General features: G+C 36.8%; 3 non-coding genes across 3 annotated transcripts; 1 reads left to right on the top strand and 2 right to left on the bottom strand.

Moving 5' to 3' along the window:
• Positions 1 to 23882: 23882 nt before the first annotated feature.
• On the bottom strand, positions 23883 to 23989 carry LOC121205405 (small nucleolar RNA R71). Its single transcript, XR_005900483.1, has one exon. It is a non-coding gene; the product is annotated as a small nucleolar RNA R71 (small nucleolar RNA).
• Positions 23990 to 37931: 13942 nt separating this feature from the next.
• LOC121205433 (small nucleolar RNA R71) lies at positions 37932 to 38037 on the top strand. The gene has a single exon (XR_005900511.1). It is a non-coding gene; the product is annotated as a small nucleolar RNA R71 (small nucleolar RNA).
• Positions 38038 to 44326: 6289 nt separating this feature from the next.
• Positions 44327 to 44433, bottom strand: LOC121205291 (small nucleolar RNA R71). The gene has a single exon (XR_005900375.1). It is a non-coding gene; the product is annotated as a small nucleolar RNA R71 (small nucleolar RNA).
• Positions 44434 to 72089: the final 27656 nt, after the last annotated feature.

The raw sequence follows: 72089 nt of genomic DNA, 5'->3' as shown, positions 1-72089 counted from the left end.
ACCATTGTTTTGGACCGAGCTCGGTGAAAGTAAAATTTTCGGAGTTGATTTGATTAAAGATGCCGAACAGAAAGTAAAGGTAATCCGTGAAAGTCTGAAGGCAGCCACAGATCGTCAGAAATCGTATGCGGACTTGAAACGAAAGGACATTGAATATCAGGTGGGAGATAAAGTGTTCCTTAAAGTTTCGCCTTGGAAAAAGGTACTCAGGTTTGGCCGTAAGGGCAAGTTGAGCCCGAGATTCATTGGGCCGTACGAAATCTCCGAACGAGTTGGTCCGGTTGCATATAGATTGATTTTGCCCCCTGAACTTGAAAGGATACACGATGTCTTTCATGTTTCGATGCTTCGACGCTATAGATCTGATCCTTCGCACATAATTAGTCTGTCGGAGGTTGAAATTCAAGCAGATATGAGTTATGAAGAAGAGCCGATGTGTATCCTAGCTCGTGAAGTGAAGGAGTTGCGGAACAAAAGGGTTCCGTTAGTAAAGGTGTTATGGCTCAAACACGGGATCGAGGAAGCTACTTGGGAAACCGAGAGTTCGATGAAAGAACGATACCCAAACCTATTTACTGGTAAGCTTTTCGAGGACGAAAATTTCTTAAGTGGGGGAGAGTTGTGACAGCCCTAATGTGACCCTAGTCGGAAAGTGGTTTCGGGACCACAAGACCGAGTCGTAAAATAATTAATTGCTATATTCTATGCTTATTATGTGTGAACATGAGTATGTGGAAGTTTCATTCCCTAATTTTACCAATTGCATGAGAAATTGTTAATAGGGATCGATTTGAGACATGGTGAAAATATGATAGTCCAATTTAAAATGGTCTATTAGTGCATGTACCAAAAAGAGTGGACTTGCATGTCAAATAGACCATTTTTGAATGTGAATGGCCGGCCAACATACGCATGCATTATGGTGTTCCCTTGTCTTCATTTTTTTATATTTGGTGGGAATTATGTATAATAAATTTATATTAGTAAGTGGTGATAAAAACAAAGTTCCATCATCTTTTCTATCATCTTGCCGAAACCATAAGGAAAAGAAAAGAAAAATGGAAGCTAGGACATTCGGCCAAGTGAGTTTATAGATTAAGGTATGATATCATGTGGTTCTTTTGGCATTTTTTTTTGTGAAGTTGAGTTGTTTTGATGCTCATAACTTGACCCATGTGTTGATTTTTGAGTTGTGTTGCAAGAAACCTTTGGTTATGTTCTTATATGCCAAATTGATGATGTTTTGTAGTATGTGATTTGAAATGGTTATAGATGAATATGAACTAAGAAACATGTATTATTGAGTAAGTAGAAGATAGAATGGGGTTTAAATGGGAGGTTCATTTGATTTATTTTTGTCCTTGTATGAAAAGTGGTTCTTTGTTAAGGCCGAATGAGTCATGCTAGATTAGTTGAAAAGAATGTTCATGTTATGAGGTAATTTGAATAATTGACCGAAACATGGAAGGAAGGGCAAGATTTATAAATTATGTTTGAGGGTGAAAGGAATAATGAAAGTTGTATTAAGTTAATGTGCATACTTTAGTCTAAGTGTTGAGGAGTATTCGGCTAAGATAGTTAAAATGTGGGTGTTGCCGATTTTTAAATTTAGATAATGGGAGTGGCTATAATGGGCATTAAGATGTTGAACTTAAGAAATTAGAAGTAAATGAACTTGATAGTATTTAAGAGATAGAGGTGATAGATTAATGTTGCACATTCGGCTATGGTTAGGCATGTTGATGATCTTATCTTGATTTAGATAATTAGGCATAAAAGGGTGGTAAAGGGGATGAAATTGTCGAATGATTAGTTGGGTAACAAAAGAAGCATTCGGCCATCACTTGAGAGCTTGTGTGATGTTGGGTTTAAAATTAGTAAAGGTAACTTACCTAATGCATGTGCATGTGTGATTAGATTTTTGATGATATGGTAGTTGCATGAGGTTATTAGCCGAATATGCTAACATACATATACATGTGAAATTGGATTGTAAATATTTAGCAAGGTGGTTAAACTAGTTAAATTATTGATTAAGCTCAAGGAGTTAAAGGAGGTGAATCGAGCAAAGGCAAAGAAAAGGTCATCGAGTAGCCGAGTTGGAACCGTCTTACCCAACACGAGGTAAGTCATTAAGCATATAGTTGGTATTAATTCAAATGGTCATAACGTTTATGTAATGATGCTGAATGGAATGAATAAATATATATATGCATGTACGTATGTGATGATGAAAGTGTTGAATGAAAAGAAAAGAGGTGAGATGTATTGAGTTGTTGATCTCGGCACTAAATGTGCGAGTATAAACATTTATGACCACGAGATTGGCGCTACGTGTGCGGGTTTAAATTGTGCAGCACTAAGTGTGCGAATTGACTATGTAGCACTAAGTGTGCGAGTTTGACTATGTAGCACTAAGTGTGCGAATTGACTATGTAGCACTAAGTGTGCGAGTTTGACTATGTAGCACTAAGTGTGCGAGTTGACTATGTAGCACTAAGTGTACGAGTTTAATTATGTAGCACTAAGTGTGCGAGTTGATTATATAGCACTGAGTGTGCGGACTTAATATATATTCTTGAATCATTATGGACACTAAGTGTGCGACGCTATTGAGTCGATCACGGACAGCGGATCGGGTAAGTGTCTTGAGTTCATGGCTAATAGGTGCTATGTCTATACTTGGTGTTGAGCTTGGTAAGTTTGAACCTATGTGACAAATATACTTGAAGTCACGTACATGAAATTTATCGTAGAATGGGTGAAAGGCCGTTTAGTTGTATGTTTGTAACGAAAATAAAATGATTTATGAAAATGCCTCGAATATCCTATTGATGAGTATGTGGATTGTGAATGCATAAATTGGTATGAAATTAAACCGATAGGTCGGAGGAACTATGGTATGGTTCGGAATGGATGGAGTAATTAGCCTCGTTCCATTTTGTTTTCTCTTGTGATAATGTTATTGATGGATGGTAGTGCATAGCTTATGACTTACTGAGTTATAAACTCACTCGGTGTTTCCTTGTCACCTATTCTAGGTTTCTTGGACACATCTCTTTTTGCGTGGTCGGGCCGTCATCGAAGTCATCACACCGGATAGCAAGTTTTGGTACTTTCTTCTTAGTCGGCTTAGGAGAATATTTCGGCATGTATAGGCTATTATGTTGTGTTTGAACTATAGTATGTAAACTTTAAGCCATGCGAAAATGGCATGAATGTTCGATTGAGTTGGATCAAGGAGTAGGCATGAAATGGACCTAGTTACTTTCGTAACAGATGCTGGCAGCAGCAGTGACATGAGATTGAAAAATCACAAAAAAATAGTAGGAGTGGAATTAATTGATGAATAAATTATGTATTCGAAGCTCGATGAGTCTATTTTCATATAGAAGGAACGAAAAGATCATATGGACAGTAGGTTAAGAGATATTCAGGTTCTCGTGAGACAGGGCCAGAACGGTTTCTGGATTCCCTGTTCCGACTTTGGAAATTCATTATAAATCAACCAGAGATAATTAGGAGTCATACCATATATGTATAGATTTCTCTCTGAGTCTAGTTTCTATAGAAACAAACGGCATCAGTGTTGAAACTCTGTGCAGGGAGATATCCAAGTCGTAATGCACAAAGGTCAATGTAGTCGATCCCTGTAACATGGGAGACTTTGACTAATAAACTGTACTAATTGGTCCGACCAAAAATTCTAGAAAAAAATGTGTAGATGGGGATATGAGTCTATTTTCAGAGAAAATTTACAGAACTGGATTTCTAGTTTCAGAACTCGAGATATGATTTTTTTAGCGACTAGTACGCAGACTGGCAGCTTGTCTGGTAAATTTTTTTTTAAGTGGGTTGAAGTCTGTTAACACCTCGTGTTCGACTCCGGCGACGGCCTCGGGTTCGGGGTGTTACACAAATATGCAGAATTTACACAACGAATCAACAAATTCAAATTATCTTCACACACAAGCAGATTAGGCCTGTGATATGTCAATCTATTATCACAAAAACCCAAATTTTGTTCGGGCTAATCTGAACTTACTTCTTGAACAATCTTGCCAATGTTAGACTCATGAGTAGAAAAACGCTTTGCATCACTATGTAAAACAAAATCATCATCAATCAGATTATGATTTTCAACCAAATCAAGATGAGGAACTCTTTCACAAACTAAGTCTTTGGTAATCTTGTCATCAAGAATCAAGTGAGATTGGGAAGATTCAAATACAGTAGAACCCTTACCTTGATTATCTTTAGGCACTTGTGGATTATCGTCAACTACAATCTTACCTTTCTCGATCAATCGGAATCGTCTCTTATTAGAAAGTTATTGAAGTTGAGATTTATCAATGGGATTTCGAGGAACCTAAAAAAAAGGAACAATACAAGGAGAACTCACAGGATGGTTAGTAAAAACACCCCTTATTTTTTCTTGCTCACTTTCTTCCTTTTCACTCGTTTGTTTTTCTAACTCATTTTCAAATTCTCTCTCTTTTACCTCAGTCTTTTTTTTGAGAACTCGATGACACTAGTTTCTTTCACAATTTCTTTTCTTTCTTTAGTCTCACTTTCTTTTTCAACTTGTGTTTCTTACTCACACTTTTTTTCTATCTCAATTTTTTTCCTCTTTCTCATTCTCTTTTTCCTTTTCAATTTTTTTTCTTTCATCTCTCTTTTTCTTCTCTTGATTTCATTTAAGATCTGCTCATTTTCTTGCATTAAATTTTCTTGCCTCTCTTTTCTTCTAATTTCTTTTTCTCTCATTCTTTCATTACAAAATGGAGATGACATGAAAGAATCTGAACACGAAGACTTTCGTTGGGTATGAATAGATTGATTTACATACAAAACACGGTCACCTCTTCGTGATTGAATCTTCATGGATGAGTACTTTGATGCTCTTGAAGAGATATATCTACCTTCTTGTTTGTCGTCTTGAAAGACCTCAGACTCGAAGGTTTCTTTCTTTTTACTCGAATGCCTCGATGAGTAGGAATCACGGTATGGATCTCTTCTCGAATAGTCATTGGATGTTTGTCTCCATGATGATCTTGACTCCATCTTTTGACCTGGAGGTAGTCGTTCCCGTTGGTTTCTTTCCTCCAATTGGTCCAATCGTGCATGCAACCTTTCAAATTTAGATCTCACAATTCTACGTATTTCTTTCACACATACTGAAAATCTAATTCTGAAAGCTCTTCTTGAAACATGATTTATTGATGAAAAGAAAAGTGATAAAAAAATAGAAAATGAATACCTCACCAATGAAAACCTCACGAATCCACTCACAAAGAAAGATAATATGGCACTCCACTCGCATTTACACTCTTAACTTGGCTTTTTCTTTACTCAGATGAAGTCACAACCCTCATGCCTTTTTCCGCTCACACCGCCTCTCTAAGTTCTTAAAGGGACTAGTTAGACTTAGAAGCAGTCGTTGTGGGTAGTTGGCAAAAATTAATGTACAGTTTTGGTAGGAATGTTGTAGGACAAAGAGGGTAGGCTTGAAACAAAGAAATGGAAGGTTTGAGTGTGGCCGAATAATAGGATATTGAATGGATATTTTGGGCAACAAGTAAAATTTCAATTCGGCAACAAGAACTTGGACACTTTTTTGTTTTTTTAATTTAGAATTTTTTTTCAAATACAAAATACTAATTTTCAATAAACTCTTTGAATTCATGACTTTTTTGATCGAATCTACAATACCATTGTGCCGAGAACGCCAATTCTTACTCCAATTCCACTAACTCTGATACCAAATGATACAAAGTCAGTTGTAGATGTCTCGAGTCGTATTTGTTGCCCAATCTTGAATTTGAGTAAGAGTTGAATCATTTTCGAAATGAATTAGGTTTAATCAAAATAGACTGATGAGAAGAAAGAAATAGGCTTAAAATAAGGTTGCGAAATGGTTAAGCAAAAATAGGTAATTTAATTAAGGCCTGAGAATGAACCAACAATAATGTGCTTGTTGAACTGAAACTCAAAATAGGTCTTAGATGAATTCGATTTAGGAAAAACAGCACAAAACCTTGACCTGCTATTAAATTTGATAGGAACCAAAGGTATATGAACACCACACCAAAGGTGATAAGTCCGGTTTAACAAAAAATAGATTGACGCTAGAAAAATACTTGATAAGTCAATTCAGTCTCGAAAGAACAAGGAGAATTGGAAATCTCACAGGTTTCAAATTTAACGTAAATTTAGAAAAAAAGAAGGTCCTTTAAACAAGCTGATTGTAACACCCATAACCCGTATCCGTCATCGGAATAGGGTTACGAGGCATTACCAGATATTACACGTCATTCACATACTTTTATGCATTCATTATCGTAAACTATTCACAAACATTCACATTGTCCCTTACAAGGTAATACAAAACCTTAAAACATGTATAAGAGTGGTTCGGGACTAAACCAATCACATATAAAAGCTTCTGGACACTTAGAAAAATTATGCAATCACAGGTCACATGCCCGTGTGAACAAGCCGTGTGACTCACACAGTTATCAAACACGCCTATGTCATAGGCCATGTGAAAACAGGGCATTCATACTGACTTGTACCACACGGCTGGAGACATGCCCGTGTGCCTTGGCCGTGGTCAAAACTGACTTGGGTCACACGGCTAACCACACGCCTGTGTGTCTAGCTCATGTACCCTTCAAAATGGCCACACACGCCTATGTGCCAAGGCTGTGTGCCTCATACGGGCACCAGACACACCCGTGTGTCTAGGCCATGCTCGAGACTGACTTTAAATTGTAGGACTACCCCAGGGGACACACGATCGTGTAACATGACCGTGTGTCACAAACGGATAAGACACACACTCGTGTCTCTGTCTGTTGGACAAAAATAGGCCATTTGCAAAGCAAAATTGCCACCCTAATCTCAAGCATGCAAAGCAACCAAAATAGCATCACCTCAATACACTTATAGGTAGCCAAATTCACCAAAACATACACATATCATGTCATCTAAACACAACCATTTTGAACATCACATAAACAAGCCACACATAAGACATCAAATACATCACATTATTAACCTTTCAAGAACATATCATAAGCCAACTTAAATGGCTAAAACATACCAACATTTACACCTAAAAGTAAGCCAAATCTCATGGCTATAATCTTAACACAAAACATATCTCAATTTAACTAGACTATACATGCCATACTTAGCTATCTACCCTTTCAAAAGATACCAAAGTTAAGTTTGATAATGTGATGATGATCCTCAACGATCCCCAAGCTTCTGGTAGCTTCGATATCTATAAAACAATTGAAATCACACACAAAGTAAGGTTTTGAAAGCTTAGTAAGCCATATACAAATAAATACAACTCATGAATCAAGTATAATTTAATACATTCATTTAGGATTCATAACCATTGCACATATACATTTTATAAAGCACATCATACTCATTTGTTCATATACAAATCATATAATCCCAATTCACTTCACTTACACATATAGTATATTTCACTTTCATGAATATCATATATCATCTTTTAATCACAATTAAACATATACTTACTTTTCATTCTCAACTTTACACACATTTTAAACGTACCTGAACCTGAACCGGATATACATTTCATATATTCATTCATTTCTCGGAGTGCCGTTGAACCGTACGAAATCAAATAGGATATGCGAATAGCTTAGAAAGCTCGTACAATGCCAACATCTCAGATGTGGTCTTACATGTAATCAAATATCAATGGCACTATCCCAGACAAGGTCTTACATGAAATCAAATAGGATGTCGATGTCCCAAACATGGTCTTAAACGTAAATCTCAAATTGATGCCAACATCCCAGATGTGGTCTTACACGAAATCACATATCGAAATCCTATGTCATGACATATGTATCCTAACTATTCCTATGGTTCGTACGAGACTTTTCGGACGTCGTCACATTATCGAAACTTTCTCGGATTTCTCACATTCAACTTAAATAGCCATTCATCACTATTCATTAACATATAAGCAGTAATAATTCAATTCAAACACATTAATTTGTATATCGACTTACCTAGTACTTATTTGAACGGTTGAAATCGGCTAATCAATGACTTTCAACTTCCCCGATCTAATTTCGTTTTCTTTTGTTCTTGATCTATATAAATTCAAATTTAACTCTATTATTCAACAAATCATTCAATTCAATCCATATACATATATTTAGGGCATTTTACAAATTAGCCCTCACATTTTCACATTTTAACACTTTAGTCCCTATTTCATAAAATTACAAAATACACATAATTTCATATTTCTCATGCTTAGCTAAATTTTCATATAGTCTCTAGCATTCCATAACTTTCACTTATTTCATATTTTAACCCTTTAATTTCACATTTTCACAAATTAGCCAATAATAATCAAATTCATCAAAAATCCCAATACAAAACATATTAACCCAACACATACCTTTCATTTTTCATCAATTAACAACGCAAAACTCATGGATTCATCCATGTCATAACTCAAAATCATCGTCCAATTCAAAAATTCAAGCATGGGCTAGCTAGAGTACTAAGTAACAATCATAAAAACATAGAAATCATTAAAAATCGAGCAAAATACATCCCTCAATCAAGCTCAACCATATACAAACCCTAAATGAAATTTTATATTTTCTTTTCTTTTGATTTTCGATGATAGTGATGATAATTTAAGCATATAATAACTTTGTTTTATTTAATATAACATTAATAATCAAATACCAATTTTACCCTTTATTAAACCATATAAAAATCACTTAATACAAGCCCATTTATGTCCATCCATCATTCAAATGGTCTAATATCATCATAAGGACATTTGGTTATAAAAGCCATAACATTTAAGCAGTTTTAACAATAGAATGCAACTTTTTCATTTTCTGCGATTAGGTCCTTTTTCTAAATTAAGCACACAAACGATCAAATTTTTATACAAAAATTTCACATATATCATATATCATGCTGTAAACACGGAAAATAATATTAAAAATACTTTTTTGACATGAATTTGTGGTCCCAAAACCACTATTCTGACTAGGGTCTAAATTGGGCTGTTACACTGATTACAAAATATTTATAGTGCTCCAAGGGACCTAGACGAAATGTAACGCCCCAATTTTCAGGTTTTCTGTGTTTCTGTGATTTTTAAAATTTGTGTCTGTTCTGGTTGGTTAAAATATATATTTTAGTAGGTTAGTGGGCCTTTGGAAGGCCCAAACTTAAGTTAAATCTGTGGTAGTCTTCGGAATTTTAATTTTATGAACAGGTGATGCAATTGGCATTTGGGCTTTTAAGAGTAAATGGGTAAAAGATGACACAAAAAGGAGTGTGGTGTAGTGGCAAGGTGGCGCCACTTAAGGGACAAGAAAGTGACTCCATAGAGGAAGCAAGGGGTCCAAGGTTCAAGTATTGGCTCTTGCAATATATTTTGGTTTTTCTTTTCAATAAATCTGGAAGCAAGTAGGTGCGCTTTAAAGTTTAATGTGTTGGATTTATGACACAAATGAGTTGATGGCCTAGTGGTGGTGGCGTGAGTTGGCATGTGAGTGGACTTTGGTTCGAATCTCTTGGCACGCAAAGGTTGATTATTTTGCTATGTTGGGACGACAAGAGTTGGTGTTGGTTTTAAACTCTGGTGATAGAGGGATCCCACATCGGGAAGCTAACATAAGAGTAGATGGAGAGCTGACTTTAAATAGAGCAAACTATGAGGAGAGTAGGCATACCCTTCTTGGCTGATCCCTTTCGCTTTGTGACGTGCTTGTTTGGGTTGGGCGTCAGCTAAGAGTGTTTGGAGCGCGGATTAACTGCAGTCTCCTAACAGGTGTGTATTTCTCATTACTCTAGCTCTAGGACGGCTATTTCGGGCCACGATGAGCTGAAATGGGCCATGTGGTCCCAATGGGTCCGTAGGCCCAAGAGGATAAGTTGTAGAATTACCGAAATACCCCTATAAGGTAGAATTACTAAAATACCCCTGTAGGGTAGAATTATTGAAATACCCCTGTAGGATAGAATTACCGAAATACCCTTATAGGATAGAATTACCGAAATACACTTGTGGGGTAGAAATACTGAAATACCCCTATAGGGTAGAATTACCGAGATACCCTTGTGGGGTAAAATTACCATTTTGCCCTTAGGGTGTTAAATGACTATTTTGCCCTTCGTGCGTACATGACTAACTTGTGTGATGATTGGGTTAGTTGACGTGCATTTATGTTAGTTATCGTTAATTCGTAGGTCTAATGTGTTAGTGATCGATTGTAGGATTATCACGTGGGAGATATCGTCATCAATCTTCATCAACCAGGTGTGTAAACGACACCCTCCCTTAAACTGAATCGGTAAAAGCTGAAATACCGAAACGTTGGTATTTTGTAAACTCACAAGCGTGCGAGCACTCGTGAGATAGTTGTTAATGAATATGGTGCATTTGGATGATTAGAGTGCAAAGTGTGTATTTTCGTGCACAACGGTATTTTTGGGCTTAATGGAACGAAAATGGGCCAATGGGCCAATGGGCCCACTTTGGTAAAAAGACGAGGTAAGTACTTCTGATTACTTGGTAAACGTTAGAATGAGCATGAAACCTTAGTAATAGGTAATAATTACTGAAATACCCTTATGCATGCAAAATTATGATTTTACCCCTAGGGTTATTTTTTTCTAAAAAGCATGATGTTCTGTTTCTGTATACGTATGCCATGACATATTATTTCTGTTGCATGGGACATGGGTTTATATTGATGGAGGAAGCGTTCAGGAAGCCTCGCTGCAATCTGGTGGCCTCGCTACATATATCTATTCTTGTGACTTCGTCACAATATCTGGCAGCCTCGCTGTAATTTGGTGGCTTTGCCACATATATATTATCTGTTCTAGTGGCCTAGCCACAATATCTGTATCTGGTGACTTCCTCACAATATCTAGCAGCCTCGCTGCAAATTCTGTGGTGTATAGCGGTTGGGTGGGTCGAGTAGTCTCCCCACATGGTGTAAGGCTGGTACGGGGGTGTTATCGATGGCTCTGGGTTGGGATTTCTGCATTCATGATATATTTGTTCTGTATCTGCTATGGGCTTATGGGTTTCATTCTGATTTCTGTACTGGGCCAAGGCCCAGATAAGTCTGACTCTAAGGTTTGATCTGTTTTGGGCTATGGTTGGGTTATGTTACACACTGAGTTTACCGAACTCACCCTTTATTTTCATCTCTACAGGAAATTCCCAACCATAGTGGGCTTGGAGCTGTGAGGGATTCGGAGTGGCCACATCATCTGCAAAGTTGGTTTTTCTAAGTTAGTTTTTTTTATTATTTTTACATTTTGATTTAATTTTGGGTTTTAAGTTGTAATAAGGTCGCTATTTAAATTTCTTTTTTCGCTATGGTTTTATTTTCTGATTATATTTGTACTATGACGAAACTACTAGTGTTAGGTTGCGCGAGTTTTCAAAATTAATGAACATTTTCAAGACTCAACAAGCACAACAAATGGATAGCCTTAAGATTGATAAACCGGCTTTTCATTCAACCGCTATTTTTACAAAGACCACCCCAATCACTTAAATCAGCGAATGCATACCAAGTCGTAAGTCCATGTGACACGTCAGATCTGGCCATAATGTCTGGGTCGGGTTTGGGGTGTTACATTTAGTGGTATCAGAGCCAAGTTGCAACAACTCGGCTATGGAACGAGTCTAAAAATGGGAGTTTATAAAGAAACACTGAATAAAGGTTTTCGAAAATCATTTTTTTTTGGAACTTTATTATAAATTGTTTTCGAGAAAGTTTCCAATATTTTCTCTTTACAAATAGATGATTTTAAAGATTAAAATCGATTTTCTAAAATTAGGTTTTTTAGAAGGTGGCACACCGAATCTCCGGCCGAAGTTTGTAAGTTTTCTTAGCCTTTCTGATTGTTTCTAAAATATTTGTTATATGCTTGTACAAAACCTTACCATGGTACTTTAGTTAGGGTAACACTGGAACTATAGAAACTCTGATAAGTAGACTGAGACTATAGCTAGGTTACCTCAAAAGGAAACAAACTCAAACTCTGAATTACTGTTATTAATAAGACATCTGTAATAAACACTGAAATATTAAACTGATTCATAAAATTCTTAATCAGATAATAAGAAATGAGTACACGACCAGCTCGTGGAAGAGGCCGTGGACGTGGCCGAGGTAATGCTCAGGTTGAATCTTCATCTTCAGGACATGTGCTGGCAGCAGATGTACCGGTACCACCGGCAACGAAGGTGGAGTTTCATGATTGAGGTGCCAGGGATGATGCTCTGTCCCAGGCAATGCTTCGAGTTTTGGAAAGGGTTGTTGGGGCAAGTACGGGAAACGAAATTCGGGGGTCTATTTCTGAGCGGCTCCAAGCCAATGGAGCAGAGATATTTAGGGGCGTATCTGGTGTAGCTCCGAATATGGCTGAGTATTGGTTAGAAGCCATGGAGCGGATTATAGATGATCTGGACTGTTCTGTGGAGTAGAAGCTGAAGGGAGCCATATCGTTACTTAGGGATGAGGCTTATCAGTGGTGGCTCACGGTGAGAGATGGAACTCCTGCTGATAGTGTGACTTAGGAGCTGTTTAAGACAGCCTTCAAAGGAAAGTATGTTGAGGCTAGTTATGTGGACGCTCGCTGGAAAGAATTTCTGAACCTGGTCCAAGGGAGTAAGTCAGTGGCTGAGTATGAGTCTGAGTTTCTAAGACTGAGCCGGAATACTTCTGGAATTGTCACTACAGAGTATGAGCATAATGTACGCTTCGAGGATGGTCTAAGAGATGAACTTAGGGTACTGATTGCTCTGCAGAGGGAGTGTAACTTCGCTGCTTTAGTGGAGAAATCTAAGATAGCTGAGGAAGTGAAGCATACAGAAAGACAGAATCGTGAGAAAGATTGGAACCGTTTTAGGAGAGATTCAGGTGGTATGAACAGGAATGTTAAGAGAGCAAGGGTAATGGAGCCAGTTCGAGCAGTGCCGATGAATGCTGTTAGACCGCAGGGTTGTAGGAATTGTGGGAAGATGCATATGGGTGAGTGTCGGAAATGTTCTAGTGCTTGTTTCTGATGCAGATCTATGGAGCATAGGGTTAAGGATTGTCCCCAGGAATCAGATTAGGTTCAAGTTTTAGACCAGAGGGTCGCTCAACCAGTGAGGGGTGGACCACAGTTTTCGAGAGGACGTGGGTAAGGCAGAGCTGGTAATGGAAACGGTCGAGGAAGAGGAGCACCTGGCAAGGGTGCTGAATTTGCTAAGGCTCGTCAGCCGGCATTGGTGTATGTAGCTCGTCGTCGAGAGGAGGGTGATGCACCTGACGTCATAACTGGTACGTTTTTTATTTCCAATATACCATACGCTGTGTTGATAGATGTTGGATCTACCCATTCATATGTTGTATGTTCTATATCTGGGTCGCTGGGTGTGCGCTCTGAGGAGACCGTGAGTGTGGTATCTGTACTAAGTCCTTTAGGTCACTCGGTTAGGGTAGATAAACTGTATAGAGATGTGCCTATAGAAACTCAAGGAAAAGTTTTCTCTGGAGATCTGATGGAGCTACCTTTCGGAGAATTCGATCTCATTTTGGGAATGGATTGGCTTGTTAAGCATAGGGCTACTTTGGATTGTGCTGCTAAGTAAATAATGTTAAAGACCATAAATGATAAGGAGGTTTTGGTGATAGGCAAGCATAGGGATTATCTGTCTAATGTGGTGTAGGCATTGAGAGCCGAGAAGTGGATTCGAAAGGGATGTGAGGCTTATTTGGCATTTGTAAGCTAATCGAAAACTGAGGATTTGACAGTGGATAAAGTTAGAACCGTCAAGGATTTTCAAGATGTTTTTCCAGAGGAGCTTCTGGGTTTGCCCCCGAACCAAGAGGTTGAGTTTGGAATCGACTTGTTGCCTGGAACGGCACCGGTGTCCATTGCACCTTATAGGATGGCACCGAAGGAGTTGGTGGAGCTGAAAGCCCAAATTCAAGAGTTATTGGATAGAGGCTTCATTAGACCAAGTGTGTCTCCATGGAGAGCACCAGTGTTGTTCGTAAAGAAGAAAGATGGGTCAATCCGGATGTGCATCGATTATCGGCAGTTGAACAAACTGACGATTAAGAAGAAGTACCCACTGCCGAGAATCGATGATTTATTCAACCAACTTAGAGGAGCTTCAGTATTTTCCAAGATTGACCTTCGATTTGGGTATCATCAGTTGAGGGTTAAGGAGGTGGATATTCACAAGACGACATTTAGAACTCGGTATGGTCACTATGAGTTCTTGGTTATGCCATTTGGGTTGATGAACGCACCTGTGGCATTTATGGATCTGATGAATTGAGTGTTCCAGCCATACTTGGATCGATTCGTGGTCGTCTTTATCATATTCTGGTTTATTCTGAAACTGAGGAGAAGCATGATGAGCACCTTCGTATTGTGCTGCAAGTGCTGAGGGAGAAGGAGCTTAATGCGAAATTCAGTAAGTGTGAGTTCTGGTTAAGAGAGGTAACTTTCTTGGGGCATGTTGTCTCTGCTGAAGGGATCAAGGTGGACCCTCGAAAGATTGAAGTGATTCTGGAATAGAAGCCACCGAGGTCAGTGTCGGAAATGCAAAGTTTTCTGGGTTTAGCTGGGTATTATAGAAGGTTTGTGGAAGGATTTTCTGTGATGGCAGCGCCTTTGACAAAGCTTAAAAGAAAGGGAGTACCATTTGTTTGGACTGAGAAATAATAGGAATCTTTTGAGGAGCTGAAGAAAGTTCTGACCGAGGCACCTGTACTAATTCAACTGGAGTCTAGAAAATATTTTACTGTATGCAGTGATGTATCACATGTTGGGTTGGGCTGTGTGCTGATGCAAGAGGGTAAAGTGGTTGCTTATGCATCGCGACAGCTTAAACCACATGAAGTTAACTATCCTACTCATGATCTGGAGTTGGTAGTGGTAATCTTTGTGCTTAAGATTTGGAGACGTTACCTGTACGGAGAAAGGTGTATTATATACACAGATCATAAAAGTCTTAAGTACTTGCTGACTCAGAAGGAGTTGAACTTTAGGCAGCGGAGATGCATAGAGTTGCTTAAGGATTATGACTGCGCGATTGAGTATCACCCAGGCAAAGCTAATGTAGTGGTTGATGCCCTAAGTCGTAGAACTGTATCTGATCTGAGAACCATGTTTGCTCATTTGAGTCTGTATGACGACGGTAGTCTGTTAGTAGAACTGCAAGTTAGGCCGACCTGGGTGGATGAGATTAAGGAAAAATAGTCGAGGGATGAGTCCCTGGTTTCTCGATTCCGATAGGTTAAGAATGGGGATACTTCTGAGTTTAGACTGAACAGTGAGGGATTTCTGTGTTACCGAGGTAGAGTTTGTATTCCAAAGGACTCTGACTTGAGGCAAGCAATTCTGAAAGAAGCTCATGGAGGTTTGTGTGCTATGCATCCTGGAGGGGGTAAAATGTATCACGACTTAAAAGAGTTGTATTGGTGGCCTTGATTGAAGCAAGAGGTAACGTAAGTTGTGGGAAAATGTCTGACTTGTCAGCAAGTGAAAGCTAAACATCAATTACCTTCCGGACTTTTGCAACCAGTAAAAGTACCACTTTGGAAGTAGGAGAGGGTAACCATGGATTTTGTGAGTGGGTTACCCTTGACACCGTCGAAGAATGACTCAATTTGGGTAATTGTGGATAGGTTGACCAAATCTGCTCATTTCATACCTGTCCGCACTGATTATTCACTTCAGAAGTTAGCCAAATTGTATGTGCGGAAATAGTGCGACTTCACGGAGTACCAGTGTCGATTATTTCTGATCGAGACCCTAGATTCACATCTCGGTTTTGGAAAAAGTTGCATGAGGCGTTGGGTACGCGGTTGAACTTTAGTACAGCCTTTCATCCTCAGACTGATGGTCAATCAAAAAGGGTTATTCAGATTCTAGAAGACATGTTGAGGGGATGCGTTATCGACTTTCAAGGCAGTTGGGAGGATTACTTACCGTTGGCAGAGTTTGCATACAACAACAGTTATCAGGCAAGTATTCGAATGGCTCCTTATGAGGCACTGTATGGGCGAAGATGTCGTACACCTAGTTGTTAGACCGAATTGGGTGAACGACAGGTTCTTGGACCTGAGTTGGTGGCAGATACTGAGGATAAGGTCAAGTTGATTAGAGACCGGTTGAAGGAAGCATTTGATAGACAGAAGTCATATGCAAATTTGAAGCGCAAGGAAATTGAGTACTCTGTGGGTGATATGGTCTTCTTGAAGGTTTCGCCTTGGAAGAAAATATTAAGGTTTGGGAGGAAAGGCAAGTTAAATCCGCGGTTCATTGGGCCTTATCAAATTCTTAAGCGAGTGGGTCCAGTGGCTTATCAGTTGGAGCTACCTCCAGAGTTGAATAGGATTCATGATGTCTTTCATGTCTCCATGTTAAGGCGGTATTGTTCTGACCCTACTCATGTTGTTCCGGTTGCAGAGATCAAGGTCCAAACAGACTTGACTTTTGAGGAAGAGCCTGTGCAGATTTTGGATCGAGATGTTAAGATTTTGAGGAGGAAATCAGTTCCGCTAGTAAAGGTACTATGGCATAATCATGGCAGAGAGGAAGCTACTTGGGAGCCAGAAGTGGTGATGCGTCAACAATATCCTCATCTCTTTGATTTAAGTAAAACTTCGAGGACGAAATTTCTTTAAGGAAGGTAGAGTTGTAACGCCCCAATTTTCAGGTTTTCTGTGTTTCTGTGATTTTTAAAATTTGTGTGTGTTCTGGTTGGTTAAAATATATATTTTAGTAGGTTAGTGGGCCTTTGGAAGGCCCAAACTTAAGTTAAATCCGTGGTAGTCTTCGGAATTTTAATTTTATAAACAGGTGATGCAATTAGCGTTTGGGCTTTTAAGAGTAAAGGGGTAAAAGATGACACAAAAAGGAATGTGGTGTAGTGGAAAGGTGGCGCCACTTAGGGGATAAGGAAGTGACGCCATAGAGGAAGCAAGGGGTCCAAGGTTCAAGTCTTGGCTCTTACAATATATTTTGGTTTTTCTTTTCAATAAATCTGGAAGCAAGTAGGTGCGCTTTAAAGTTTAATGTGTTGGATTTATGACACAAATGAGTTGATGGCCTAGTGGTGGTGGCGTGAGTTGGCATGTGAGAGGACTTTGGTTCGAATCCCTTGGCACGTAAAGGTTGATTATTTTGCTATGTTGGGACGGCAAGAGTTGGTCTTGGTTTTAAACTCTGGTGATGGAGGGATCCCACATCGGGAAGCTAACATAAGAGTGGATGGAGAGCTGGCTTTAAATAGAGTAAACCATGAGGAGAGTAGGCATACCCTTCTTGGCTGATCCCTTTCGCTTTGTGACGTGCTCGTTTGGGTTGGGCGTCAGCTAAGAGTGTTTGGAGCGCGAATTAACTGCAGTCTCCTAACAGGTATGTATTTCTCATTACTCTAGCTGTAGGACGGCTATTTCGGGCCGCGATGGGCTGAAATGGGCCATGTGGTCCCAATAGTTCCGTAGGCCCAAGTGGATAAGTTGTAGAATTATCGAAATACCCCTGTAAGGTAGAATTACCGAAATACCCCTGTAGGGTAGAATTATTGAAATACCCCTGTAGGATAGAATTACCGAAATACCCTTGTAGGATAGAATTACCGAAATACCCTTGTAGGGTAGAAATACTGAAATACTGCTGTAGGGTAGAATTACCGAGATACCCTTGTGGGGTAAAATTACCATTTTGCCCCTAAGGTGTTAAATGACTATTTTGCCCCTCGTGCGTAAATGACTAACTTGTGTGATGATTGGGTTAGTTGACGTGGATTTATGTTAGTTATCATTAATTCGTAAGTCTAATCTGTTAGTGATCAATTGTAGGATTATCGCGTGGGAGATATCGTCATCAATTGTCATCAACCAAGTGTGTAAACGACACCCTCCCTTAGACTAAATCGGTAAAAGCAGAAATACCGAAACGTTGGTATTTTGTGAACTCGAGAGCGTGCGAGCACTCGTGAGACAGTTGTTAATGAATATGGTGCATTTGGATGATTAGAGTGCAGAGTGTGCATTTTCGTGCACAAAGATATTTTTGGGCTTAATGGGTTGAAAATGGGCCAATGGGCCAACGGGCCCACTTTGGTAAAAAGACGAGGTAAGTACTTTTGATTACTTGGTAAATGTTAGAATGAGCATGAAACCTTAGCAATAGGTAATAATTACTGAAATACCCTTATGCATGCAAAATGACGATTTTACCCCTAGGGTTATTTTTTTCTGAAAAGCATGATGTTCTGTTTCTGCATACGTATGCCATGACATATTATTTCTGTTGCATGGGACATGGGTTTATATTGATGGAGGAAGCGTTCTGGCAGCCTCACTGCAATCTGGTGGCCTCGCCACATATATCTATTCTGGTGACTTCGTCACAATATCTGGCAGCCTCGCTGCAATCTGGTGGCTTTGCCACACATATATATATCTGTTCTAGTGGCCTAGCCAAAATATCTGTATCTCATGACTTCGTCACAATATCTGGCAGCCTCGCTGCAAATTCTGTGGTGTGTAGCGGTTGGGTGGGTCGAGTAGTCTCCCTACATGGTGTAAGGCTGGTACGGGGGTGTTATGGATGGCTCTGGGTTGGGATTTCAGCATTCATGATATATTTGTTCTGTATCTGCTATGGGCCTATGGGTTTCATTCTAATTTTTGTACTGGGCCAAGGCCCAGATAAGTCTGACTCTGAGGTTTGATCTGTTTTGGGCTATGGTTGGGTTATGTTACACACTGAGTTTACCGAACTCACCCTTTATTTTCATCTCTGCAAGAATTCCCCAACCATAGTGGGCTTGGAGCTGTGAGGGATTCGGAGTGGCCACATCATCTGCAAAGTTGGTTTTTCTAAGTTAGTTTATTTTTATTATGTTTACATTCTGATTTAATTTTAGGTTTTAAGTTGTAATAAGACCGCTATTTAAATTTCTTTTTCCGCTATGGTTTTATTTTCTGATTATATTTTTACTATGACGAAACTGCTAGTGTTAGGCTGCGCGGGTTTTCAAAATTAATGAATGTTTTCAAGACTCAACAAGCACAACAAATGGATAGCCTAAAGATTGATAAGCCGGCTTTTCATTCAACCGCTGTTTTTACAAAGACCACCCCAATCACTTAAACCAGCGAATGCATACTAAGTCGTAAGTCCATGTGACATGTCAGATCTGGCCATAACGTCTAGGCCAGGTTTGGGGTGTTACACGAAAACTTACTTGAATTAAGCTTTAATGAGAAATTATGAGCTGAAATGAAACTTAATCACTAAGCACAAACTCTTGAAATCTCTAAGACTAAGTAACAACGACTATTAGCATGATTTAATGTTCTAATTCATCTGATTTAATTGAACTAGAAGACTTGGGTAATCGAATACACACAAACAATATGGATAACATTTTGAGCACTCAAACAGACCATGCTATGATCATTAAGAGGCAATCGGTTATGGAATGTGTAATCACTCCTTTGTCCATTGTTATTCTTGAATAGCTCATGAGAGAAGAGGAATGGGCTGCCGAATTTAAATGGTGAATAATGTTCCTCTTTAAATGTTGTAACAGCCCCTTATATACAACTGATTCCAACTAAATATTTGCTTTTAACACTTTGTAACCGCCCCTTGTTTGTAACCGATTCCAGCTAAATAGTCACCTACAAGCATTCATTTAACAAACACATTAAAACACATTAAACACATTAATCACACATTAAACTCATTAAAAATCATTAAACACATTAAACACATGTGGCAATAAATTATTCCAGCAACTAAATTAACTAAGATAAGCATTTATTCTAGCAACTCAATTAACTAACATAAGCATTTATTCTAGCAACTCAATTAATAACTAAGATGAGTTCAATTAAAAGTAAAGTTCAGCTTGTAATAAATTGCAAGGGACACTTGAATCGGACTTCTTTGATTGTTCGATTATTCCGGAAATGGTTTCCACACAAATTCTATCAACTAAAACCTGCACACAAATTAACAAACTAAAATTAGATTTAATTTACACTTGGGCCCCTCGCGTTTAGGCCAATATCGATGGCGTCGAGGGTTCGTATCAAATATGTTAAATTTAAGTGGTCAGAAAAGTGTCAGCAGAGCACCGAGCAGTTGAAAGCATTATTGACAGAGGTACCAGTGTTAGTTAGCCTGAGTCGGGTAAAAAATTCATAGTTTTTAGTGATGCATCGTTAAATGGCTTGGGTTGTGTTTTGATGTAGGAAGGCAAACTTGTAGCTTATGCCTTGATCGCGATTTTTTTGTGACAGGTTTTAAATATTTATAAAAAATCGTTCTTGAAACTAACTATTATCACGATGTAGGAAAGTGTACCTATCAAACAGTAGTACAATTTTAGCAAGATCGGATTGTCAAACCCAAAGGAACTAAAAGTACTAGTAATGACTATCTTTTTATTCTCTAGCCTAAGAATAAGGGGGTTTGTTTCAACTAACTAATTAACTAAACTAAGAATTCATAAAAAATAGAATTGGGGGATTACTTTTGGAAAACAATTGAATTAAGACAATACCTAAGGAAGAATCCACCTAGACTTCACTTGTTATTCTGACTCCGAATTGGACGATTTATTCATTTAACTTATTCCGTAGAGATCCCTAAGTTATGTTATTGTCGCTATTCAAGACTAATAACGTCTAATCCCTAGATTGAATAATTGAGACTTTTCTCTAATTAAGACCCTAGGGTTTCATTAATTTGATCTGCGGATCCCCTTATTAGGTTTCACCCTAATCCGGCAAAATCTTGTCACCCTACTTCTAGGCGTGCAATAAACTTCGCTTAATTATGACAATTGTACTCTTAGACAGGGTCTATTCCTCCTCTGAATAAAATCTTAACTTGAATCAATATCCTGGAATATCAAAACAAGAATTAAGAACACATAATTAAGGACAAGCCAAATATTTATCATACAATTCATAAAATAATAACAAGATTCGTCTTAGGTTTCATTCCCCTTAGGTATTTAGGGGATTTAGTTCATAACTAAAAAGGAAAACATCTCAGAAGAATAATGAATACAAAACATAAAGAAAACCCAAAACTCCTGGAGGGAAATTGAGGGGAGATCTTCAGTCTTGATGGTGAATCCGGCTTCTGAGATGGATCAATCGGCTTCCCTTGAGCAGTTCCTTGCCTCCTTCTTTCTGTGTGTCCCTCTCTTCCTCCCCTAGGGTGTATTTATAGGCTTTGGAATGCCTAAGAACCCTCAAAATTAGCCTTTTCTGAATTGGACTCAACTTAGGCTGGGCAGAGACACGCCCGTGTGACATGCCTGTGTGTGATTACTTCAAGCCGTGCTCCAACCTGTTAGAATGGCACGGGTGTGTGTTCTACTCGTATGAGTCGTGCTTCGATTCTGCCAAATTGACACGGCCGTGTGGTCTGCCCGTGTGAGGAAGTCCAGGCCGTGTTGATTTTGTACTTTGGCTCATTTTCTCCGTTTTGGCTCGTTTCTCGTTCCTTTCGCTCTCCTATGCTCTCCTAAGTATAAAACATGAAATTAAGGCATTAGGAGCATCAAATTCACCAATTCTAAGGAAAAAATCATCCATAAAATGTGTTAAGCATGGGGTAGAAATATTTATAAATTACGGTTTATCAAATACCCCCACACTTAAGCATTTGCTTGTCCTCAAGCAAAATTCTTCAACTCATAATCAAAATAAATTCTTCTCAACTTATAATCTCTATCAAAAATATCTCAAAATAATCCACAGGTAATCATACATTAAGAATTCAACTAAAAGAAAGTCAAAGTTTCAAACATTCCAAGTTGAGCATTTTATTCTGAAAACATAGATGTCTCCCCTCATCTAAGTAATTACCTTTGATTCAGAATATCACAGAGTTTCACATCCTCACTAAAGATTCACTCAAATCACTCGAGGTGTTTAAGGACAATTGATAAACCGTAATTTATACATATTTTTACCCCATGTTTAACACATTTTGTGGTTGATTTCCCATTAGAATTGGTGAATTCGATGCTCCTAATGCTTTAATTTCATGTTTTATACCTAGGAGCGCATAGGAAAGTGAAAAGAACGAGAAATGGACCAAAACGGAGAAAATGGGATAAAGTACAAAATCAACACGGCCTGGACCTCCTCACACAGGCGGACCACACGGCTGTGTCAATTTGGCAGGCTCGAGCACGGCCTGAACTAATCCCACACGAGCGTGTCACACGGGTATGTCCCTGCTGAGCCCAAGTTGAGTCCAATTCACAAAAGGCTAATTTTGAGGACTCTTAGGCATTCCAGAGCCTATAAATACACCCTAGAGGAGGAAGAAAAGGGACACATAAAAAAGGGGGCAAGGAATTACCCCAAGAAAGCCGATTGATCCATCTCAGAAGCTGGACTCATTATCAAGACTGAAGATCTCTCCTCAATTTCCCTTCAGGAGTTTTGGGTTTTCTTTATGTTTTGTATTCTTTATTATTCTGAGATGTTTTCTTGTTTAGTTATGAACTAAAATCCCTAAATACCTAAGGGGAATGAAACCTAAGACGAATCTTGTTATTATTTTATGAATCGTATGATAAATATTTAACTTGTTCTTAATTATGTGTTCTTAATTCTTGTTTTGATATCCCAGGATACTGATTCAAGATAAGCTCTTATTCAGAGGAGGAATAGACCCTGTTTAAGAGTACATTTGTCATAATTAAGCAGAGTTGATTGCGCGCCTAGACATAGGGTGAAACCTAATAAGGGGATCCATAGATCGAGTTAATGCAACCCTAGAGTGTTAATTAGAGAAAGGTCTTGGTTATTCAATCTAGGGATTAGACGTTATTAGTCTTGAATAGGGATAATAACATAACTTAGGGATCTCTACGAAACAATTTAAATGAATAAATCGTCCGATTCGGAGCCAGAATAACAAGTACAGTCTAGGTGGATTTTTCCTTAGGTATTGCTTTCATTCAATCGATTTTCCCAAAAGTAGTTTCCTAATTCTATTCTCTATGAGTTCTTAGTTTAGATAATTAGTTAGTTAAAACAAAAAACTCTTTATTCTTAGGCTAGATAATAAAAAGACAGTCATTACTAGTACTTTTAGTTCCTTTGGGTTCGACAATCCGGTCTTGCTAAAACTATACTACTGTTCGATAGGTACACTTGCCTACATCATGATAATAGTCAGTTTCAAGAATGAGTAATTATAAATATTTAAAACCTATCATGAAATTACGCGATCAAGTTTTTGGCGTCGTTGCCGAGGAACTAAGATATTAGAAACACTCAATTTTTATTACTTTAGCCATTTATTTTTCTTGCAATTTAATTTATTATTATTATTATTATTAGTTTACTTTTTCTTTCTCTTGGTAGGTTTTTATAGTTTATGACTAGAAGAAACTCGTCAGGACCACTACTTTTTGACGAAGAAATCGATCACACAGTACGCAAAACCAAAGAGAAATAAGGCGAAGCTTAAGATACATAGAGAACGAGCAAGAAGACGATACTCAAACACCAACCGAAGAGATGGCTGAAAACCAAGACAATCAGCTACCTCCTGCAATTGCGACTAATCAAAATCCTGCTCCACGCACTATGTATGATTATGTTAAACCTTCTTTAACAGGAACTGAATCTAGCATAGTTAGACCTGCTGTAGCTGCAAATACTTTTGAACTGAAACCTAACACAACAGTGGTTGAACTCGTTACCACGAGGGTCAATTACTACACAAATAGTCGAAAATTTTTACTCAAATACTTTTCGCTGGCTAAAGCGACTAAATTACGCAATGATATCTCTTCGTTTGTGCAGATGGACTTAGAAACACTTTACGATGCATGAGAGAGATACAAAGACTTACTGAGAAGGTGCCCTCACCATGGGTTACCACTTTGGCTTCAGGTTCAAACATTCCATAATGGCCTGAATCCTTCGACACGACAAATGGTTGACGCAGCTGCTGGCGGAACCATCAACAATAAAACACCTGAAGATGCCTATGAGTTTATAGAGAAGATGTCACTGAATAACTATCAGTGGCAAGTCATGAGGACTAAGCCAACTAAAGTAGCAGGTGATTATAACGTCGATTCGGTTACTATGCTGTCAAACCAGGTAGAACTTCTAAATAAAAAGATTGATGGTTTACTTAGTTCTTCACAAGTTTACCCAGTAATGCAGTGCGAAGCAAGTGGAGGTGGACTAAACCATTCGGAATACCAACCTTATGGGCACAACATGGATAACGAGTAATTAAATTACATGGGTGATAATCCTCGACCTCAAAACAATCCATATAGTAACACTTACAATGCAGGTTGGAAGAACCACCCCAATTTCTCATGGGGCGATCAAGGAAATCAAAGACCACAACATCCTCCAGGTTTTCAACAACCACCCTACCAATAGGAAAAGAAGCCGAACCTTGAAAAGATACTCTCAAAGTTTATATCGGTGTCAGAAACCCATTTTCAGAACACCGAGACAGCACTTAAAAATCAATAAGCGTCGATCGTAGGGCTCGAAACTTAAATAGGCCAGCTTTCCAAACTAATCTTCGAACGACCACAAGGTAGCTTGCCAAGTAATACTGAACCTAACCCAAGGGAATAGCTCAACGCAATTAATATTCAAGATGAAGAAGGATTTGTTGAGCCTGAGCTAGAATCGAGGTAAGAAACTGTGGTAAGCAAAGGTCAAGGTGAGGTAGATCACAATACAAACAAATCAGTGAACGTCGAATATAAACCTCGTGTGTCATACCCCAACGCAGCAAGGAAAGACCACTCAGATGAACAATTTGGTAAATTCCTTAAACTCTTAAAAAAATTACACATTAACTTACTGTTTATTGAAGCCCTATCGCAGATGCGAAACACAATAAAATTTTAAAGGAGCTTTTAGCAAATAAGCGTGTGGAGCTAAACGTAGTGTGCTCAGCTATTCTGCAAAATAAGCTACCAAACAAACTAAAACATCCAGGGAGTTTTACGATTCCTTACTTAATTGGTAGTTTAGATGTTAATAATGCATTAGTTGATTTAGGGGCTAGTATCAACGTCATGCCCTACAAAATGTTTAAACAATTAGGTCTCAGGAAACCCTAACAGACTAGGATGAGCATTCAATTAGCAGATAAAACTATAAGATTTCCTAGGGGTATTATTGAAGATGTGCTAGTTAAAATTGATAAATTTATATTTCCCGTTGACTTCATTGTTTTAGACATAGAGGAGGATAGCAAAACTCCTTTAATTCTAGGAAGGCCCTTTTTAGCAACTGCTAAAACAATTATTGATGTTGGCACAGGTGAGCTCACGCTTCGCGTAGGAGACGAAACAATCACCCTTCAAGCTCGCAATTCTGGCAACACATCGGAAATTGAAGGTGATCATCTAAACCATTCTATTAAAACTGACCATATGATACAACCCACTTTGCAGGAGATAAGTCTGAAGGAAGTACATGAGCCATTCTCGAGCAATAGTAGAGGACCTGTTCAGGAAGATCGAAGACTACAAATTGATGAGCTAGATGAATGGTGGACACATAAACTGAGAACACCCGACAAACTAAATCTACGACAGAACGAGCTCAGTACCTCTCCAAATTAACTTAAGGTTGGAGATAGAGTCTTTTTAGATGCCGCAGATCCCCACATTGTCGCTATCACACCGAATGAAGAAATTCCTCTTACGGTACTCAGCATTTTCTCATTTGGTACGGTCGAGGTGAGTCATCCCAAGTTCGGCACTTTAAAGGTAAACAACACACATTTAAAACCTTATTTTGATGAGATTGATAGCAGGAATGAGGAGTATAAACTCCTCAAACCACCATGATCATTCAACGGAGAGGTAAGTTGAGCTTAGACTATAAAAAAGCGCTTCTCGGGAGGCAACCCGAGTACTAATAGTTTTTAATTATTTAAATTTCAAGTTTTAAACATTTAGGTCATTAATAGAGTATTTGAAGCACAGGTTCCCAACTCCACACGGCCGCTCACACAGTTGTGTGACCAACACGGATGGAAACACGACCGTGTGATACAGCCATGCAAAAAAATGGTAAAAAGATTTCCCCAAACACGGGCTGCGATAAAACGCCACGAAGCACCCGTGGACAACACTATCAAAATAACACAGGCGTGTGTGGAGCTACACGACCATGGGAAAAGCGAATCACATCACACATGGTCGTGTAACATGATCATATAATCACACAGCCTATACACACGGGCGTGTGCACCGGTTGTGCCATTTGAGAAATTAGAATAATTCTTTTATTTTATTTTTCTTTCATTAAGTTTTTAAGATTTATTTGTTTGCCTTTTAAACATGGCTTATCTTTATGACTACTATCAAGATTATTCCCTTCACTCTCTTTTTATCATTCAGAATCATGCTTGACATCCAGATTGATTTCCAATACTCAATCTCGCGAATCCAAGAATATCATCCGTTCTTAATACAGGAAGTTTCACTTCTCCCCTAACTTATTTTTATACTCTAATATCCATCTTTGTATATTGAGGGCAATGTACGTATTAAGTGTGGGGGGATATTTATTTCATTATCAAAAAAATCCCTGAATGACTACCTTGTTCTCTTGAAAAGCTCTCATATTATATTTAGGATAAATTTTGATCGATTTATGATTTTTGTTGATATATCTTGAATTAAAACATAGGCATTTATGCATTGATTGTTTAAACTTCAAGACATTAGAGAATCAAGCATGATAAGTTGAATTTTAAGAATTTAAAATCTTAGGTTGTTTCCCCAAAGTTTAGGTACTACTTTGAGCTGGAATTCACAAGTTTTAAACATCAAAAATCCATAATTTTTGTGAGATTTTTTAGCCTTTTGAGGATTTATTGATTCTTTCATGCTCACTTTTATTATTACTTAGAGTGCGTCAGTATTGAACTGTTATTCTAGAACTTGCTTTCATGTTGAGACCACACCATTTGATTTGATATGTCAAAATGATTAAGGCACTTAGGATGAACCCACTCATGCCATGAAAAGCCTACCTCCACGATTAACCCCTAGTAAACCCCCTTGAACCTAACAAGCCATTTCTTGTATTACCCTTAATATTAACCCTTAACCTATTATTGTTGAAATACCCTAAATTAATCCCTATATTTTTCGAGATTTGAGTTGAACAAATTGCTTAGCTATGTCTTGTTCTTAATAGTTAGTCTATGCTATTTAACTTGTTCTTAAAAAAAATTATGTATACACATTAGTAATTCCATATTCAGAAAAGAAGCTCTGTTGTACGCAAGTGATGATTAACTCTTTTTCTAGTTAGATAATTTTCCAATTCAATCTTGATTCTAACCCTTTCTTTCAGCTTGTGACCACACCCCCTAACCAAGCCTCGTTACAACCCTCTAAAGACCTTTTGATTGATGTATCATATTAAATTATAGTGGTGGAGATTTGATTCTCATGCAAGCCGATGGTAATGAACTTTTATTATTGACTATTGAGTGCTTCATTTATTGTCTTTAAACACCTCGAGTGATTTAAGTGATTCTTTAGTGAGGATGTGAAACTCTATGATATTCTAAATCGTAGATAATTACTTAGATGAGGGGAGACACCTATGTTTTCAGAATAAAATGCTCAACTTCAAATGTTTGAAACTTTTATGTTCTTTTAGTTGAATTCTCAATGTATGATTACCTATGGATTAATTTGAGATATTATCGATAGAAATTATAAGTTGAGAAGAATTTATTTTGATTATGAGTTGAGAATTTTGCTTGACGACAAGCAAATGCTTAAGTGTGGGGTTATTTGATAAACCATAATTTATACATATTTTTACCCCATGTTTAACGCATTTTATGGATGATTTCCCATTAGAATTGGTGAATTCGATGCTCCTAATGCTTTAATTTCATGTTTTATACCTAAGAGAGCATAAGAAAGCGAAAGGAACGAGAAACGGGCTAAAAACAGAGAAAATGGGCCAAAGTACAAAATCAACACGGCTTGGACCTCCTCACACAAGCAGACCACACAGCCATGTCAATTTGGCAGGCTCGAGCACGGCCTGAAGTAATCGCACACGAGCATGTCCCTGCCGAGCCCAAGTTGAGTCCAATTCGAAAAAGGCTAATTTTGAGGGCTCTTAGGCATTCCAAAGCCTATAAATACACCCTAGAAGAGGAAGAAAAGGGGCACATAGAATAAGGGGCAAGGAATTACCCCAAGAAAGCCGATTGATCCATCTCAGAAGATCTCTCCTCAATTTCCCTTCACGAGTTTTGGGTTTTCCATATTTTTTGTATTCTTTATTATTCTGAGATGTTTTCTTGTTTAGTTATGAACTAAAACCCCTAAATACCTAAGGGGAATGAAACCTAAGACGAATCTTGTTATTATTTTCTGAATCGTATGATAAATATTTAACTTGTTCTTAATTATGTGTTCTTAATTCTTGTTTTGATATCCCAGGATACTGATTCAAGATAAGCTCTTATTCAGAGGAGGAATAGGCCTTGTTTAAGAGTACATTTGTCATAATTAAGCAGAGTTGATTGCGCGCCTAGACATAGGGTGACAAGATTTTGCCATATTAGGGTGAAACCTAATAAGGGGATCCATAGATCGAGTTAATGCAACCCTAGAGTGTTAATTAGAGAAAAGTCTCGGTTATTCAATCTAGGGATTAGATGTTATTAGTCTTGAATAGGGGTAAAAACATAACTTAGGGATCTCTACGGAGCAATTTAAATGAATAAATCGTCCGATTCGGAGCCAGAATAACAAGTATAGTCTAGGTGGATTTTTCCTTAGATACTGCTTTCATTCAATCGATTTTCCCAAAAGTAGTTTCCTAATTCTATTCTCTATGAGTTCTTAGTTTAGATAATTAGTTAGTTAAAACAAAAACATCTTTATTCTTAGGCTAGATAATAAAAAGACAATCATTACTAGTACTTTTAGTTCCTTTGGTTCGACAATCCGGTCTTGCTAAAACTATACTACTGTTCGATAGGTACACTTGCCTACATCGTGATAATAGTCAGTTTCAAGAACCAGTAATTATAAATATTTAAAACCTATCACGAAATCACGCGATCAACAATAAATGAAGCACTCAATAGTCAATAATGAAAAGTCATTACCATAGGCTTGCATGAGAATCAAACCTCCGCCACTATAAATTAAGATGAAACATCAATCAAAAGGTCTTTAGAGGGTTATAACGAGGCTTGGTTAGGGGGTATGGTCACAAGCTGAAAGAAAAGGTTAGAAACGAGATCGAATTGAAAAATTGTCTAACTAGAAAAAATGACTAGTCCTCAATTGTATACAACAGAGCTTTTTCTCATAATATGGAATTTAACTTCTTTAGCTAACAAGATCACTGCTACTAATATGTAAACATGTTTTTTTTTTAAGAACAAGTCAAATAAATACAAAATAGAATAAAACATAGCTAAGTAACTATCCCAACCCAGATCTCGACAAAAATAGGGATCAAATTAATTTAGGGGATTTCAACAATAATGGGTTAAGGGTTAATATTGACGGTAAATCAAGGAATGGCTTGTTAGACTCAAGGGGGTTCACTAGGGGTTAATCGTTGGGGTAGGCTTTTCATGGCATAAGTGGGTTAATCCTAAGTGCCTTAATCATTTTGACATATCAAATCAAATGGTGTGGTCTTGACATGAATAATCAAGCAAGTTCTAGAATAATAGTTCAATACTGACGCACTCAAAGCAATAATAAAAGTGAGCATGAAAGAATTAATAGATGCTCAAAAGGCTCAAAAATCTCACAAAAATTATGGCTTTTTGATGTTTAAAACTTGTGAATTCCAACTCAAAGTAATACCTAAACTTTGGGGAAACAACCTAAAATTTTAAATTCTTAAAATCAACTTATCATGCTCGATTCTCTAATGTCTTAAAGTTTAAACAATCAATACATAAATGCCTATGTTTTAATTCAAGATATATCAATCAACATCATAAATCAATCAAAATTTATCCTAAATATGATATGAGAGCTTTTCAAGAGAACAAGGCAGTCGTTTAGGGATTTTTTTGATAATGAAATGAATACCCCCCACACTTAAGATGTACATTGCCTTCAATGTACAAAGATAGATATATAGAAAAGAATATAAAAATAAGTTAAGGAGAGAAAGGAAACTTCCTGAGTGATGAATGAATTTCCTTGAACTGGAGTTTCGGAGAATAATCGGCGTGAGGGTGGAGGAGAATATTTCGGTGGTGGTAGAGGTTCATTAGTCCATAAGTCCTGTGCCAAAAGAATATTATATTTGAAGATAGTTATGGTCATGGTTGAGCAGGACATGGCAGTCGTGGAGAACCTTTCCTAGTGGAGTTTTGAGTCCCTGAGTAATAGTGAGCTTTGGAGCTTTTTATAACTGTGATAGCATCAGGAACTCTTTTAGAAAATATATAAGGAAGAATGACTACTCGGTAGGAAATAGCCGAAATTCAAAATTATTAAATAAAAATTATAAATCCTAATAAAAATAAGATGAAAGAAAAGTAAAAAATAGTCTCAAAATAAAATAAAAGTAAAAACATAAAATAATAAATAAAAGTTTTTAAACATCTTCATCGCTAGATGGCTCGCGAGGTGGGGGTGGCAATGAGATGTGGAGGTGCTGACAGATCTACTGTAGAGTAGCATCAATGTTGTCAAATTGTTGAAAACACTGCTGCTCGAATTGAGTGAGGCGCTCAGAAATGTCATCATATGAAGCCACTGCATGAAATGGACGAGAGGGTGGTAGTGGCTGAGATGGTGGGTCCTTGTGCTGTAGGGGGACATCATCAGTAATGTCCTCGGGGACCTCCTCCTCCGTAGATTGGGCAAGACAATATTGAGGAGGGTTGGTTCCTTCGTGCTTTTTGATCATCCTCATCCTTAGCATGCTCGAGATGCCTTGTGGAGATATCTGGCCAATGAGGGTCAAGGATGATTCTTGGGCCGCGATGTTGAAGAGCCCAAAGTGTCAAGCCAACCAAGTAACATAGGGGCCAATGGAGATGACCCCCTTCCTATGCCGCTCCGTCTGGTGTTGAATAGCAAGGGAAATGAAATAGGTAAGGTCAACGATGTGCCCGTGCGACATACACCATAGAAAGTAGGTGTCGTGAGTGTTGACGACGCCAGTGCTCTCTCGCCTTCCTGTTAATGTGTGAGCCAAAATGGTGTGTAGGTACCTCAGAGATGGAGGGAGAGCCGATGCCTTGGAGCGGCTAGGATTATAGGTGGCTGAACCTGGTACTAGTGCTTCCAAGCACCGTGAAGGAGAACGATGGATATGGCGGTTGAGAGTATCTAAGTCATTCTCCTCTTTAAACTCCTCAGTATATAGGCCCAATGCAGTATCGAATTCTGGGAAGCTGAGCTGGCGGACTAATCCACCTAGGTGAAATTGCACCGTGCGGGGATCATCGTAGTTCATCATTACGGTCTGAAGATGAAACGTTGAGCATAATTCCATCGTGAGCTCGAGATATGGTGGCTCGATGATCCCAAAGAAAATCTCCCAAGGATCGGTGGTTAGGAGGGCCTGAATTGCATCAACCAACTGAACTTGTTCTACTGTAGCCGAGTCGATACAGCGGCCCGTAATTAAAGGTCGGGCCCGGAGTATTTGGAAAAGTTCTTCTTGAGGCCCGATGGGGAATTGTAGGAAAGGGTGGCGAATTTATGTGGCAGGACCTGAGGAAGATGACGCTCCCTTCCTTTTCTTTGAAACAAGGATAGCGGTCTTCTTTCCTCGTGAAGACGACATTGTATACCTGTAATATAAAGAATAATAATAGTGGGTAAACGAATTTGAAAGGGAAAAAACCATGAATTTGAACTAACAATTTTAGCCAAAACTACTAATACTAACCAAACTTAACCAAAATAATCAATTTGATAGCATAATTTCGTGACATTAGTATGGTAATAGCATGAGAATGAGCATAGTAATGGCATGGGTATGACAGTAGAATGAGGCTTTCCTAACAACTCAATTCAACATGAAATGTATGATAAATAACCTAAGAATGCAAATTAAATGATAGAATAATGAGAAAAATGAAGATTATTTTGATAATAAGCATTAGAAATAAGTAAAATAGAAGTGGAAAGAGGAAACAAACTCTAAGGAAGAGAGATTGGGCGTAAAAAATGGAGTGGGAAGCGACGCACGGACGTGGTAAGGAGGCCGTGTGGACTTGCAGCGACTAGGGTTAGGGATTTTGAGTGAAGATATAACACCCCGTACCCGAGACCGTTGCCGGAGTCGAACGCGATATGCTAACAGACTTAATTACTTTGTTTTCACAGTCCATTTAAAAAAAAAATTCCAGACAGGCTGGCTAACCGCGTCACTGTCGCCTTAAAAATCATATCTCGAGTTCCAAAACTTGAAAACTAATTCTGTAAACTTTCCCTGAAATTAGACTCATATATTCATCTGTGGATTTATTTCTAGAATTTTTGGTCGGGCCAATTGGTACAGTTTATTAGTTAAAGTCCCCCCTAATTCTGGGTTTGACTACTCTGACCTTCACATATTACGACTTGGATATCTCCCTGTACAGAGCTTCCATACTCATGCCGTTTGTTTCTAATGAAACTAGACTCAAAGGGGAATCTATGCATATAAGGCATGACTTCTAATTGTCTCTGGATAATTTATGGTAAATTTTCAAATTCGAAACAGGAGATCCAGAAACCGTTCTGGCCCTGTTTCACGAGAACTTTAATATCTCTTAATATACTGTTCATATGATCGTTTTGTTGCTTTCATATGAAAATAGATTCATCAAGGTTCGATTACATAATTTATTCACTATTTAATTCCATTCCTACAAATTTTAGTGATTTTTCAAATCCACACCACTGCTGCTGTCAGCATCTGTTTTCAAGGTAAACTTTACCTATTTCGTGGTTACCATGGACCAACTAGAGTTTTGTCATACATAGGTCCACATATGATCATATTTAGCCATTCCAATGGCTGATCATTTTCCCAACACTTCCATTCCAGTCCATAGTCACATCATGAAACCATATATATATACATAAACACAAATGGTCTAATGCCATACTCCACTTCTACGAGCCATTTTCGCATGGCTGTACACACATACATCACAAAAAATACTTGAAAAAAAAAACAACAAAGGGTAGTCCTATACATGCCATATCCAGAGTTCAACTAAAAGAGTACCAAAAGGGCTTTGATAGTGTGGATGACTTCGACTTCGATGATCCCGAATCCGATAGCTAACGAAAAAAATCTATAAAACAGAGAGCCAAAGCAACGGGGTAAGCATTTTAAAGCTTAGTAAGTTTCAAGTAATGAAATCGGCTTTGACTAAAGTATTACATTCACATAGCTAAATGAATCACTTTATTAATACACATTCTCATAATCATACTTACTTCACACTTCATCAACATATACACACACAAGGTATCAACCTATCTAAAAGCCGAAAGTTTGTTAGTCGATTGAACGAATACTATTTAAAACGAATTGACTTTTCCGATGCACATGCAAACATACCTTATCGTTTGGGTTTTTCGAGTGTATTAATTGAATTTATTACAGCACAAAACGCTCACCTTCAAACCCAAGTTTCTTCGGAATTTAGCCGGATATAACCACAAGCACAATTGCCTTCGGGTCTTAACCCGGGTATAGCAACTCGCACAAATGCCTTCGGGTCTTAGCCCGGATATATCAACTCGCACAAATGCCTTCGGGTCTTAGCCCGGATAAAATCACTAGCATAAATGCCTTCGGGACTTAGCCCGGATAAAATCACTAGCATAAATGCCTTCGGGACTTAGCCCGGATATCATTCAATGCTCATGCACACATATATCAATAATCATGACACATCCATATTTCATTTTCGTTACTAAGGCTCAAACACAAAACATTTATTAAACCTTTCCAATTTCGGCTCAATAGCCACACACAAAGAGCATGATTTCAATTGGCTTTATAACATAGTCTCTATGCACATTCGGCTATCCGTCATAGTATGACTAATCATTTCAATATAATTCAAGTAGGGTCATTACTCGAAGACTTACCTCGGATGTTGTCGAACGGTTTCGACGCCTATTCGATCACTTTTTCCTTTCCCTTATCCAACTTTGGTCCTCTAAGCTCTTGAGCTTAATTCAAACAGATAGAGCTTATTTAATAATTTATCAATTTAACTATTCGATTAAATACATTTATATTATACAATTAGGTGCGAATAATTTTATTGACTAGTTATTCAAGCACTATACATGTGCTCTACTCATGCACCACCGAATAATAGGACTAGCTTAATACCTTGCATTTTCGAATTCATATACATCATTTAGCTCCTCATAACATACATTTTGTCCCTAACCAACACAAGAGCCCCAAGCATCACTTACAATGCCGAATTCCAATTAAGTCTACCATCATAGCATTATCATATTTATGCACTTGGTAAGTTGCGTTTGAACACATTCGGCACTAGGTGTCCAAACCAATGTTCCTCGAACACTAAACCCAATTTATAACCAACTCAAAACTCCTTAACAACAAGCATTTAATAACAATGTACTTAACCAATTCCTTAAACATGCATTCGGCAATTACACCAAGATCATCTTAACTCATTTCTCATCTTGCTAACAAAAACATAGTAAAGCAAATCTTCATACACAATGGTTACCAATTCATCCATTCACTAGGGACATGACCTAATGTTCAATAACAACCCCTCCTTTACCAAGTACACATTCAGCCTTGGTACATAATAAGGTAGCCGATTTCTTTCCCTTTAGCACCCATTGCTCACATATGATTATTTGTATAGTTCAAACACTCATCTATCTTTGCTCATCTAAATTTAACATGGAACAACAAAATTCACCATTGTCAAATACCATAGCCGAAAGCCCTAGTCCATAACACAAATCAAAATTTCTACATGGGTTACAAAAGTAGTTTGATATCTTACTCAAGATTAACCAAAATTTCATGAACTAATATAAACTTCTTACCTTGCTATTAGCCTAGGATGACCGAATGCCTCCCTCCCTACTTCCTCTTCACAATCGGCCAAGAAGAACAAAATGAGAAAGACTTTTTGTTCTTTTTTTTCGGTCATGCATGAGAATGATGAACACATTTTTTTTTCTTTGTTTTCTTCCTTCAATTTCTTATTAGTTTATTGCCCATGCTTCTTATTTTATTTTTCCATTAACACAACATGTTTCATGACATGTTTTGCCCATCATCCCTTGTCATGGCCGGCCACTAGTACTTAAATGGGGGGAAATTGACATGCAAGTCCACCCCTTTGATTACATGCACTATTAGGCCACTTGCATTTGCCTAGCACATTTCTAAATTTTCTCACATAAGTCCTATCAACTAAATTCACATGCAATTAACTAAATCGAAGCTTAAAACTTTCACACATTTATATTCACATATTTTAGGCAATAATTATCACATTCAAATAATTTGGTGACTCGGTCTAGCGGTCCCGAGACCGCTTTCCGACTAGGGTCACTTTAGGGCTGTCACAGAAGAAGACAATAAATAGTGAAGGGTTTTTATAGATTTTGGGACACACGGCCAGGGGACACGCCCGTGTTCCCCAATTTTTGTCTGTGTGATTTGTGAATATTAAATTTAAGTGCGTTTGATAATTGGCCCACGCCCGTGTTCCTTGGGCGTATGGGTGCGCACGGTCGTGTAGGGCGGCCGTGTCTGTCTTCGTTAGCTTCTCCCATGCCCGTGTTTGTAGTCCCATGCCTGTGTTAATCTAACAGGTCCGACCACGGTTGCTTGGCACGGGCGTGTCACACGCCCGTGTTAACTTGACAGGTTTGGCCATGGTTTCAAGGCACGGGCGTGTCCCAGGCCTGTGTTGTTTTGGCAGGTTCACCCATGGCCATCTCGCACGGCCGTGGTGATTTATTGTAGCCCGTGCTAAGGAAAATATTTGCCCTGTTTCCACACTGCCTAAGGCACACCCGTGTGCTAGGCCGTGTCTGTGTGGGAAACCTATATTCAAGAGCTCCATTAGTAAGTGTGGTGTTTAAACACAAAAATTTAAAGAAGTTAATATAGTTAGTACTCGGGTTGCCTCCCAAGAAGCACTTATTTATAGTCTAAGCTTGACTTACCTCTCCATTGAGTGGTCATGGTGGTTCGAGGAGTTTATACTCCTCATTCCTACTATGAATCTCATCAAAATAAAGTTTTAGGCGGGTATTGTTTACCTTAAAAGTGCCGAACTTGGGATGACTTACCTCGACTGTACCGAATGGTAAAATGTTAAGTACCATAAGAGGAATTTCTTCATTCGATTTGGCAGTGACAATGTAAGGATCTGCAGCATCTAATAAACTTTATCTCTAACCTTAAGTTGACTTGGAAAGGTATTGAGCTCGTTCTGGCGTAGTATTGGTTTATCGTGTGTTCTTGGTTTATGCGTCCGCCATTCATCTAGCTCCTCGATTTGTAGCCTTCATTCTTCATGAATAGGTCCTCTACTATTGCTTGAAAATGGTTCATGTACTTCCTTCAAACTCATTTCCTGCAAAGTAGGTTACACCATATTGTTAGTTTTAGTAGAATAGTTTAGACAATCACCTTCAATTTTTGATGTGTTTTCGGAATTGCGAGCTTGAATGGTGATTGTTTATTCTCCCACACGAAGTGTGAGGTCACCTGTGGCAACATCAATAATCGTTCTAGCAGTTGCTAAAAAGGGCCTTCCTAAAATCAAAGGAGTGTTGATATCCTCCTCTATGTCTAGAACAACGAAGTCAATGGGAAATATAAATTTATCGATTTTAACTAGCACATCTTAAATAATACCTTTAGGAAATCTTATAGTTTTATCAAATAATTGAATGCTCATCCTAGTCTATTTAGGTTTCCAAAGACCTAGTTGTTTAAACATTTTGTAAGGCATGACGTTAATAGTAGCCCCTAAATCAGCTAATGCATTATTAACATCTAAACTACCAATTAAGCAAGAAATTGTAAAACTCCCTGCATTATTATCATCCACAAGATGCATTATTAACATCTTGCCTTGGTTCTGGTTCAAGTGTCACTAACCCTTCCTCATCTTAACTAGTAATCGCGTTGGGTTGCTCCCTTGGGTTAGATTCTGTATTGCTTGGCAAGCTATCTTGTGGTCGTTTAGAAATCAACTTGGCAAGCTATCCAATCTGAGTTTCGAGCCCTTGGATCGATGCTTGTTGATTCTTAAGTGTTGTCTCGGTATTTTGAAAATGGGTTTCTGACACCAAGATAAACTTTGAGAGCATCTTTTCAAGGTTCGGCTTATTTTCCTGCTGGTAGGGTGGTTGTTGGAAACCCAAAAGATGTTGTGGCCTTTGATTTCCTTGACCGTCCCACAGGAAATTGGGATGGTTCCTCCAACCTGCATTATAAGTGTTACTATATGGGTTATTTTGGGATCTAGAGTTATTGTTACCCATATATTGGACTTGTTCCTCCTCAATGCTAGGGTTAAAGGGTTGATATTCTGTGCACGCTCCTTCTCCATTCGAATCGCACCTCATCACTGGATGTACCTGAGTAGAACCATACAAACCATCAATCTTTTTATTTAAGAATTCTACTTGGTTAGATAGCATAGTAACAACGTTGAGGTTGAAAACATCGAATTCAAGTGTTTTGTTATTGATGGTTCCCCCGGCTGCTGCATCAATCATCTGTCTTGTCGAGGGGTTCACACCATTGTAGAATGTTTGAACTTGCAACCATAGAGGTAGTCCATGGTGAGGACACCTTCGCAGTAGGTTCTTGTATCTCTCCCATGCATCGTAAAGAGTTTCTAAGTCCATCTGCACAAATGAAGAGATATCATTACGTAATTTGGCCGTTTTAGCCGGTGGGAAATATTTTAATAAAAAATTTCAGTCATTTGTTCCTAAGTAGTAATTGACCCTCGTGGTCACGAGTTCAACCACTGTTTAGCTTTGTTCCTCAATGAAAAAGGGAATAACCGAAGGTGAATGGCATCGTCAAAAACGCCATTAATTTTAAATGTATCGTAGAATTCCAGGAAATTTGCCAAGTGAGTGTTTGGATCCTCATCCTACAAACCATCAAACTGAACAAATTGTTGTATCATTTGAATAGTGTTAGGTTTTAGTTCAAAATTATTCGCAGCAATAGCAGGCCTAACTATACTTGACTCAGTTCCCGTTAAAGTAGGTTTAGCATAATCATATATAGTACGAGGAGTAGGATTCTGATTTGCTAGTTCAGCGGATATCGCAGTAGGTAGCTGATTGTCTTGATTTTCAGCCATCTCCTCGGTTGTAGTTGAGATATCTTCCTCTTGCTCTTCCTTTGTGTATCTTAGGCTTCGCCTTATTTCTCTACGGTTTCTACGAGCTGTACGATGGATTTCTTCGTCAAAAAGTAGTGGTCCTGACGGGTTTCTTCTAGTTATAAACTATAAAAACCTGCCAAGAGAAAGAAAAAGTAAATTAATAAATAATAATAATAATAAAATAGAATTAACTTGCAAGAAAAATAAAATGGCTAAAGTAATAAAAATTGAGTGTTCCTAATATCTTAGTTCCCCGGCAACGGCACCAAAAACTTGACGCGTGATATTCGTGACAGGCTTTAAATATTTATAATAAATCGTTCTTGAAACTAAGTATTATCACAATGAAGGCAAGTGTACCTACCGAACAGTAGTATAACTTTAGCAAGACTGGATTGTCGAACCCAAAGGAACTAAAAGTACTAGTAATGACTGTCTTTTTATTATCTAGCCTAAGAATAATGGGGTTTGTTTTAACTAACTAATTAACTAAACTAAGAATTCACATAAAATAGAATTGGGGAATTACTTTTGGAAAAAACGATTGAATTAAGACAATACCTAAGGAAAAAATCCACCTAGACTTCACTTGTTATTTGACTCTGAATGAGACGATTTATTCATTTGACTTGATCTGTAGAAATCCCTACGTTATATTATTATCCCTCTCGAGACTAACAACGTCTAACCCTAGGTTGAATAATTGAAATCTCTTTCTAATTAACTCCCTAGGGTTACATTAACTCGATCTATGGATCCCCTTATTAGGTTTCACCTTAATCCGGCAAAATCTTGTCACCCTATCTCTAGGCGCGCAATAAACTCTGCTTAATTATGACAATTGTACTCTTAGACAGGGTCTATTCCTCCTCTGAATAACAGCTTAACTAGGATCAATATCTTGGAATATCAAAACAAGAATTAGGAACACATAATTAAGAACAAGCCAAATATTTATCATACAATTCATAAAATAATAACAAGATTCGTCTTAGGTTTCATTCCCCTTAGGTATTTAGGGGATTTAGTTCATAACTAAAAAGGAAAAAATCTTAGAAGAATAATGAATACAAAACATAAAGAAAAGCCAAAACTCCTGGAGGGAAATTGAGGGGAGATCTTCAGTCTTGATGGTGAATCCGGCTTCTGAGATGGATCAATCGGCTTCCCTTGAGTAGTTCCCTGCCTCCTTCTCTCTGTATGTCCCTCTCTTCCTCCTCTAGGGTGTATTTATAGGCTTTGGAATGCCTAAGAACCCTCGAAATTAGCCTTTTCCGAATTGGACTCAACTTGGGCTCGGTAGGGACACGCCCGTGTGACACGCCTGTGTGCGATTACTTTAGGCTGTGCTCAAACCTGTTAGAATGGCATGGACGTGTGTTCTACCCATGTGAGTCGTGCTTTAATTCTGCCAAATTGACACAGCCGTGTGGTCTGCCCGTGTAGGAAGTCCAGGCCGTAGTGATTTCGTACTTTGGCCCATTTTCTCCATTTTTGGCCCGTTTCTCGCTCCTTTCGCTCTCCTATGCTCTCTTAAGTATAAAACATGAAATTAAGGCATTAGGAGCATCGAATTCACCAATCCTAAGGAAAAAAATCATCCATAAAATGTGTTAAGCATGGGGTAGAAATATGTATAAATTACGGTTTACCATGCCTCGAGACAGTTGAAGCTATACGAAAAGAATTATCCAACGCACGATCTAGAGTTAGCCACGATAGTGTTCGAATTGATAATTTGGTGTCATTACTTGTTTGGTTAGAAATGCCATATTTATACCGACCACAAAAGGTTGAAATATCTGATGACTCAGGAAGATTTGAATTTGAGATAGCGAAGATGGTTAGAATTGCTAAAAGACTATGAATTAGTGATTGATTATCATCTGGGAAAAGCGAACGTAGTTGCCGATGCTTCGAGTCGAAAGTCCTTATTTGCTTTATGTACTTTGAACACACAATTAGCTCTGTCTGATGACGATTAGATAATAGCCGAGTTGAAAGCGAGACCGTTATTTCTACAACAGATTTTTGAGGCTAAAAAATTTGATAATGAATTGCAAGCAAAATGAGCTCAGTGTGAGTCGACTTCAGATTCAGAGTTTCGAATAGGACCTGATGTCTATTTGATGTTTCATGATAGAATATGTGTACTAAGAAATTTTGAGCTCATTCAGAATATTCTAACTAAAGCACACGGTAGTTGTTTATCAGTATATCCAGGAAGCACAGAAATGTATAACAATTTGAAATAGCTTTATTGGTGGCACAACATGAAACGACATATCTCAGAATTTGTTTCGAAATGTTTGATTTGTCAGCAAGTCAAAGTTGGACATCAAGTGTCGTCAGGATTATTACAGTATATTAAGATTCCTGAGTGGAAGTGGGATAGAGTAACAATGGATTTTGTATTGGGTTTGCCCTTATCTCTGAAAATAAAAAAATACGATTTGGGTTGTTATTGATAGATTGACGAAATCAGCTCATTTCATTTTGGTATGTACAGATTTCTCGCTGAATAAATTTGCTGAGTTGTATATTTCTGAAATTGTGAGATTACATGGTGTTCCCCTATCTATTATTTCAGATAGAGATCCAAGATTTACTTCATGATTTTGGAAGAAATTGTAAGAAGCTTTGGGTTCAAAGCTGCATTTTAGCACTTCATTTCACCCACAAATGGATGGTTAATCCAAACGAGTTATTCAGATACTTGAGGATATGTTGTATTGTTGCATTCTTGAGTTTGAAGGTAGTTGGGAGAAATATATACCACTGATTTAATTTTCTTACAATAATAGTTTCTAATTAAGTATAAAGATGGCATCGTATAAAGCTCTACATGATCATAAATGTTAGACACCATTATACTGGAGTGAACTCAGTGAAAATAAGATTCACGGGGTTGATCTGATCAGAAAGACTGAAGAAAAAGTGAAAGTACCTTAAGATAGTTTGAAAGTAGCTTCGGATCGATAGAAATCGTACACAGACTTGAAACAAAAAGATATTGAGTTCTAGATTGGGAAAAAGTATTTTTGAAAGTGTCGCCGTGGAGAAAAATATTGCGATTTGGTCGAAAAGAGAAATTGAGTTCGCGATTCATTGGACCGTATGAGATTACTGAGTGAGTTGGGCTAGTGGCATATCGACTATCTTTATCGTCTGAGTAGAGAAAATACATAACGTGTTTCACGTATCGATGCTACGAAGATATCGATTAGACCTTTTGCATGTTATTTCTCCAACTAAAATTGAGATACAGTCAGATTTATCATACAATGAAGAATCGATTCAAATTTTAGCTCGTGAGATCAAAGAGCTGAGAAAGAAGAGAATCGCATTAGTGAAAGTATTATGGCATCGAAACGGGGTTGAAGAAGCTACATGGGAACCCGTAGATGCTATGTGAAAACAATACCCGAACCTATTCACTGAAAGATTTTCGGGGATGAAAATCCCTAAGGGGGAGAGTTGTAATAGCCCTGCTTTGGCTAAACTAGAACAATGGTTTCTGAACCAAAAATTCGATGTCGAATTTTTTTTAATATTATTTTATGTGTTTACAGCATGATAGCATGTATGTGTGAAAGTTTCGTAAAGAAATTTTACTGTTTGAATACTTAATTCGGTAAAAAGGACTAAATCGTGTAAAATGTAAAATGCATGTTCTATTAGTTAAAGGTGTTAAATAGCTTTGGATTTTAATTATGGTGGCCTTAAATGGTAATTAGACCATTAAAATGGTAGGTGATAAACCACAATATATACATATTTTTATACCATGCTTGGCATATTTTTGGATGATTTATCATAAGATTTAGTGAATTTGATTCTCCTAATCCTTTAATTTCATTTTTTTTACTCAGGTGAGCATAGAAAGGTAAAAAGAGTAAGAAACGGGCCAAAAACGGGCAAAATGGGGTTATCTTAGTATTCCATACGGCCTAAGCACTTCCACACGGGTAGTCCACATGCCCGTGTGTAATACACAGGTAGGCCACACGCTTGTATGGAATGGTCGTGTCGACTAAAAACCAACTCAGAATTACACACGGCCTGAACACCATCACGCAGGCGTGCCACACGGCCGTGTCCCTGTCGAGCCCAAGTCTAATTCTACTCGGAAAAGGCTAATTTTAAGGGTTTTGAAGTATTCCAAAGTCTATATAAACACCCTAGAAGAGGATTAAGAGGGGGACGGAGAGTGGAAGGCAAAAAATACTCAAGGATAACCATCAAAATCAGCTCGGAAGCAGGATCTACTTCAAGACTGAATATCTTCATTCAATTTCCCTAGAAGTTCTTTGGGTTTCTTTATGTTTTGTTGTTTTCCTAATTTTTAGATGTTTTCCACTATTATGAACTAAAACCCCTAAATACCTAACGGAGATGAAACCTAGGATAGATCTTATTACTATTTGAATTATATGATAAATACTTATTCTTATTCTTAATTGTGAGTTCTAATTCTTGCTTTAATATTCTAGGATATTAATTCAGGTTTTTTATGTACTTATTTAGTGGAGCAAAAGTCCCTGTTTAAGAGTAGATCATCCATAATTAAGCAAAGTTGCATGCAATCCTAGAGATAGGACGACATAAATCTGCCAGATTAGAGTCAAATATAATAAGGGGATCCAAAGATCGAGTTAATGCGACAATAGGGGTTTTAATTAGAAAGAGATTTCGATTAATCAACCTAGAGTCAGTTGTTCTTAGTCTCGAGAGAGATATTAACATAAATTAGGGATTTCTACGGATTAAGTTAAGTGAATAAATCGTCTAATTCAGAAGTGATAAGTGAAGTCTAAATGGATTCTTCCTTGGGTATTGTCTTCTCCATCAATTTTCCAAAGAATATTTTCCAACTTTTATCTCTGTTGCGTTCTTAGTTAGTTAGATAATTAAGTTTAATTTAGAAAACATCCCTTAAATTCTTAGGCTAGATAATAAAAAGATAGTCATTACTAGTACTTTTAGTCCTCGTGGATACGATATTTCTAGTCTCACCTCAACTATACTACTGTTCAATAGGTGTGCTTGCCTTAGTCGAATTTTTAGTTAGTTTCAGGACCATCGAGTTTTTGGCGCCATTGCCGAGGTCTAAGATATTAGGGACACTTGATTTTTATTACTTTAGCCATTTTTACTTTTATTGCAATTTACTTTTTGTTTCTAAGTTTAATTTTTATTTTCTAAATTTTTCTTTTTAATTGCTTCTGGCAGGTGTCTCTAGTTTATGACTAGAAGAAACCCATCAGGACCTTTGCTTTTTGATAGTGAGATCGAGAGCACAGCTCACAGAAACTGAAAAGAAATAAGGCAAAGTCTACAATACATAGAGGAAGAGCGAGTGGACGATATCCATATTACAACCGAGGAGATGGCTGAAAATCAAAATAATCCACTACCTCCTATGGTTGCCGTAAATTCAGTAAATCAGAATTTTGCTCCTCGTACTATGTATGACTATGCTAAGCCCAATTTAACCGAGGCTTAATCGAGTTTTGTTAGACCTACAATTGCTACAAATAATTTTGAACTGAAACCTAACACTATACAAATGATTCAACAGTTTGTTCAGTTTGATGGTTTGCAGGATGAAGACCCAAATACTCATTTGGCCAATTTCTTAGAGTTCTGCGATATTTTTAAAATAAATGGCGTTTCTGACGATGCCATTCACCTTCGGTTGTTTCCCTTTTCATTAAGGAATAAGGCTAAACAGTGGTTGAACTCGTTACCACGAGGGTCAATCACTACTTAGGAACAAAAGACCGAAAAATTTTTACTTAAATACTTTCCGCCGGCCCAAACGACAAAATTGAGGAATGTTATCTCTTCTTGTGTGCAGATGGATTTAGCAAGTCTTTATGACGCATGGGAGAGATAAAAAGACTTATTGAGAAGGTGCCCTTACCATAGGCTACCTCTATGGCTACAGGTCCAGACTTTTTACAACGGTGTGAACCCCTCAACAAGGCAACTGATCAATGTAGCCGCCGATGGAACTTAAACAATAAAACACCTGAAGAGGCTTACGAATTTATTGGAGAAATGTCACTGAATAACTATCAGTGGCAAGTAATGAAAACAAAGTCGACAAAAGCAGCTGGTGTATTCAACCTCGACGCGGTCACTATGCTATCTAACTAGGTAGAGCTTTCAAAATAAAAAGATTGATGGTTTGTATGGTTCTACTCAGGTACATCCAGTGATGAAGTGTAACTCAAATGAAGGAGGAGTGCACAACACAGATTATCCATCCTTCAACCTTCGCACCGAAGAGGAACAAATCCACTATATGGGTAATAATTCTAGACCTCCAAATAATCCTTATAGTAACACTTATAATGCAGGTTGGAGGAACCGTCCCAATTTCTTGTGGGGTGGTCAAGGAAATCAAAGATCACAACATCCTCCAGGTTTTCAACAACCACCTTACCAACAAGAGAAAAAGCCAAAACTTGAAGAGATGTTAACGAAATTCATCTCGGTAGCAGAAACACATTTCTAGAATACCGAAACAGTGCTTAAAAACCAGCAAGCATCTATTCAAGGGCTCAAAAATCAAGTAGGCCAACTGGCTAAAATGATATCAGAGAGACCACAAGGTAGCTTTCCAAGTAACATCGAAACTAACCCCAGAGAACAGCTTTATTCGATTACTGTTCGAGATGAAGAAGGGTTAGTTGAACCTGAACTAGAACTGAGGCAAGGATCTATGGTAAGTAAAGGTAAGGTTGAGGTGAATCACACAAACATAAACCGGTAAGTAGAGAGCATACACCTCGAGTGCCATACCTCAATGTGACAAGGAAAGACCACACGAACGAACAATTTGGTAAATTCCTTAAATTATTAAAAAAGTTGCATATTAACTTATCGTTTATTGAAGCTATTTCATAGAGAGCATACACCTCGAGTGCCATACCTCAATGTGACAAGGAGCTCTTGGCTAATAAACGAAAGTTAGGTGATGCGTCGCATGTGGAATTAAACATAGTTTGCTTAGCCATTCTACAGAATAAGCTACCCAACAAGTTGAAAGATCCAAGGAGTTTTACAATTCCTTGCTTAATTGGTAGTTTGAATGTTAACAATGGTTTGGTTGATTTAGGGGCGAGCATTAATGTTATGCCCTATAAAATGTTTAAACAACTAGGTCTTGGGAAACCCACACAAACTAGGATAAGCATTCAATTAGCAAATAAAACCATTAGATTTCCTAGGGGTATAATTGAAGATGTGCTCGTAAAAATTGATAAATTCATATTCCCAGTTGATTTTGTTGTTCTAGACATGGAAGAGGATAGTTATGTCCCTTTAATTTTAGGATGCCCTTTTTTAGCAACTGCTAGAACTATCATTAATGTTGGTACAGGTGAACTCACATTCCGTGTAGGAGAAGATACGATCACGCTCCAAGCTCGTGATTCGGTCAAGACAGCAAGTTATGAAGATGATTCTATAAAACATGTTAATGAGACAAATCATGTGGTTCAACCTTCTTTACAGGAAACACTTTAGAAAAGAATAAACACACCACGATCTATTACCAACAATAGGATCATCCATGACAAACGATCATTACAAATCGAGGAACTAGATGAATTGAGAACAATAGTTAAGGAGGCACCAAGGATACACGATGAATCAAGGCAGTGCCATGACAAACCTAAAGATGAATCAATTCAACTTACGACTGGAGAAAAAGTACTATTAGATGAAACAGACCCTCGTCTTGCCACTTCTGAACCTAATGGAGCAATCCCACTTACGGTGCTCAACGCTTTCCCATACGGTACAGTAAAGGTAACTTATTCCAAATTTGGCACTTTTAAGGTAAATAGTACTCGTCTAAAACCTTATTTTGATAAGATTGATAGTAGGGATGAGGGAGTTTTAACTCCTCGAACCACTATGACCATGCAAATATGAGGTGAGTCGAGCTTAGACTATAAATAAGCGCTTCTCGAAAGGCAACCCGAGAACTAACACCACTAACCCATTTATTCTATCTATTTTTCATGTTTTTATAGAGGTACAGTGACCAACACGGCCTGGACATACAGGCGTGTCCTTGGCCATGTGGAAACAGGGCTTAAATCACCTAAACTCGACAGGCACGAGCTAAAAGAGGCTACACGGGCGTGCGACACGGCCGTGTGGACCACACAGCCTAGACACACGGGAGTGTCCCAGGCTGTGTGACGAATAGGCATTCAATATTCGCGATTAACATGGCTAAACTCAAGCCACACATGCATGTGACACGGTCATGTGGCTCAACACGGGCCTCACACGACCTTGTCCCTTTTAAACCCTAACCCCTCCTTTCTTTTTTCTCTTACTTTGTCTTTTTCCTCTCTTCTTCAACTCCTAGCCATCGTAACCTTTACCCCTATTCCAGCCACCGTAGTTCCCTCCCACTCACAGTCTGATCCCTTAACTCAACCCCCTCTTTCTCCTCTTCCCTCGTATGTTAGCCCAATTCCCCTCAGCCCTCAGCCCTCACGCTTTACTAGCCACCCCACGCACACCTTCCATTCCGATCAACCCTCACCTATTCAGCTACCCCCTTCCGTCGACCACTGTCCGTACCCTCGTCAACCACCCTACACGCCGTCAGTTAATTCTTCCACCATTTTCTTTCTTTTGTTTATCTTATTTATTTTTAATTTTCCTTTTTAATTTTAATTTTATTTATTTTTTATTTATTTTTATCAATCATTTATTTGTGTTCATTATTCTGACTTTAAGTTGGTTCTGATGATTTCTATTTTGATGCATAATAGTTTAGGTCAGTTCTTATTATTTTAACTCTATTATTGCTGCTATTCCATTCTTCATACCCCTTGTTTAATTCATTATGCTAGTCGTATTTGTCTCATTCCACCGATTTGCTTTAACATAGTTCTTTACTTGTTGATTTCTTCTTTTAGTTACTTTTCTTATTAGGATTATATTACACTTTCAGGTACATCATGACAAACACTCGAGGCAAGAAGACTGTTGTCCCCACTTCAAAAAAGCGAAAGGGTCCTGGCGCAACCTCCTCAAGCGCCTCGACCGAAGCTCGTCACCCTCTACTTCAATTTTTGTCAGGCCCATAGGACGACTTGTTTTAGTTTCTTTGAGTACGACCATTAGGAGTGGGCCGATGTATTGACTAGGCTGCATTGGAGTAGGTCGGACTAGCTGATGAGGTCCGTGCTTCCATTACCACAGCCCCATGGGATTGGGTCTTTGCGATTATCAAGCCCACCTATTCAGAGCTTACCTTGGAGTTTTGCACTACTTTCCATCTACAGCATATGATGAATACCCATGACGAGGTCAGTCCTATCACTTTCCGACTTGGTGGCTTAGTGTGACATATGAGCGTCTCTGAGTTTGGTGCAGCTTTGGGCATATACTGTAACACCCCGTACCCAAGACCGTTTCCGGAGTCGGACACGAAGTGTGAACGAACTTAACTCATTTATTTATACAGTTCATTTTACCATTTCCAGACAAGCTGGCCAACTGCATCACTGCCACCTTAAAAATCATATCTCGAGTTACAAAACTTGAAAACCAGTTCCGTAAATTTTTCCTGAAACCAGACTCATGTCCATCTACAAATTTTTTTCTAGAATTTTTGCTCGAGCAAATTAGTACAGTTTATTAGTTAAAATCCCCCCTATTTCAGGGTTTGACTACTCTGACCTCTGTGTATTACGAACCAGATATCTCTCTGTACAGAGATTCAATGACTATGCCGTTTGTCCCTAATAAAAGTAGACTCAATATGGAATCTTTAAATATAGAGTATGACTTCTAATTATCTTTGTAGAGTTTATGGTGAATTTCTAAATTCGGGACAGGGGATCCAGAAATCGTTCTGGTCCTGTTTCACAAGATTTTAAATATCTCATATAGTATAGCTCATATACTTGTTTTACTTCTTCCATGTAAAAATAGACTCATCGAGCTTCGATTCCATAATTTATCCATTATTTAATTCCATTTCTAATATTTTTAGTGATTTTTCAATTTCACAACACTACTACCGTCTGCCTCTATTATTAGAGTAAATTTAGCATGCATATCACCAAGTATAATCATGACTAGCCATACCCAAGGCTAATCATTACCAAGCATTTCCTTACTACTCAATAACCATATCATGAGTGTAACACCGGAAATGATTAGCCATGACAAACGGCATAATAATTAAATAGACTTTAGCCGTTACTTATAACTAAGTATCATAAGAGCCAATTCAACTTAATTTTTACGCCATTTTCGCATGGCTAAAAGTATACATACCAAAGTTCAAACAAAACATAATAGCCTATACATGCCGAAATGTTCTCTTAGACCAACTAAGAAGAAGATACCAAAAAGTTGCAAGCTGGTGCGATGACTTCGACGGTGATCCCGAGCACACAAAATGGATCAAGGGAACCTAAATAAGTGACAAATAAACACACCAATGAGTATATAACTCAGTAAGTCATAAGCATTACATACCGTATAATTATAAGAGATCATAAGAGAAGCAAATAATGCAAAAAAAATCAGTTACTCCAACTATACCGAGCTACGCTATCATTTCTTAGAATTTCGATCCAATCTCATGCCAATTCCTACAATCAAATCAAACACCAAAACAACCCAATTGATTTAGACCCGATCCCTCAAAGCATGGAATTTTGATGCACTAGATAAATTTGTACCTACTCAGTACATGCCTCAAGTTCGATACTTTAGTTACTAGTTCAACCACTTCGTTCTTTCACGCTCATTTTATATTATTAATCGAATTTGCACACATAGTGCTCGTCACACTCGCACACATAGTGCCATAGCACACCGCACACTCAGTGCATTGGATTTTCTCTTATACTTCAACACCCAAATCGGCACACATAGTGCTACTTAATTCTGCACACATAGTGCCACATGTTAACTCATTTTGATAAGGAAATTTACTTAATTTAAATAGCACATATGGTCATATTAATAAATAGGAAATTATTCCAAGAGAACTCCTAACGAAAGGAATCCCTTTTATGATTCACTAATATTATTTATATACAAGCTAATCAACCTCACAGGAGTGCTTAAGGACTTACCTTATATTGGATGAAATGATTCCCAATCGACTACTCGATTATCTTTGCTTTGCCTTTGTTTGATTCTCCCCTTTGATGTCTTGATCTAGAATAAACACATTTAGTAGTTTAATTTTCTTGCTGGATACTTATGTGTATAATTTAATGGTTTTCACTCCATTTCACAACTATCCTTGTTCAAAATATCAAAACCTTAACCAATATTCGATTAATGCTTCAAGGCCGAATGTATTATCACTATTAAGGTAACCTAGTCTCAAGTATTTTTAATTCTAATATACAACATCATGAATCAACTCAACCTTATAAGCCAATATTACTCCTTCAATCGATTATCGAGAGTTAACAAAAATATTATCACAAACATATACACCTATATGGCCGAATATTCCAAATTAAATTTAACCTTACTTATGTAATTACCTATAAGTTATTATACATCAAATTTCATACATTTAACCTTTTAATGCCTATTAACCATTCTTTTGATCTTAACCTAAAATGACAACTCCCATACTCAACATTTCAACCGAATTATCCCTATCACCCGAACTAAAATTCGCACCTTAACTTCATACATTTTTTTTATTATGACTTTCATAATTCATTCGGCCCCATCAAAGGACCCCTTTAACATACAAGGAAAATAATCATAGAGAAAGAAATTAACATTCTAATTAGACTCAATGTAACCGAATGTACCAAGTGCTACTAACCTACTTATTCAAAAATCTTCATTCCATACTATCATCCCCCTTTTATCCCATACAACATGAAAATGACCTCCAATGTTAACACTTAGATTCACGGCATGATGCCTAAACCACCATAAAAGCTCCAACTTTCTTAACATTACTAAGAGTGCATCCAATTACTAACTTAACCTATCATAAAACTAAATCAACAATTCAAAACTTACCTCTTACTAGCTAAAGAAGAATGCCAAATTTCTTTTGGCAAGTTCCCCTTATTTCTTCATCTCTTCATTCGGCCAAGAAGAATCGATTTCTTTTTTTGTTTTCATCATATTTTCATTCTTTTTTTTTCTTTTATTATTTCCTTTCTTTTACATAAAATAATGACCACTTCATGGAAATTTACCACATATTCTAATATATGCTCCATCATGGCCGGCCACTATGTATAAAAAAGGAGTATTTGACATGCAAAACCATTATTTTCACTACATGCTTTAATAGGTCCTTATAGATTAACCTATCACATTTCGAAAGTGTCACACATAAGTCCTATTAACTAAATTCACATGCAATCGACTAAATCGAAGCTTAAAACTTTCACACATTCATATTCACATATTCTAGACAATAATTATCACATTCAAATACTTCGGTGACTCGGTTTAGCGGTCCCGAAACCACTTCCCGACTAGGGTCAATTTAGGGCTGTCACATATACACTGATGAGTTTATAAGTGCCGATAACTTTCTTCGCCTCCACTGTCACATCCATCACTCACCTTCGTGCTGTTGGACTGATCTCACAGCTAGTCAGATCCCTTATGACGCGAGTCACTCCAAGGTGACATCTCTTTCTCTGACTTTACGATACAGCCACGCCTTATTAGCTCACACATTAACTGGCAAGAGAGAGAGCACAGGAGTTGTAAGCACTACTGACACATACTACTTTGTAGCATGGTGACTGGTCACATCTTTGATTTGGTATACTTCATAGTTCTTACTTTTCACCATCAGATGAGCCACCATAGGAGGGTTCCATCTGTCTTGGTCCCTACGTAACTCGTCTCGCTCGACACTTCGACTTCTTCGACACTCCAAAGATGTCATCAACACTCACATTAGTAGGCCAGATGACTCCTCAGGGTATTTCTAGTATTATCCATATGAGGATGATAGAGTGATGTCATGGATTTGACCCCCCTCAGTACAAACACGTTCACTCTGATGACTAGGATGAGCGAGAGGAAATTACTGATAATGTCCTTCCCTCTCACGAGGACCCACACCCACCGCCACTACCACCGAGTCATCGACCTCTTGCTTCCACTTTGACTGATATATCCAAGTGACTCACTCACTTCGAGCAATAGTGTTTTGCGAGGTTCAACAGCACCAAGTCAACTCTACAGCAGATCTGCCAACACTTTCACATCTCACCTCCACCACCACCACCTCGTGACGCTGACACATCTGATGATGAGGACCTCTGAGTCCATTTATTTTTATTTTATTTTATTTTATTTTTTTTTATTTATTTTTCTTAAGACTTATGTTTTATATTTTGAACTATGTTTATCTTTATGGTTATTATCAAGTAATCCCTTAATTATCTTCCACAGTTGTGTTTATTTTCTTATTAGTACCTCAGAATCATGCCTTTCAGTAGCCTTATCTACAACTTTAGCTTTCATTATTCCAAGGACTTCATCCAAATTTTAGGGCAGTTTCATTTCTCTCCCTCTCTTCTGATATCTTACTTATATTATTATTATTATCTATCTTCGTACATTGAGGATAATGTACATCTTAAGTGTGGGGAAGTTCTTTATATGTTTATTAGAAAATCCCTGAATTTTTATCTTGTTCTCAAATAATTTCCTCATACTATTATTAAAGTGAATTATGATTGATTTATAATTTTTATTAATATGTTTTGAATTTAATCATAGGGAATTGTGCATTAATTGTTCAAAATTTAAAGACATTAGAGAATCAAGCATGATAGTTGACTTTTTAGAATTAAAATTGCTAGGTTGTTTCCCTGAATTGAGGTAGTATCTTGAAGTTTTGAATTTATAGGATTGACATCAAATACCCATAATTTTCGTGAGATTTTGAGCCTTTTAGAGCATATATCTTTTTTGCTCACTGATTTTGTTGGTTATGAGTGTGTCCATATTGATTTGTTATTCTAGAACTTGCTTCGATTATACATGTCAAGACTACACCGTTGATTTGATATACTGAGATGATAAAGGCACTTAGGATTTAACCCACTTACCCTATAAAAAGCCTACCCACATAATTGACCCTTAGTGAACCCCGCTAACCCACAACTTAACCCTTTTTGATTCGTTAAGAATTTTTCCCTTTTTATTGACTCCCTTTTTATCGAGATTTGATTTGATTAGTTACCTAACTATATTCGTTCATTTTAATTGTTAAATGATTCCTTAGTATTGACTTTCCATTATTGTTCTTATTCTTAAAAAAAGTATATTCATATTCATATTATAAAAAGCTTGGATAAGTTAAAGCTATTATAGTGACAAAAAACTCACTTCATTAGTTCCGAATGGTTTTAATTTTGGAAATTGTTTGTAATTCAGTAATTAACTTTATTATTCTAAGTTTGGTTATTTATTAAATTAATCTTGATTTTAACCCTCTTTTTCAACCTTTATCCACATCTTTAACCCAAGCCCTAGTACAACCCTGTTAAAGACCTTTTGATTCGTGTATCATCTCATTTATAGTGGTGAAGATTTGATTTTCATGCAAGCCTATGGTAATAACTTTTCATGTTTGACTATTGAGTGCTTAATTATTGAACCTTAAACACTTTGAGTGATTTGAGTGAATCTTTAGTGAGGATGTCAACCCTTGTCGATTTGGAATTAAAGGTAATTACTTAGATAAAGGGGGATACCTATGATTTTATGATTAGAATGCTCAACTTGGATTGTTTGAAACTTTGATGTTCTTTTAGTTTAATTCTCAATATATGATTACTTGTGGTTTACTTCGATACTGTATTGATGAGAATTATAAGTTGAAAAGAATTTATTTTAATTGAGAGTTGAGGATTTTTCTTGAGGATAAGCAAATGCTTAAGTGTGGGGTTATTTGATAAACCTCAATACATACTGATTTTTATCCCACGCTTGGCATATTTTTGGATGATTTATCATAATATTTATTGAATTTGATTCTCCTAATCCTTTAATTTTATTTTTTATACTCAGGTGAGAATGGAAAGGTGAAAAGAGTAAGAAACGGGCCAAAAACGGACAAAATGGGCTTATCTCAATATTCCACACGGCCTAGGCACTTCCACACGGGTAGTCCACATGCCCGTGTGTAACACATGGGTAGGCCACACACATGTGTGGCATGGCCATGTCGACTAAAAACTAACTCAGAATTACACACGGCCTGAACACCATCACTCGGGCGTGCCACACGGTCATGTCCCTGTCGAGCCCAAGTCTAATTTTACATGAAAAATGCTAATTCTGAGGGTTTTGAAGTGTTCCAAAGTCTATAAAAACACCCTAGAAGAGGATTAAGGGGGGACAAAGAGTGGAAGGCAGAAAATACTCAAGGAAAGCCATTAGAATCTGCTCGAAAGCAGGATGTACTTCAAGACTGAAGATCTCCATTCAATTTCCCCAGAAGTTCTTTGGGTTTCTTTTTGTTTTGTTGTTTTCCCAATTTTTAGATGTTTTCAATTATTATAAACTAAACCCCCTAAGTACCTAAGGGAGATGAAACCTAGGATGGATCTTATTACTATTTGAATTATACGATAAATACTTGTTCTTATTCTTAATTGTGAGTTCTAATTCTTGCTTTAATATTCCAGGATATTAATTCAGGTTTTTCATGTACTTATTCAGTGGAGCAAAAGTCCATGTTTAAGAGTAGATCATTCATAATTAAGTGGAGTTACATGCAATCCTAGAGATAGGACGACATAAATCTACCGGATTAGAGTCAAATATAATAAGGGGATCCATAGATCGACAATAAGGGGTTTTAATTAGAAAGAGATTTTGATTAATCAACCTAGAGTCAGTTGTTCTTAGTCTCGAGAGAGATATTAACATAAATTAGGGATTTCTATGGATTAAGTCAAGTGAATAAATCGTCTAATTCATAAGTGATAAGTGAAGTCTAAGTGGATTCTTCCTTGGGTATTGTCTTCTCCATCGGTTTTCCAAAGAATATTTTCCAACTTTTATCTTTGTTGTGTTACTAGTTAGTTAGATAATTAAGTTTAGCTTAGAAAAAATCCCTTCAATTCTTAGGCTAGATAATAGAAAGATAGTAATTACTAGTACTTTTAGTCCTCGTGGATACGATATTTTTGGTCTCACCTCAACTATACTACTGTTTGATAGGTGCGCTTGCCTTAGCCGAATTTTTAGTTAGTTTCAGGACCATCAGTGGGTGGACAATATTAGACATTAAATGGATGACTTTAATGGTATTTCGTTAAGGTTTTATTGGTAATTAGCATAATTAACATATAATAAATAAAAACAAAATGAATTTTTGTCCATCTTTCTCTCTTTTGGCCGAATGTTGATGAAAAAGAAAACATTTGATTGAGTTTTAGGGTTTGGCACTTGTAAGTCTAAATTGGTAAGTGATTTTGACTTGATTTTGAATAATTTTTACGTTTTTGAGATCGTTGCTTCGTATTCTAGCTAGCTTGTACCTTAGATTTCAAAACTGTTAGAGATTTTGAAAATTTCCATTGTTGAATCTATGTGTTCTTTGGTGTTTGAAGATGAAATATGAATTTTTGATGATAGATTTTCATGTTTTGTAAAGTGATTTTTGATGAAAATGTATAATAGGGATTTAATTGTTAAAAGTACAAATTGAGTGGCTGAAAAGTGAAATAAATGGAAGTTTTGGGCTGCTAGGGATCTATAAATAATTCTGCCAAGCTTGGGTTTATTGAAATAATGTGAATTTTGTGTTTTGTGAAATAAGGATTAAATTGTTAAAAGTGTGAAAGTTTAAAGGCTAATGTGCAAATAGGCCTAAATGCATGTTTTAGACTAAATTGAATGAATGGTTGATTAAATAAGTTAATTTTGAATTCATATAGATTAAGAAAGAAAGAATTCAGATTTAGATCGGGGAAAAAGCAAGGTTATCAAGTAGTCAACCCGATCCCTCAATTCTGAATACGAGGTAAGTTCGTATGTGATGATTACATTATAAATATATGTTAAAATGTTTTAATATTGCATAATTCATTAAAACGAGATTATGGATAATGCATGAATTGTAAAAACACTCTACGAATGCCTTCGAAGATAGAAACGAAAAGTATGAAAGCCTAGTTAAACCTTAAGAATAGTTTTGGATACTATGGACATGTTAATAAGTGATACGTTGAGTTGGCTTTAGGCCATGATATTAGCACTTTGGATGTGTATTTTACCAACTTCACTTTGGGCCATGCATATTAGTTGATTTGGCTTCGGGCCATGATAATAGTTCTTCTGATAAATTACCTTCATTTGGCTATGGGGCATGGTATAGGTACTTATCGTACGAGACTCCTGAGTATTCGATTTCTATTTCGAATGGTTCAAATGGTAAAGGAATAATATGGTTGACAAAGAGGTTAGTACAAAGCGGTACAGGTATGTGCAGAACCTATTTGAGTATTAAATAGTGAAAGTTCAATAAGTTTGTATTAAATCATGTTTTGAGACATGAGAAAGGTTTGTAGTTAATGTGTATATGGTTTTGTCATGTGTAATTGGTTGATTTGCATTTATTCGATGAATTAAGTTATTCACATACGAGCTTACTAAGCTATGAAGCTTACTTCATGTTATTTTTCTATGTTTTTTAGTGAATAAAGGCTAGCTCGGATCCAGGAGTCGTCGGGACCATCATTGCACTATCAAACATCTAAGTTGGTCCTTTTGAATTATACAATTATGGTATATAGCATGTATAGGCTAGATGTGGTATTTTGGTTGTGATTACAGCCATGATATTTGGCTTTAAATGATGTTGATATTGATATGTGTTTGGTTATTAGAAATGGTTGTTAATGACTTTTGCAAGATGTTTATAATGCCTTGTGAGATTGTAACATCCCGAAATAGGGCCTAGTGGAAAAAGTGGTTTTAAGACCACAAATCTGACATCAAAATATTTATTTTATGATTATTATGAGACCTAGAATATGAGTATATGCATGTGTTAAAGTTTCATGAAGAAATTCTAAGTATAAGGTGTCCAATTGAAAATTAGGGACTAAATTGAATAAATTGCAAAACTTGGATTCTAGAAGTAATTTGTATGAAATTACTTTAAATTATGAATTATAAGGTCTTGGAGAAAAATTTGCCCAAATTCTAAATTTTTGGACAAAAATGGGCTTCCATGGATGAAATTCTAAAGAAAATGCATAAGGGCATTTTGATCATTTGTCATTTTAAGGAATTAAAATGGGAAAAATCAAGCCAAAATCAGCCATTTTTCTCCTTCATCCAGTCAAAAATTTGGGGTTCTCCATAGCTAGGGTTTCAAGCTTTTCAAGCTCAATAGTAAGTGTTCCCAAGCCCCGTTTTTCATGCTCTTTGTATTTTTGAATTCCCGGTAGCTTGCTCGCACTATTTCTACCCATATTTCATGCTAGGATTCATGTTTAAAAATTTACCCATGCATGATTTGCTTGTATTTTGATGGATTATGGAGGAATATGAAAGATGAAGGTGTATTAAACATGTTTTCCTAGTTGATTTTCATGAAAGACCCTTATAGGGACTATTTTGCAAAAGATGTAAATGTGTGGTAGAAATGAGAAAATAATGGAAAATGTGGGCTACCATAAGAAGGAAAAGTGTTCAGCTAGGCTTGGGTAAGATAAAAAGTGCATGTGTTTCATTATACGAACTTAGGGACTAAATCGTAAAAATCTGAAAGGTTAGGGGCAAAACGGTCATTTGGACCGGGGGTAGATATTAAACTTGAAATGTATGATGTGGGGTATTAATGAGTTGATTTTGCTGTTATAAACCCCGAGGAAAAAATTCAGGAGGTCGATCGTGGTAAACACAAGGTTTCGGAATAACCGAAACATATCTCTAAAACGAATACCAGGTAAGTTCGGATAACTTAAAGTAAACCCCTAATATGTATAATTGAATGATTTATAAATGCATGATGATTTCATTTATTATTAGCATGTAATATCATAGAAATGCATATTTGATGGTAACATGTGAAAATGTCTCGGTTGAGGTTGATAAAAGGGAATTAGATGGATAAACCCTCTTTGATATGTGAACTGAGATCCTACATGTGTTGCAGTAAGGATTTAGCCCAGACGGGTAATTTGTGATCTCAAGTATGAAAAGGATCTAGCTCGAACTGGTGTTCCTTGAATGATCAAACCTCCCGAAGAATATGAGTGCATTATGGATTTAGCCCAGACGGGTAATCCGATTAGGGTCTGAATTTAGCCTGGACTGGTAATTCAAATCCGAGCTCATTAAGGGTGTTTTTCGCTATAATGGATTTAGCCTGGACTGGTAATCCCAACATCGTCTTATGAGTTCATGATATGGGGGATTTAGACTGGACTGGTAATCCTGCCATGAGACGTGAGGTTCACGGGAGTGCATATATGTGAAATGATCATTCGTAAGAATTGACGGATAATGGGTATTCCATTGAGATTTTCGAGAAACTCAACGAGATTAACATGAGATGTATATGTGAATAAGATGATGAATGATGAGCTCATCTACATAAATTACATGATGCTTTGTTATGTGACTAACTCGTTGATTGAGTGCACATGATAGGGAATCATTTTATAATTGATGATTTCATGATTTAAGTATGGATGTATGCTAATTGCTCGGTAAGTTTACTTTCCGGTTATTCGAGCTTACTAAGCATGTAAATGCTTAACCCTCTTTTTTTTTCCTGTCTCACAGAGCTCGAGGACTCGAAAGGATTGGAAGACAATTGGAGAGTCAACACACGATTGGAAGACTTTGTTTATTTTGTTCAATGGCATGTATAGTATTTTTGAGTATTTTGTTATATGTGTCATTTGATTTTCCAAATGAAGGCATGTAAAAAAAATATGTTTGTCTTTTTGTATATGGCCATGAAAATTGGCTTAATTGAAGTAGGCTATGACCTACGATTTTATGCATGGTTTAAATTACGAGTAATGGGTCGTTACCAATTGGCAATGAGTCACATGAACGAGCCAATTTTGGATGAATTAAAATGACATGGGAACCCAAAAATACTAAATGGGAAATAACCTATCTTGTATGGAACCAATGATACGAGGTTTCCACATAATTGGTTTTATTAAGATCATTTACAAGTGTAAAATCATGTTTTCTCTCAAACTTTATAACCACTAAGCTCAGGTAGTAGAAAGGGGTGACTAAAGGCTTGGAAATAACCTACACGGGCGTGTGTCCCTTTATGTTAAGGAAAATTTTCTGAGGAGCCCAAGGTTAATCGAATGTGCCTGTATTTGTCCCGTACTGCCTCTTGATATGTTATAAGTCTCGAAGGCCTATACAAGGGACGAGATGTTCATGATTAGAAAGTTTTAAATTCAAATGAAATTTTATGACCCGAGTTAGTATACTGAAAGTGTAAAGTTTCGGTAATGCCTCAAACCCTATCCCGGTGCCTGATACGGGTGAGGGGTGTTACAGAGATGGTTTGTTTTTTCAAGGTTGTAACCAAGAGATTATGGAAGTTAAAATGGTTATTTGAATTATGGTGGATGAAAGCTTGAGAAAGGTCTTATTGTGGCATGATTTTACATGTCAAATTGGTAGTTATTTGGTATGTATTACAATGAATGAATTGATTGAGTTGAGGATGGATTTCGGTTGTGAATATTAAGTTGGTATATATATACATATTGTATGAATTAAGATTAAAGATTATGTTTTTTGGTATATATTTGAGTAAGTGAAATGGTTGTATTTGTATAGCATGGATTGTACATGAATTGGGATTGATTTGGCTGCCCTTTTGTGTATGGAAAGCGTACATTTTGCCTTGTGTAGGTACATTGAAGTTGGGGTGGTAAATTGGCCTTGTAAATGGTCTATTTTTGTCCACACGGACAAAGACACAAGTGTGTCTCAGCCGTGTGCGACACACGGTTATGGTATACGGTTGTGTGTCCCCTAATGATGCTTAGAAATCAAGTCAGTGAGCTACACGGCCTAGACACACGGGTGTGTGGTCGGCCATGTGGCCAGTTCAGTATACGTACTAGTTCTCACATGGCCTGGCACATAGGCGTGTCCTTGGCCGTGTGATACAAGTCAGTATGTATGCCCTGTTTCCACACAGCCTGAGACACAGGTGTGTCTAGAGCCGTGTGAGGCACACGGCCTGTTCACACGGGCGTGTGACCCCTATATGGTTGAAATTTTTTTCTAAGTTTCCAAAATTTTCATATGTTATCAGTTTAGTCTCAAATCACTTCTAAAGCATATTTAGGGCCTCGTTGGCCCTTATAAGGGATAATGTGTTTGTGATTGAATTGTATTTAAGTATGAATGCATAAACGTATAAGTTATGTATGTTAAATGATGTGTATTGATCAGTAATACCTCGTAACCCTACTCCGGTGACGGATACGGGTTAGGGGTGTTACAATGAAGGCACATAATAAGAAGGTGAGACCAAGGCAGTTCAGAGAAAGGGATTTGGTACTGAAGAAGATTCTGCCATATGTTTATGATCATCAAGGAAAATGGACGCCAAAATGGTAGGGATCATATGTGGTAAAGAATGTTTTCTCTAGTGGAGCATTGATTCTCGCTAAAATAGACAGAGACAAGATGTCAAACCCTGTAAATTTTGATGCAATGAAAAAAATACTTTGCTTAAAAACTAAGCTTGATTATTCTTAAAGAGTTATTCACATTAAGTAATATTGGCTTCTTCTTTTTTTTCCTTTTCTTTGTGCTTCACGTTGAGGCTACAGTTTGCTTTGTATTCTTGCATTCTCCTTAAGGTTAATTACTTAGTAAGTTAACCATGTTCAAAGTGATTAATGACATTTGTTTTTGAAATATCCTTCACTTGAAGAAAATATCATCCTCTATTAACCACTTTAGGCCATCTTGTTTGTTCAAAATTAACCCTTACTGAAGGTCCACCCTCCACATTGGAGGACAAATTGTGAGGTTTTAGGTATGGTTCGATGATTTTACAACATTATGAGGAAAACATGATATTATACGCAATTCAAATTGAAAAGATGGGCACATTCCCAAGAATAACTTTTGTGATGAGATTAACCATATTTTGAAATGATAAATGGCGTCCATTCTCCCCCTCACTTAGAGAAAATTATATCCCTTGCAACCCTATTTTGAGCTTGATATATCTTCTTTTTGAACCCTAATTAAAGTCATCCATCAAACATCATGAATTGACAAGAAAGATCATGAAGAATGAAAGTAAAATTCTAAGTTCTTGATCTCATTAAAAAAATGAAAAAAATAAGAAATAGGGAAAGCGAATAAGAAATAAAAAAAAGGAAATAGGAAGGAGTAAGAACAAAGAAAAGTGATTGGGAGATGGAATGAACAATCAAAAATTCAAAACAACTCTTTATGGTTTCTATACTCTTTCACATAATAAATATTTTAGCCTAGAAAACCTTTCTCTAATTGACCCTTAACCCTTAGACCACGTTACAACCCTTAAAAGAGCATGTTCCAGGGTTCACAGTCGGAACAGTCCAAAGTCAGGAAAAGGAAATTTGGCTTCACGAGAATTAACAAGTCGATTCTCGATGTAAGAAATTTATGTTTCAAGGGTGGATTTATGAAATCCGTAGTACCAAGTCTGTTAAGTGAATTATTATCTAAGAATTTAATTTACGAGTTATAAAATCATTTTGAAATTTGTTAAGGTGATATCCCATGAAATTAGATTTTCATGATCTATTGTGTGTGGATAGGGATTTGATCTTTTTCAACCTAAAAACATAATTCTCAAAATGATGACCTTTTATAAAAAAATTCAAGAAAGGAAGAAAGGAAAACATTCATTGTGTTTTGAGGCCTAGGTGTGAGGTCTATTTACATTTCTTCTGCATTCTCATTTCAAGGATTTGGTTGTGAGGTCTGAATTTATCTTGTTTCACTCTTCATGTTTTGATGGTTTGATATCTACATTTCTAGTTTTGGATAACGTAATATGTTTTGATCTATTTCGGTTTTGGTAATTGCGATGTTAAGTGGGATTTGATAGTTGTTAGGTGTCTATGTTTTTGTACGTTCCTTGCTCCGCAAGCCATGAACAAAGAGGGGCAGCTGTAGACACCCTTTTTTGTCCAAGCCCATTTGGAGGCCCATTTACTCCTTTTAAATTTTTGTTCTCTTTTGGGCCTGTTCGAAGCCCACCCGATTTTGGTCAATTTGAGGCCTTTGTTTTTATTTCTTTTTTAGGCCTGTCAAGGGCCCAAATGATTATTATTATTATTATTATCATTACTACTACTACTATTATTAAATATTATTATTATTCTTACAAATAAACAAGATTGAAAAACAAAATATATAGATGAAAATGAAATGAAAGAAAAGAAAAGGAGGCTTTTCATATTTTGTTCTTAAAAAAAAACGTAAAACAACAACAACAACAACAACAAGCATTCTATTTTTTTTCTTTTCTTTCTTTCTTCTATTTAACTTTTTGCCTTAGACATGTCATAAGGGATTGGGTTTTGGGCTCCGATGAAGGGGACGTCACCGGACCGTCGGTCCTCCGCTCCTAGGAGCCCCAAAAATCTTGTTTTTTTCCTTCCCCTTTCTAAAATAAAAGTTTTTTTTTAAAAAAAGGCTTGATTTTAGGAAAAGTTATTATTTTTATTTTTAAAATTTTTATTTTTAAAAAGAGAGTTTAGCTTTTAAAAATAAAAATATATTTTTAGTCATATTAAAGGAAAGTTTAAAATTTTAAAATAAAGTTTTGATTTTTTTTTATAAATATTTTGAAACAAAAGCTTTGATCTTTAAGAAAAGTAGTGATTTTTTTTTAAAAAAAAGGAGAAAGTTTAGATTTTTAAAAATAAAAGAAAATTATTCATTTTAAAGGAAAATTTTAAATTTTTAAAACAAAATTTTGATCTTTTTCAACTATTTTGAAATAAAGCTTTGATTTTTTAAGAAAATTAGTGAGTTTTTTAAAGAAAATTTTGATTTTGTGAAAAAAAAATTTCAACCACCGTATGCGGCGGCTTTAGCACCGAATGTTGGAGAGCCATTGGGCTCTCCCGTGGTGGAGCTATAGCCAACATAGGAGGAAGAGTTTTTTTAATGAGGTTAAAAATGAAAGAATGAATAGTTTTTCTTCCCATTTATAGGTGCCAAAAATGAATAATTTATTCTCACCCCTTTATTTTTTAAAATTTACAAAAAATATCCCTTTTTTGTAGCACTGCCCTCACTCTCTAGCATATTTACACCCGTAACCCTTTTATTTATTCAAACCTTCGATTTAGTCTAAAATTTAAAAATTAAAAGCAAATTAATTGCTACATCAATCCTCTGTTTTTCACATTTTTTATCTCTTACTCCCAAAATCAAGCTATGTCATTTTGTTTCCATCTTTAAAAAATTATTTACACTTATATCTTCCCTTTCATTTGCATTTATAACTTATATATTTAATGTCAATTATGCACTTTATTTTAATGTTTTATGTTTATTCACACTTGTATAATTTTTATTTAATCTTATTTTGTCTTTATTTATTTTCATGTCTATTTATATTTATGTTTTTTTTACACATTCCCATTATATACATTTTAATATTATTTATTTATGTTACTTTGATTCTTTTATTGTATTATGAATACGGTGTATTATTGTTATTATTATTATCATCATGTTAAAGTCTTATTTATTTCATTTATTTAAGTTATCTTTTTATTATTGCCCTTTTTGAAAGAGTTTTAACTTTTCATTAACTTTAACCAATTTAATTAATTTTCCTATTTTATTACTATTCGTTTTAAAAGAGGGAACTTTAGGTCATTTTTCCATCCTATAATTGTTGACATGAAGTAAGTTAAGTAGGTGTTACATTTTAATGAAACCATAAGGTTTTTACATTTGGATTTAGGTTAGTCCTTAAGATTTTATCTACCATTTACCCTAGAAAATTTATATATAATATGTAAGATTTTTTTTAGGGTTTTAAACTAATTTTAAATATCATATAGGATTCCCTAACACCCCAAACCCAAACTAAACATTATGGCCGAATCTAGCGATGTCACGTTGAAGTGTTTTCGCAAAGTATAACATCATTGAAAAACCCGTTCTATATTTAACCTTTTTGTGATCTTAGCAAAGACTTAAGGATATCTCGTTTATTTTCAAAACTTAAGTCGTTTGACAAAAAGTTACCCATATTAAATTTGTTATTAATTTTAGAACATTATTTCTTGCGGAAGCTTCAAAAACATGTTGCGTAAACGTGGTGATTTGGAAAAACATTTATCTTTTTGAAAACTCCCATCCTACTACTAGCAGATATAAATCAAAAATAGATAAAACCCCAAACTTAAAGATTAAAAATTATAAAGGCCTTATTACATTAAAAAAAGGAAAATGAAAATTTAAAAAAAAAAGTGTGTGAAGTATTAAAGTTCTTTATTTTGCTGTTCATATCATTTTATTCCCGATCTCCAAGTGTTTGTTTTACCATCTTTACCACCCAATGCCACACTCAACAAAAATTACTTTGTTTTAGCCTACCCTGCACCCTTACAATATATCCCTTGTAACCACTTTGAAACCGACCCCAAAGCAGCAAATAAGTCCAAACGAGATTAAATACGAATCCGCGAGAGGGAGTTTGAGTGGTAAAAGGCAAAGAGTGTTTGAGTGCATTGAGAGTGTCAAAAAAGCCTTAAAACAAGTGCAAACACGAGTGAGAGTGAAAATCAATTTCTTTTCTTTTCGAGTGAAATAGTGAGGATTTTATGATGAGGTATTCATTGTCCATTTTGTGTTTTTAACATTTTTCTTTTCAACAATAAAATCATGTTTGGGGAAGAGTTTTCAGAATCTGAATTTCAGTATTTGCTGAAAGAGATGGAGTGCATGCTTGACTAAAAAAATCAAGCCTATCCAAGAAAAGTGAGATCATCGAGCAAGAACCCAACAGGAGCAAAGTTCACCAAGTCGAGGGACGGATTCAATACTATCAAGGAAACAATCGTGCAATGACTATTTGGGAAGAGACTTATATTGTGGTTCTTATTCATTATGGAATTCGAGATGAAATCAAACAAGTTTCGAGTTTGAAGCCTATTATGGTGGCAAACAAGAAAGCACAAGTCGTTCTTCGTGTAAAACAAGTTATTCATCCATGAAGAATCAATCTCGAAGAGATGATCGTCGTCTGTATGAAGACCCCTCTTATTCTCAACGAAAAATGTCTCATTCTGATTCCTTTTTGTATTTGTCCTTTTGTAATAAACTCAAAAAAGCATGTGAAAAAGAATTTGAAAGAAAAAAAGAAATGAAAGAAAAAGAGTGTGAAAGAGAGCAAAAAGAGAATGAGAGAAAGAAAAAGAATTTGATCAAGATAAGAAAATTGAAAAAGAGAGTGCATATGAAGAAAGAAAGAAAAATGAACAAGAAAAAGTAAATGTTGTTTCAACTAATCCATATGTGAGTTGTCCTTGTGCTGTTTCTTATTTTCAGGTTTCTAAAGAATCATGTGACAAGTTCCAACTACAATACTTCCCTGATGTGAGACGTTTTCATTTGATTGAAAAAGGTAAGGTCGAAGGTGGAATCCAACCACAAGTGCTTAAAGGTAAGGAATCTTTAGCAATCGAGCCACGGAAGATAGGTTTGAAAGTTGTTGATAAAATTTTCGATGACTTTATTTTTAAAAGATCTCCTTATTTTGAAACAATTACTCATTATTCTTTTTTGTGGTTGATAAATTTGTTCTAAGTGGAAGCATGAGAAGTTGTTTTCTTGATTTGTTTTGTGATGAAAAATATGTTGATGTTGTTCGATTAGATCGACAAACACCAAATATGATCTTGCGTGATAACAGGTTTTCACGAAAAGTGTTTAAGTTGTTTGACTGTGGTGATTATGTGAATCATCTCATACCTTGTTTGACATCCTTGAATTTGTGCAAATCTGTCCTGATGAATGTAAAGAGTTTTGGTTGTTTGATTCTGTATATGCACAAATCCTTTTGGATCGGCATGTTTGATTTAATGACAAAAATGAAACCTTTGCTACACTTTGGAATAAGTAAACAAACTTGTGTGTTCAAACCTGTAATTTACTATTTTGGTTTGTTTGGTGGGAAACTCAAGTACCCTAAACTTTGTGAGAACAATTTTTATGATGCCTGGTCTTTGACTAAGGAAACAAAATTTGGCAATTTTGATTACAACTTAGAATCGTTCCTTGATCATTTTATGTGGCTGTACGTGAAATTCAAGTTTCCTCTCGAAAAGTTAAGATCAACTCATGCTTTTAACCTTGGTATCGATTCATACGTCCATTGTGTGAATAACATATCAGCATGTCCCTTTGAGCCCATCGACCATGGTGACATTAACCCCTTTCATTATTGTGAACACAACACTTTGAAAATCACAAGTTGTCTTTGTGTTTCATCATCATTCCAGGTTAGTCAAAATAAAAAGTTTGTTCATCACTACATTTTCGAAGAGAGCAGATTTGAGTTGGTTGAAAAAGGTAAAACTGCTCTTTTTTTTTACTGTAACAGTCAGCAAGGTACGTCTTATGACAATTTTAAAATATCTATGCCTTGTTTAGATGAGTTCAAAAACCTTGTTGATGATTTGGTTATTAGAAAGGATCCGTACTCTTTCGTGGTTACTTGCCAATAAATGATTGTAAATAATCTTTCTGTGTTGTTTTGGGATGGAAAGCTAAATCAGCTTGGTTATACAAGTTTTGCGTGTTTGAGTCAATGTGAACAAATAAGTAATTTTTTACGCGAATTTTTCATGCTTTTAAAATTGATTCCTTTGCTTAAACTATTGTCGAACAAGGTAAGATTCATTCATCCTTTTGAATTCGGTAATTAAATATTAGCTCAAGTACGAATCAATGTTTGTAAAAAGGTTTGTCTACTTGTCATTCTTTATATTTCCAAACCCTTTTCTCATGGTGATGACATTATTTTCTTTTGTCAAGATAAAAACTTCTTTCAGGTTGTTTTGAGACCATTTGCCTCATTTGTCCGTGAGAAGCTGCATAAGGAGAGGTGTTTTCTATTAACCCAATGACTCGAATTGAGGAAAAGTCGCTTTGAAGATGGGGGGAATGATGTGACCATGCCCCGAGGCTCAACATGTAACGCCCCGAGCCCAAGACCGTTGCCCGAGTCGAACACGAGGTATTTACGGACTTATTTCATTGATTAACACAGTTCATTTAAAATTTCCAGACAAGCTGGCTAACTGCGTCACTATCACCTTAAAAACCATATCTTGAGTTCCAAAACTTGAAAACCAGTTTCGTAAATTTTACCTGAAACTAGACTCACATATCCTTCTACAAATTTTTTCTAGAATTTTTGGTCAAGCCAATTAGTACAGTTTATTAGTTAAAGTCTCCCCTGTTACAGGGTTCGACTACTCTGACCTTCATGCAATACAACTTAGCTATCTTCCTGTACAGGGCTTCAATACTTATGCCGTTTGTTTCTAACGAAACTAGACTCAAAAAGGAATCTATAAATATATGGAATGACTTCTAATTTTCTCTGGTTAATTTATAGTGAATTTCCAAAGTCAGATCAGGGGATCCAGAAATTGCTCTGGCCCTATTCCACAAGAACTTAAATATCTCTTAAAATACGACTCATATGATTGTTTCGTTTCTTCCATATGAAAGTAGATTCATCAAGGTTCGATTACATAATTTATTCATTATTTAATTCCAATTGTAACACCCCGAACCCGAGTCCGACACCGGAGTCGAACACGAGGTGTTAACAAACTTTGAAAATTTCCAGACACTGCCCAATCTGTGTACTAGTCGCTTTAAAAATCATATCTTGAGCTTCACAACTCGAAAATCAGTTTCGTGATTTTTCCCTGAAACTAGACTCATATGCCCATCTACATATTTTTTTCTAGAATTTTTGATCGGGCCAATTAGTACAGTTTATTAGTTAAAGTCTCCCATGTTACAGGAATCGAATACCCTGACCTTTGCGCATTACGACTTGGATATCTCCTTGTACAGGGCTCCAATACTGATGCTGTTTGTTTCTATAGAAACTAGACTCAGAGAGGAATCTATACATATATGGTATGACTCCTAATTATCTCTGGTTAATTTATAATCAATTTCCAAAGTCGGAACAAGGAACCCAGAACCCGTTCTGACCCTGTCTCACGAGAACCTTAATATCTCTTAACATACTGTCCGTATGATTGTTTCGTTACTTTCCTATGAAAGTAGATTCTTCAAGGTTTGTTTACATAATTTATTCACTATTTAATTCCATTCCTACTATTTTTAGTGATTTTCCAAATCTACATCACTGATGCTGTCAGCATCTACCCTTAAGGTAGGCTTTACCTATTTCATGGTTCAACTAGCCCTTTTTGCATACATAGCACAATTTATGAAAGTGATTAACCATCCCCGTGGCCAATCCTTGTCAAGCATATCCACACTAAATGATTATAACATTATACTTAAACACATATAAGCCATTTTCACATGGCTATCCAAAACTTATACATCACATAAAGTACTCGAAAAACAACAATGGGTCGTCCTAAACATGCCATATCAAAATTCAACCAAAAGAGTACCCAAAAGAGCCTTTGATAGTGTGGGCGACTTCGACTTCAAGATCCCGAGTCCGATAGCTGGAGAACCAAAAATCTATAAAACAGAGGAGCAATGGAACGAAGTAAGCAATTTATGCTTAGTAAGTTTTGAGCAAGGAATTCCAGCATAACGAAAGAATAACACACATTTAGCTAAACGGAATATTTCATAATACACAATTTTCCGATATCAAACTTACTTCACAATGTTAACCCTTATGCACATACACAAAAGACCAACTTAGCCGAAGGCCGGTAGCTCGTTCATCAACTGAGCGAAAATTTATTTGTAAGGGCTCGATTAAATTCAACACATACGTAACATATCCCAATATTGGGATGTTTTTCGAGTATTAGCTGAAATTTTACAGCAAGCTCATTCATTACCAAAATCACGTACCTTCGGAATTTAACCGGATATAGCTCCTCGTTCAAGTGCCTTCGGGAAATAGCCCGGTTATAGTAACTCATACAATGCCTTCGGGACTTAACCCGGATATTAAAACTCGCACGAATGCCTTCGGGACTTAACCCGGAATTAGTATCTCGCACAAAGGCCTTCGGGACTTAACCCGGAATTAATAACTCGCACAAATGCCTTCGGATCTTAGTCCGGATATAGTCACTTAGCACAAAGCCTTCGGGACTTAGCCCGGACAGCATTCAATTAATCATGCACATCTAACAATAATTCATGGCACATTCGTATTTCATTTTCATTTGCAAAACTCAAACACAAGGCACATATCATCCTTGCACATTCGGCTCAATAGCCACACATAGAGCATGATTTTCATTTGCTTAAAACATGATTTAATCACATCGTAATTTAAGCTCTCTTACTCAAGAACTTACCTCGGGTGTTGTCGAACGATTCCGCTAACTATTCGACCACTTTTTCCTTCCCTTTATCGGATCTATTTCCCCTTTGCTCTTGAGCTTAATTAAACAAATAAATTGATTTCATCATTTAGGCATCGAAAAGATGAACACAAGGCACTTAGCCCATATTTATACATTAGACATTAAAGTCACATACATGTGAAATCATGCATCAACACAACATATTAGCTAATTTTTCCCCCTTGGCCGAATATGCATGTCTATTTTTGGGGTCGATTTCAACACTTAATACACACATATACACACTAGTAAAGCATCCTCCCCTTTTCCATCAATTTAACACATGCATTGCTCATTAACATGCAAAGTTACATTCGGCCTTAGCACACAACTTGCTAGCCGATTCTTCTCCATTTAGCAACCAATGCACATATGTGCTCACACAAAAATGCTAAAAAGGAGGTTCAAGAATCATCAAGTCATCATCACATTGATCATTAACAAGCTTCATATTTAGCATGCAATGGCATTAACACAACCTCTACCTAGGTCGAATCTTAACTCATCCTCATGTCTCATCACCACCACATCAAACATCAACCAAGAATGATGCATCCATGGTCAAGTGTCATTTCCATCACATAGCAAGATTTAGACCATGGGCTAGGTAGAACTCAAGCTAACAACTAAAACATGCATGCATCTCATGGAACATCATCAAACATACCTTAGCCTAGCTACATGCATGGCCGAACCTCTTCACCTTTCTTCTTCCTTCCTCCTTAAAATTATTGGCCAAGGATGAACCAAAGGATGAGAATTTTTTTTTCTTTGTTTTTCTTTCTAGTTTCGGCAAGTATGAAGATGAGAAAAGGATGAACAAAAATTCTCTCCTTTCTTTTCTTTAGCTCACGGCAATGGGGGGGACAAACAACTACACACACATTTTTTTTTTGTATTCACCATACTCCTTTTCATTATTTTATGCCCATGCCCCTTATTTTATTTGTTTTATCCCAACATTTTATGACACAAATTAACATATTTTATTTGTGCCATACTTATGCCATAATTTCCATAAAAAAATTGCACAATTGCTCATCATGCCCATCATGGCCGGCCACCTTGTTTTAAGGTGGGAAATTTGACATGCAAATCCACCTATTTCATACTATAAGTTATTTGACCACTACAAATTAGCCTATAGCATTTGCAAAAATTTTCACATGAGTCACATTTCAAAATTTCACTCACAATTGGCAAAATCAAAGCATGAAATTTTCACACATGCACTTTCACATGAAATAAACATAGGATATAACATCTAATTATTATTGTGACTCGGTTTAGCGGTCCCGAAACCACTTCCCGACTAGGGTCAATTTTGGGCTGTCACACCAATCCTACTATTTTTAGTGATTTTTCAAATCCACACCACTGCTGCTGTCAGCATCTGTTTTTAAGGTAAACTTTACCTATTTCATGGTTTTCCATGAATCAACTGGAATTTGTCATACAAAGCACCAAAATGATCATGATTAACCATTCCAATGGCTAATCGTTACCAAACATTTCCATACCTCTCAAGGTACAACATACAAAACGATTATAATGCTATGCTCAAAGTATATATAAGCCATTTTCGCATGGCTATCCAAATTTATACAAATCCAAAGGGTACATGACTAACAACAAAGAGGGTAGTCCTATACACGCCATTTTCAGAGTTCAACCAAAAATGTACCAAAAGGGTTTTGATAGTGTGGACGACTTCGACTTCGACAATCCCGAGCCCGATAGCTGACAAACCAAAATCTGTAAAACAGAGAATCAAAGAAACGGAGTAAGCATTTAATGCTTAGTAAGTTTTGAGCAATGAAATCGTGCACAACTGAAGTATAGCATTCATACGACTAAACGAATAATTTCATATACACATATTCTCACAATCATACCTACTTCATATTTCCAACCCTTATATTCATACATAAGGAATTGACCTGACTAAAAGCCGGAAGCTTGTTAATCGATTGAGCAAATACTATTTAGAAGGAATCAATTATCTCAATGCACATACAAAACATACCTCATCGTTGGGATTTTACGAGCGTATTAATTGAAATCATTACAGCAAGATCGCTCATTCCCAAACCCAAGTATCTTCGGGATTTAGCCGGATATAACCACTCGCACAAGGCCTTCGGGTCTTAGCCCGGATATGGTCACTAGCATAAATGCCTTCGGGACTTAGCCCGGATATAATCGCTAGCACAAATGCCTTCGGGTCTTAGCCCGGATATAGCAACTCGCACAAATGCCTTCGGATCTTAGTCCGGATATAGTCACTAGCATAAAAGCCTTCGGGACTTAGCCCGGATATCATTCGAATAACCATGCACATATATCAATAATCATGACACATCTATATTTCATTTTCATTACCAAAGCTCAAACACAAGACACTTATCACACTTACTAATTTCGGCTCAATAGCCACATACAAAAAGCACGATTTTGATTTGCTTTATGACATGATCTCTATGCACATACGGCTACCCATCATACGTATAGACTAATTAATTCAACATATAATTCAAGTAGAATCATTATATCACCGTATTTTTGTTATGACTATACGTCATGACTTAATCAAATCGTAAACTAAGTTTCATTACTCGAAAACTTACCTCGGATGTTGTCGAACGATTTCGGCGGCTATTCGATCACTTTTTCCTTTCCCTTGTCCAACTTTGGTCCTCTAAGCTCTTGAGCTAATTCAAGCAAATTTAACTTATTAAGGTCTCATTATGCTAGCTTATGGCCGAATATGACAAGGAGTTGATAGGTCATATGGCCACCTTTAGCTCAAATACAAAGCGGTCATACGCATTTTTAATCACATTGAGCAATTTAGTACAATTAATCTAACATTTCCTCATGTGCACCTTCATGACCGAATACACACATCATTAACCTAATATCAATTAACTAAGCACTTTAACAAATTCTCCT

Source organism: Gossypium hirsutum, chromosome A08, assembly GCF_007990345.1.
Source record: "Gossypium hirsutum isolate 1008001.06 chromosome A08, Gossypium_hirsutum_v2.1, whole genome shotgun sequence".
Lineage (NCBI taxonomy): Eukaryota > Viridiplantae > Streptophyta > Magnoliopsida > Malvales > Malvaceae > Gossypium > Gossypium hirsutum.
This window is presented reverse-complemented; position numbering and strand designations above follow the sequence as displayed.